At 46.6% G+C, this 60,948-nt stretch overlaps 1 protein-coding gene and 1 pseudogene across 1 annotated transcript; one reads left to right on the forward strand and one right to left on the reverse strand.

The window, feature by feature from the left end:
- Nucleotides 1–21,283: 21,283 nt before the first annotated feature.
- On the reverse strand, nucleotides 21,284–21,781 carry LOC137353223 (thioredoxin pseudogene; annotated as a pseudogene).
- Nucleotides 21,782–22,233: 452 nt separating this feature from the next.
- Nucleotides 22,234–58,439, forward strand: LOC137353163 (uncharacterized). The gene is made up of 10 exons (XM_068019211.1): nucleotides 22,234–22,443; nucleotides 24,308–24,517; nucleotides 26,272–27,108; nucleotides 30,173–30,204; nucleotides 36,527–36,820; nucleotides 36,904–37,147; nucleotides 45,309–45,488; nucleotides 49,636–49,716; nucleotides 55,140–55,234; nucleotides 57,300–58,439. Exons 3-10 carry the CDS (start codon nucleotides 26,278–26,280, stop codon nucleotides 58,102–58,104), a joined length of 2,562 nt encoding a protein of 853 aa, XP_067875312.1. The 5' UTR covers nucleotides 22,234–22,443; nucleotides 24,308–24,517; nucleotides 26,272–26,277; the 3' UTR covers nucleotides 58,105–58,439.
- The last annotated feature ends 2,509 nt before the right edge of the window (nucleotides 58,440–60,948 follow it).

Genomic DNA, 60,948 nt, shown 5'->3' on the forward strand with positions numbered 1-60,948 from the left:
CTCCTCCTATTCCATCTACCTCATCTCAGACTTTCAGCATATCTTTCTATTCCCTTTTCTCTCGTACTTCTCTAGTTTCCTTTTGAAAGCATCAAGCTATTTAACCATTTCCTGTGGTAGTTAGCTCCACATTCTAACACCTCAATAAATAATTTTTCTCTTGTATCACTATTGGATATATGGTCCCTAGTTTTAGATTGCCTCACAAGTGGGAACATCCTCTCTACATCTACACACTCATAATTTTAAATCACCTCTCAGTCCTCTCAGTGCTAAAGAAAAAAGACCTAATGTGTTCAATTTTCCTCAATAGCTATATTTTCTCAGTTCTGGTACTGCCCTTGTAAATCTTTTTTTTGACTTTCTCCAGTGCTTCTATGTCCTTTTTATAGTATGGAAACCAGAGCTGTGTACAGTGTTCTAAGTGCAGCCTTTCCTATCATTGATATTAAGCTGACTGGCCTGTAAGTCTGAGGTTTTGTTCTACCTCCCTTTTTGTATATAGGGACAACATTATCAGTCCACCAGTCCTCTGGCATATCCCCTCTTCTATGGGACATTTATATATATAATGTATAAACTGGTACCTGCGCTATCTCCTTCCTAATCTCCTTGAGTATGCAGCGATGCATACCTTCATACTTGAGGTTCTATCCACATCTTTGAAGTAGTGCCTTGGGATCTTGTATGTCCGCCTGCGACAGCAGATGGAACCTCAGCATCTCTGACAGTGTACTACACTAGAGTGTCAGCCTGTGTGGGATTGTCACTGTGATCATACACCTCATCAATCCATGGTACCCTGATCACTTGGAATAGCTGTAAATTAAGAAATGGAAAGGAGGGAGGAGCTCAAGAAAATTACAATCACCAGGGAAGTGGTACTGAGCAAATTGTTGGGGTTGTGGGCTGACAAATCCCCGGGTCCTGATGAAATTCATCCAAGGGTCCTAAAAGAAGTGGCTAGTGAGATCGTTGATGCATTGGTTTTAGTTTTCCAAAATTCCCTAGATTCGGGGAAGGTTCCATTAGATTGGAAAATAGTGAACGTAACTGCTTTATTCAAAAAGGGAGGGAGACAGAAAGCAGGAAACTACAGGCCAGATAACATCTGTATTAGGGAAAATGTTATAAAAGACATTATAGCAGGGCACACCAGTCGTTACATCTTGCCAACCAGAAAATGACCCATTCAGGCAGAGTCAACATGGTTTTGTGAAACGAAAATCATGTTTAAACAATTTATTGGAGTTCTTTGAAGAATGGGCGGCACAGTGGCGCAGTGGTTAGCACCGCAGCCTCACAGCTCCAGAGACCCAGGTTTGATTCTGGGTACTGCCTGTGCGGAGTTTGCAAGTTCTCCCTGTGACCACGTGGGTTTTTGCCGGGTGCTCTGGTTTCCTCCCACAGCCAAAGACTTGCAGGTTGATAGGTAAATTGGCCATTATAAAGTGCCCCTAGTATAGGTAGGTGGTAGGGGAATTGAGGGAAGGTAGGGATGTGGTAGGAATATGGGATTAATGTAGGATTAGTATAAATGGGTGGTTGATGGTCAGCACAGACTCAGTGGGCCGAAGGGCCTGTTTCTGTGCTGTATCTCGAAATAAAAAAATATATAAGTGAATGCATCTTCATATGATATCTCCTACCAACCTCTCACTACGCCACAATACGCACTCACCAGCATTCCCTGGAACTCAGGACTCATGCTTTAACATCCAGCTCCTCCACCTCACCCTCACACACCTACCAATGCTGCCAGCCTCAACACCTACCTCTCACTGTCTCCGCATACCTCCAGTTATTCAGCTATGTCTGGGACATCACCTAAACATAGTGCTTCACAATCAGTGACTCTCTCTTGCAGGACAGGTTGGCACACAATAGAGAGGAGCCGGCTAGGGACAAGGGCGCCTGCAGACTGTGTGGGCCCTTGGCATCTGGTGTCACTGAGAACATTGAGAATGGCGCTATGTTCCTGCCTTATGCCCTTTCTCAACTTCCAGCACACCCTGATCCTGCTATCTGGCATGATGAGCAAGCTTCTAATGGTGTAACCATGGATCTCTTACTTTACACCTCACCCCTCCTTCTCTTCCATCAATCTTCCCCTTCCAATTTCCTACTTTCAGTCCCTGAAATCTGCCACCTGCCCAGTCTCAGCAGCCCCAGAAGGGGGTAACAGTGCAGCAATGATGAAGAGGCACCATCACTTGATTTGATACTTGCAGCCGCCAGCTCAGATACTTGCACGGCACATACCCTGGAGGCTAGTATAGAGTTGGGATCAGCATGTGTTGAGTCATCCGGGCATGAGTGGGCTGCAGCCAGGTGAGGGATAAAGGATCATTCGTTGGTCAACAGCCTGGAAGGCAAGGTCACAGATAGGTACTGCAGTAAGGTACTCAGATGAGGCCCTCGATGAGATGACATGCAGGAGAGGGCTGTTGGGAATACACACTAAGAGTCTGGGTGGATTGCCTGGCCTGTCAAGACAGCCTTCTGTCACTGTCAAGGAGCATGGAGGAGTCCAGTTCCAAGTTGGCAAAGGGCATGTTGCAGAGCTTGCCCTTTCTGCAGCCTCTGCTCCATGTCCCTGTTGTTCTGCAGACCCTCCCTGTGAGGATGCAGTAACACTCTGCAGAAAATCCAGGAGCTCAACACAAACGGCGTCCAGAAACATTCTCAAGAACTTCCAGACACTTTGCAATCGAAAAATTGTCAAAAATTACCTGACCTCCAATTTGGGTGCCCAGTACTTTAAGGAATTCTAGTCTAGGGCCCATCTTGCAGCCTCACGCAGGACCTTTGAAGAGTGATGAACAAATACGTACACATGACCTACGTGTTCAAAATTTGGAACCTTGGCTGTGTGGCGTCAGGATAGCGCCAGTTCAAAGCCTTCTGGCGCAGGCAGAGGTGCACCTGTGTGCGTCCTTCTCCCGCTACTTGTCGCTTGGGCCACGCAGAAAGTGGTCGGCGGCACCTTGCACCCTCAGGAAGCAGCGATAGGTCTCCATAGTGGCGCTACACAACTGAATTTCTAGCCCACATTTTTCTTGTACAAGGACATCCAAATCCATCTGAACCTCAACATTTAATAGTTTCTCACCATTTAAAAAAATTCTGTTTTTCAATTCTTCCTATCAAAGTGAACAGCCTCACATTTCCCCATTCTACTCCATCTGCCACCTTCTTGCCCACTCACTTAACCTAACTGTATTCCTTTGCAGACTGTTTGGGCTAAATTTTCCCATGACAGTTGAAGTCCCGCCACTGGGGCCAAAAGTGGGAAGCAAGCCCATTTCAACTGGTGGTGGAACCCCATTGAGGCATATTCCCGGTGGTAACCAATTAAGCCGCTTCCGCCGGGGCTGCCGCCCCTCTGATGGACTTCGGCCCGCCCCCAAGAGCTAGCAATCCCAGCAGCTCCACAGTGACCATTGCCAAGGTTGCATCTGCAGGACGAGGACGCATCGATGGCCGTACGCCCTCGAACAGTGGTAAGTGGGGTCTGGGGATGCTGGGGCTAGGCAGGCAAGCCCCAATGATCAAGGGGAAGGGGCCGCTGAGGTCAAGAGGCACCATTGCCACTGGGTGGGGGGGGGACCCTCCATGGGTCATGGAGTGCCCAAGAAGGAGGGGTCCTCCTCCCCGGAACCTGTTGGGAGGCTGCCAGGTTGCTCTTCTCACCTGCTGCTGACAAAATGCCCATTGATGTGGAAAAAGACCCCTTAATTGGCCACTTTTGGCAGCCTTCCCACCTTCCAGCCCATCACCATGGCGCTGGTAAAATTCCAACCTTTCTATCCTCATAATTTACTTTCCCACCTAGCTTTGTACTGTCAGCAAACTTGGATCTATTACACTCAGTCCCTTCATCTAAGTCATTGATATAGATTGTAAACAGCTGAAGCCCCAGCACTGATCCTTGCAACCCCCTGCTAGTAACAGTCTGACGATCCGTTTATTCCTATTCTCTGCTTTCTGTCCTTAATCGTGGGTTCATGCCACACATCCAGGGACTTGAGCACAATTTCCAGGTTGGCACTTCAGTGCAGTACTGAGGGAGTGCTACACTGTTGGAGGTGCCATCTTTCGTATGAGCCATTAAATTGAGGCCCTGGTTGCCACAGTGCAAATAAAATATTGCAGCTATTGAAAGGATACAGAAGAGAACAACCAGAGTCCATTGAGGGGATGGACGGATTGGATTATGAGGAGCACTGGAAGAGAGAAGGTTAAGAGGTGCTATGATTGCTGTTTTTGGGATTAGAAAGGGACTAGATAATGTAGACCATGGCAAGCTGCTTCTAGAACAAGAGAACCAGAACACACAGGCTGCACTTTAAGTGGGGTAAATTCAAAAGTAATCTGCAGAATATTTCAGTGAGTGAGTGGTAAATCTATGGAACAGTCTCCCTCGAGAGACAGCGGAAGCGGGCAAGTATTGATTTAATTTAATGTAGATTAGATAGATTTCCTTCAGAAAATAATATTTTGGGATACAATACATTTGTGATATGACATATGGTAAGTGTAGCATTCTTGGGAGAAACAACAACTTGTATTTATATAGCGGCTTTAACGTAGTAAAACGTCCAAGGGACTTCACAGGAGCATTAAGGGGGAGGTGGTGTCGTAGTGGTAATATCACTGGACTAGTAATCTAGAGCCCAGATTAATGCTCTGGGAACATGGGTTCGAAACCCACCACGTCAGATGGTGAAATTTGAATTCAATTATTAAATCTGGAATTAAAAGCTAGTTTAATGATGACCATGAAACCATTGTCGATTGCTGTAAAAAACCCATCTGGTTCACTAATGTCCTTTGGGGAAGGAAATCTGCCATCCTTATCTGGTCTGGCCTACATGTGATTCCAGACCCACAGCAAAGTGGTTGACTCTTAAAAGGGCCTAACAAGCACTCAATTTGAGGGCAATTAGGGATGGGCAATAAATGCTGGCCTAGCTTAAATGAGTCACTTAAAAAAGGAAAGATAGGCAGAGAGGTTTAGGGAGGGAATTTCAGAGCTTGGGGCCTCAGCAGTTGAAGGCACAGCCACCAATGGTGCAGAAATTAAAATCGGGGATACGCGAGGCCAGAATTGGAAGTGTGCAGCGAGTTGTAGGGCTGGAGGAGGCTACAGACAAAAGGAGGGATGAGGCCATGGAGATATTTGAAAATAAGGATAAGAATTTTAAAATCACTTTGTTGCGTAACTAAGGTCAGTAAAAGTTGGGGTGATGGATGAATGGGACTTGGTGCGAGTTAGGAAGGAGCAGTAGAGTTTTGGATGACCTCAAGGGTGGAGGAGGGGAGGCCTGCCAGGAGTACATTGGAGTAATTAAGTCTGGAGGTAGCATAGAAAAGGGTTTCAGCAGCTGTTAAGTTGAGGCCGAGGCAGACTCGGGTGACTTTGGACCTATGGTTCTCACAGCTCTCCACCACTAGTGCTTTTTTCACCTCATTTCTGGGTTTGTTGCAGACTAATTGATAATGGTTGATTGGGATGATTGGTCAACAGATCCATTATCATTGTATTATGTGAATACCAGGATTGTAGAAGATAAACAACCAAGACCTTGGTTGCTTTGTCCTCCAGTTCTGATGAGATGTTATTGACATGAAATGCTAAACATACCATCCTTGCTCCACAGAGGCTGCCTGGCGTGCTCAGTGTTTCCAGTATGTTCTGTATTTTATTTTGCCTTGCTCCATATGACTCTATTCCACTCAATGGGGCATTTCGTCACCGTGTTACAGGAACACTCAGACTAAAATATATTCAATAAGTCTTTTTACACATCAGCAACTCATCAAGGCTTCTTTGACAGCACTTCCCAAACCTGCGACCCCCATCACCTAGAAGGACGAGGGCAGCAGATGCATGCAAACACCATCACCTCCAAGTATCCCTCCAAGCCACACACCATCCTGGCTTGGAAATATATCGCCATTCTTTCATCATCACTGGGTCAAAATCCTGGAACTCCTTACCGAACAGCACTGTGGGAGCACCACTACCCACCTCACGGACTCTAGTGGTTCACGGCAGCTCAAGAACAAGCAGGGATGGACCCATCTGCTAAGAATGAATTTTTTAACAGCACGTGGTGTAATCAGCCCAATGGGTTTTGTTATTGGGTCTATGCTTAGAATGGAGACTAACACAAATTACCAGAGATTTGATGCTTGTTACATTCAATCTGCAATAGCGATTCCCAATTTAGGACAATAAAGATAAGGTTTGGAAATGCTGACTAAAGGGCACTTACTTTAGAAAAACAGGGCACTTCTGCACAAACAAGTAGTTTGCAGTCACAAATGTACACACGTGGTAGGGCTTAAGGGAGTAAAGGTTAGATCCTGCAGTTTGCTCAGATATACTCAGGTACAGAAAGGATATTAATTATCAAAGCCACTCATTTATAATTTTCACAGAGAAATGGACACAATTAAATCACTAAAGTACTGGTTAAAAATGCCAGTATCCCCATGTAATAGAATATGGCTTATTCAGTCACTGCAAATCAATGATTCTGATCAGAGGGTTTGAATCCCTCAAATCTTGGAGAAACATTGGGAGACAGGCTGGGAGGCGGCCGTCCTGCCATAGCATATTGCCCGCGGCAGGAACCTCAGCAGTGTGGCCGGCTACTGGGTGGCCAATTGAGGCAATTAATTTACCAATTAAGGGCCACATGCTGCCCCCACCGGCATTTTACTGTCATCAGGAGGGGCCCCCACCACATGCTTAAGGTGGTGCAGCCAGAACAACCCGCCCTTCCCCCCGCCGATTGCCGGGGCTTGCCTGTCCAGCCACGGCTTCCCCCCAAAAAACTAACTGGTCTTCGAGGCCTGAAGGTGCTGGGGATATGGTTCGGAAGGGCCGGGGCGTGCACCAAAACATGGGAGGAGCGAGTAGCCAAGGTGCGACAAAAGTTGGGCATGTGGGGGCAGCGATCTCTCTCCATTGTGGGTAAGAACCTGGTCATCAGGTGCGAGGCGCTCACGTTGTTGCTGTACGTGGCGCAGGTCTGGCCCATACCCCACTCCTACGCTGTGGCAGTCACCCGAGCCATTTTCCGCTTCATCTGGGGATCTAAAATGGACAGGGTCCGGAGGGACACGATGTTCAAATCTCTGGACAAGGGCGGGAAAAATGTACCCAACGTGGCCCTCATCCTGATGACCACCTTCGTGTGCGGCTGCATCAAGCTGTGTGTAGACCTCCAGTACGCAAACTCCAAGTGTCACTACATGCTGAGGTTCTATCTGTCCCCGGTGTTGCGAAGGATGGGCTTGGTCACATTGCCGCAGAACGCTCCATGCAGTTGGTCCACCACCGAATGTTGCAGACTGGCACATTCCAAGGTCCAGGACTACGTGCTGAGGGACGCACTAAAGCTTGGGGCAGCCGCAGCAAAGGCTCAATGGGGAAAGAGCACAGTGTAAGGTCCCCCCACCAAGCTGAACTGAGGGGCTAGACCCATGGGAAACCCCTCGAACTGTATCGGAGAAATTTTGTGTGCTGTAAATGTAAAAATGTATATGGCATGACAATGAAATGGAAGGGTTGTGAGGCAACTCATGATTGTATAGAAGGTAACTGATCACCTTTGCACTGTCTGTATTCTTTGACTTGATGCTGTTTTAAACTGTTTGGGAATGTAATTTTTACAGATTTTTATGAATAAAGTATATTTTGGAAATTAAAAAAAACTGATCTTCGAGGGTGTCTTAACATTGAGGTTCCCGTTCCTTCATGATGCAGCCTCAACAGTGACCACCACTAGCGGTGGCACTGCCGAGGCTACTGAGCTGCCGGCCCTCTGATTGGGCTGCAGCTCTGAGGGGGCAGCCGACGTCCTCAATTGGCTGCCGCCAGCAACATACAGCCCCTGGGTCCCGCCAGAGCTGGGTCAGCTCTTGCTTCCGGCCCTGGTGATGGGACCCGACCCTCACTGATCAAATTCGGGCCATTGTATAACTTGACACAAAAATACTATTGGTAAAATCATTTTAGATGAGCATATATTTACATAATAAGATTGTAGATCACCAGAGAACAAATGAATACAGCGAGTTCCCCACACGACCCAATTCTACACATTTCACCTCATCACATTTCGGAGAGCATCCTTTTAAAGCTATTATGTAGAAAGCTACAGCAACAATTAGTGTACAGTAAAATCCCACAAACAATATGTAACTGAACGACCAGTTAATTTGTTTTGGTGGTCTTGAGTGAAAGGGAGGAATTCTGGCTGGGATACTGGGAGAATTCCACTGCTCTTCAAGTAGTGCCACAGGGTCTTTATCATACACCTGAACTGGTGGACCACACTAGATTAACATGTTATCTGAAGAACAACATTGATACCAATGCAGTACACCCTCAGTATGAAATGTCCCCTTAGGGGAAGTGCTAAAGTACTGGAGTGGATTTAAACTCACAGGATTAGTGTTAGAGGCAAGAATACTACCAGCTGAGCCAAACTGACAGTTGCACACCACACAGATAAACATTGTAGCAGTGTAAACTCTTAAAAAAATCAAGGGAGCTGAATCTATTCGTCCTGGGCCACTGCCAAGATTCACTCAACAGTGGTACAGCAGTGGAACCAACACACCTTGTGCACTGGAGTTACCTTGTGGTTCCGTTGGTAGCACTCTTGCCACTGAGTCAGAGGCTGTAGGTTCATAATCCCGCTCCCAAGACTTGAGCATAAAATCTCTTTGCAATACTAGGAGAGTGCTGCACTGTCAGGGGTGCTGCCCCTTCAGCTGAGATGTCAAACTGAGATCCCGCCTTCTCTCTCAGGCAGATGCTATTTTGAAGAAGAGTTGGGAGTTCTCTCCGGTGTCCCGACAGATATTTATTCCTCAATCAACATCACTACAGCAAATTATTTGGTCATTATCACATTGCTGTTTGTGGGAGCTTGCTGTGCGTAGATTGGCTGCCATGTTTCCAACAGCACAACAGTGACTACGCTTCAAAGATGACTATATTGGCTGTAAAGCATGTTGAAGCATCTTAAGGTCATGAAAGGCGCAATCCCCCTCCTCAAAAAAACCCACACTTAATCCTTCTGTCCTTGTAAACTACCGGCCCCATCTCCAACCTCCCTTTCCTCTCCAAGATCCTTGAACATGTTGCTGCCACTCAAATCCGTGGCCATCTTTCCCGCAACTCCATGTGGAATCCCTCCAATCAGGTTCCAGCCCGGCCATGGTACTTAAATGGCCCTTATCAAAGTCAGAAATGACATCCTATGAGTCTGTGACTGTGGTACACTATCCCTCGTCATCCTTGATCTGTCTGCAGCCTTTGACGCTGTTGACCACTCCATCCTCATCCAACACTTCTTCATTGTCCAGCTGGATGGGACTGCACTCGCCTAGTTCCATTCTTATCTATCCAGTCATAGCCAGAGAAACATCTGCAACAGCTTCTCTTATCCGTTCCTGCACCACTACCTCTGGAGTCCCCCAAGAATCTATCCTTGGCCCCCTCCTATTTCTCATCTGCATGCCGCCCCTCAGCGAAATCATCCAAAAACATGATGCAGGTTCCACATGTACACTGACAACACCCAGCTCTACCTCATCAGCGTCTCTCCCTACTTCCCTCTGATTTGTCACACTGCTTGTTCAACATCCGGTACTGCATGAGCAGAAATTTCCTCCAACTACATATTGGGAAGTCCAAAGTCACTGTCTTCAGGCCCCATCACAAACTCCATTCACTAGCCATTGACTCCTTCGCTCTCCCTGGCAACTGTCTGAGGCTGAAAAAGACCGTTCACAACCTTGGTGTCATATTTGTCCCCAAGATGAGCTTTCAACCACCTATCTGCTCTGAGACCAAAACCATTACTTCCACATCCGTAGCATTGCCTGACTCCACCCGCACCTCAGCGCATCTGCTGCTGAAATTCTCATCCATGCCTTTGTTACCTCTAGACTTGACTATTCCAATGCTCTCCTGGCTGACATCCCACTTTCCACCCTGCATAATCCCAAACTCATCCAAAAGCTCTGCTACGATGGGCAGGGACAGGTATATACCGCAGGGCAAAAATTATAGCTGGGGGAAAGGAAATTATGACGCGATTAGGCAAGATTTAGGATGCGTAGGATGGGGAAGGAAACTGCAGGGGATGGGAACAATCGAAATGTGGAGCTTATTCAAGGAGCAGCTACTGCGTGTCCTTGATAAGTATGTACCTGTGAGGCAGGGAGGAAGTTGTCGAGCGAGGGAGCCGTGGTTTACTAAAGAAGTTGAAGCGCTTGTCAAGAGGAAGAAGAAGGCTTATGTTAGGATGAGACGTGAAGGCTCAGTTAGGGCGCTTGAGAGTTACAAGCTAGCCAGGAAGGATCTAAAGGGAGAGCTAAGAAGAGCAAGGAGAGGACATGAGAAGTCATTGGCGGATAGGATCAGGGAAAACCCTAAGGCTTTCTATAGGTATATCAGGAATAAAAGAATGACTAGAGTTAGATTAGGGCCAATCAAGGATAGTAGTGGGAAGTTGTGTGTGGAATCAGAGGAGGTAGGGGAAGTGTTAAATGAATATTTTGCGTCAGTATTTACAGTAGAGAAAGAAAATGTTGTCGAGGAGAATACTGAGATTCAGGCTACTAGGCTGGATGGGATTGAGGTTCACAAGGAGGAGGTGTTATCAATTTTGGAAAGTGTGAAAATAGATAAGTCCCCTGGGCCAGATGGGATTTATCCTAGGATTCTCTGGGAAGCTAGGGAGGAGATTGCAGAGCCTTTGTCCTTGATCTTTATGTCGTCATTGTCGACAGGAATAGTGCCGGAAGACTGGAGGATAGCAAATGTTGTCCCCTTGTTCAAGAAGGGGAGTAGAGACAGCCCTGGTAATTATAGACCTGTGAGCCTTACTTCGGTTGTGGGTAAAATGTTGGAAAAGGTTATAAGAGACAGGATTTCTAATCATCTTGAAAAGAATAAGTTCATTAGCGATAGTCAGCACGGTTTTGTGACGGGTAGGTCGTGCCTCACAAACCTTATTGAGTTTTTCGAGAAGGTGACCAAACAGGTGGATGAGAGTAAAGCAGTGGATGTGGTGTATATGGATTTCAGTAAGGCGTTTGATAAGGTTCCCCATGGTAGGCTATTGCAGAAAATACGGAAGTATGGGGTTGAAGGTGATTTAGAGCTTTGGATCAGAAATTGGCTAGCTGAAAGAAGGTGGTGGTTGATGGCAAATGTTCATCCTGGAGTTTAGTTACTAGTGGTGTACCGCAAGGATCTGTTTTGGGGTCACTGCTGTTTGTCATTTTTATAAATGACCTGGAAGAGGGTGTAGAAGGGTGGGTTAGTAAATTTGCGGATGACACTAAGGTCGGTGGAGTTGTGGATAGTGCCGAAGGATGTTGTAGGGTTCAGAGGGACATAGATAGGCTGCAGAGCTGGGCTGAGAGATGGCAAATGGAGTTTAATGCGGAAAAGTGCGAGGTGATTCACTTTGGAAGGAGTAACAGGAATGCAGAGTACTGGGCTAATGGGAAGATTCTTGGTAGTGTAGATGAACAGAGAGATCTTGGTGTCCAGGTGCATAAATCCCTGAAGGTTGCTACCCAGGTTAATAGGGCTGTTAAGAAGGCATATGGTGTGTTAGCTTTTATTAGTAGGGGGATTGAGTTTCGGAGCCACGAGGTCATGCTGCAGTTGTACAAAACTCTTGTGAGACCGCACCTGGAGTATTGCGTGCAGTTCTGGTCACCGCATTATAGGAAGGATGTGGAAGCTATGGAAAGGGTGCAGAGGAGATTTACTAGGATGTTGCCTGGTATGGTGGGAAGGTCTTACGAGGAAAGGCTGAGGGACTTGAGGTTGTTTTCGTTGGAGAGAAGGAGGAGGAGAGGTGACTTAATAGAGACATATAAGATAATCAGAGGGTTAGATAGGGTGGATAGTGAGAGTCTTTTTCCTCGGATGGTGATGGCAAACACGAGGGGACATAGCTTTAAGTTGAGGGGTGATAGATATAGGACAGATGTCAGAGGTAGTTTCTTTACTCAGAGAGTAGTAGGGGCGTGGAACGCCCTGCCTGCAACAGTAGTAGACTCGCCAACTTTAAGGGCATTTAAGTGGTCATTGGATAGACATATGGATGAAAATGGAATAGTGTAGGTCAGATGGTTTCACAGGTCGGCGCAACATCGAGGGCCGAAGGGCCTGTACTGCGCTGTAATGTTCTAATTCTAATTCTAATACTTGAATCCTAGCTCACACCAAGTCCCGTGCACCCATTACTCTTGTACTCACTGACCTACAATGCCTCAATTTTAAAATTCTCATCCTTGTCTTCAACATCCATCCAAGGCCTTTCTGTTCTTTATCTCTGTAACCTCCTCCAGTCCTATAACCCTCTGTGCTCCTCAAATTCTGGCCCGTGCACATCACTGATTTTAATCGCAGCACCATTGGTGACCATGCCTTCAGGTGCCTATGCCCAAAGCTCTGGAAATTCCCTTCCTAAATCTCTCACCCTCTTCTCTCCCTCCTTTAAGACACTTCTTAAAATCTACCTCTGACCAACCTTCTGGTCACCTGTCCAAATATTGCCTTATGTGTCTCGGTGTCAAATTTTGTTTGATCACATTCATGGCATGTTTTACTACATTAAAGGTGCTATATAAATGCAAGTTCTTGCTGTTGTTCGATAAATGCAAGTCTTTCATTTTTAGCAAAGGAACTGGCATAACACTTTGTGCAGTGGAGTCATAAAAATCATAGAAAATCTATAACACAGAAGGAGGCCATTTGGCCCATCGTGTCCATGCCGATCTATGAAGAGCTACCCAGCTTTACCCCAGCTTCCTGCAGTAGGTCTGTAGCCTTGCAGGTTTATAGCTCTTCAAGTAGATATCCAAGTACTTTTTAAATGTGTGAATTTCTACCTCGACTGTCCTTTCAGGCAGTGAGTTCCAGGTCTCTACCACCTTCTAGGTGAAAAAATGTTTCCTCATCTCCCGTCTAATCCTTCTACCAATTACTTTAAATCTACACCCTCTAGTTTTTGACCCCTCTGCTAAGGTAAATGGGTTGTCTCTATTTACTGTATCTAGGCCCTTCATAATTTTATGCACCTCAATTAAGTCACCCCTCAGCTTCCTCTGTTCCAAGGAAAACAACACCAGTCTATCCGATCTTTCCACACCGCTAAAAATTTCCAGTCCTTACAACATCCTTGTAAATCTCCTCCGTACCCTCTCCAGTGCAATCACATCTTTCCCGTCATAAGGTGACCAGAACTGTATGTAGTACACCTGCAGGGTGTGGTGCCAATCCTCCAGCTCAACATACCCATCAAATTGCTACATACCTCTGGCTATGATACCCATTCCTTCTGCTGAACATGGTGAGTCGTGCTGGCATATGATTTCAGGATCAACCCAGGGCCAGTCTCCATACACGAACATATCTTTTTTATCAACAATCCTTTATAAATTCTTAAACACTCAGTTGGTATTCCAGTCTTTCACCTGAAATGGACAAATGCAGAGTTTCAACCAGAAACAATGTGCATCGAAGCTACTGGATTGTTGTAAAAACCCAAATAGACAAATACCAACTTTTTCCAAAAATATGCTTTATTCATAAAATTTGTAAAAATGCATTACATAACAGTTCAAATTTGACATGACATAAAGTGCAATACAGATCAGTTTCTTTCAATACAGTAAATGAGATGCCTCACCACACTTTCCATTACAAGTAATATTTACAATGCACATTTACATTTCGTGTCAGACATTCTCTGGTGTATACAGCCTGAGGGGTTTTACAGGGGTTCCAGCCCCTCAGCATACTATGGTGGGAAGGCCTTTCCTTGTTGAGCCTTTGCAGCAGCTGCCCCAAGCTTTAGTCTAATACCCTTCGACCACCCCTACACGAGACCATTCACACATTATGCGATTAACTCAATGCTTTCCAAAGTGAACTCGGACGCTACTCAGTTGTTAAGGCCGCCCAGCATAGCTTTCTCAGAGCAACTAGGGACAGGCCATAAATGCAGCATTGCTGGTGTGATCACATCCTGTGATCGAATAAATGACTAAAAAAAAAACTTACTCATCGTTAAAAGTCGTTGCATACTGCTACCGCAGTTCCCTGAGCCAATCAGTATCGTTCAACGCACTATCTCACCCTGGTGACCATTTCCTACATGTAAGACCAGTCAGTAAAGTATCAGTAGGGGTTATCATGACCTACCCCAAGGCTGTCCTCACCCAAGGTTTATACATTGAGAAGGGGTCACTGGCAAGGGATCTGCAGCCAGAATGTTGGTTTCCTTGTCCGTTTGCCAGCTTGCCACACTGACACCGCAAGCGACACAGACTGTGAATGGAGCCTGGACCTCAGTGTCAGGGGTAGAGTTTGCGTTTATTACTTATTTGCCTTGGGGGAAGTCGTATCTCTAAATATTTGACAGTTTGAAAGATCAAAGGGTCTAAAAAGAATGGAAAGAACTTGCACTTGTATATATGACCTCTGGATGTCCCAAAGAACTCAACAGTCAATGAAATACTTTTGAAGAGTAGTCAATGTTGTAATACACAGAAACACGGCTGCCAATTTGCACACAGCAAGATCCCACAAACAGCAGTGTAATGAGCGGACAATCTGTGGTGATATTGGTTGAGGGATAAATATTGACCCAGGAAGAACTTCCCTGCTGTTCTTCGAAAGAGGTACCTGCAGAAACGGTACAGAGGAGGTTTACCAAGATGTTACTAAGGTTGAGGGACTTCAGTTATGAGAGGGTAGGACTGTTGTTCTTGAAACGGTGAAGGTTAAGAATAGAACAATACGGCACTGAAGGAGGCCGTTTGGCCCATCGAGTCTGCACAGGCTCTTTCAAAGAGCAATCTAATTAGTCTCACTCCTTCCTGCATCCCTGCAATTTTTTTTCCTTCAAGTAATTATCCAATTCCCTTTTGAAGGCTACAAATGAATCCGTATTTACCACCTTATCATTAACCACTCCTTGCATTAAAATAAATTTTCATGTCGCAAAAGCAAAATCCTGCAGATGCTGGAAATCTGAAACAAAGTTGAGGTGACCTAATAGAGGTTTTCGAGATGATGAGAGGTTTTGACAGAGTAGGATTACAGTCCATGATCAAGTGAGTCAATAAAGAGCAGTCACAGATTTGAAATCATCAGCAAAAGATCTGGAGGGGGAGATGAGAATTGTTTCCACTCAGAGAGTTGGAATGCTGTTGGTACTTGAGGACAAGGAACTTACTGGGTTAGAGACAAAAAGCAGGAAAGTGGGACTAAGCACAACTGCTCTTTCAAAGAGCCAGCACAGCTCAATGGGCCAAATGGCCACCTTCTGTGTCATAAGCGTCCGTGATTCTAGGAAAGCAGTGGCTTGGAATCTTTTACATCCACGTGAGGGGGCAGATGGAGCCTAGGTTTAACATCTCATCTGTTGGACTGAAATACTGCAGCAGTCCCTCAGTATTTTTTTATATTCATTCACACAATGTCAGCATCACCGACAAGGCCAGTATTTACCGCCCATCTCTAACTAACCTTAACTGTGTGGCTTGCTAGGCCATTTCAGAGGGTATTTATGACTCTACCACATTGCTGTGGGTCTGGAGTCATACATAGACTGGGTAAGGATGACAGATTTCCTTCCCTAAAAAGGCATGAGTGAACCAGATGGGTTTTAATGACAATCTGTCAGTTACATGGTCAAGGTTACTGATACTAACTTTTGTTTATTAACTGGATTTAAATTCCTCAGCTGTCTAGGTGGAATCTGAAGTCCAGTAACATATTTAAAAAATGCATTCATGTAGCACCTTTCACAACCACTAGATGTTCCAAAGCACTCTATAGCGAATGAAATACTTTTAAAGTATAGTCACTGTTATAATGCAAGACATGCAACAGCTTATTTGCACTCAGCATAAACCTACAAACAGCAATGTGATAATGACCGGATAATCTGTTTTTGTGATGTTGATTGAGAGATAAATATTGGCCAGAACACTTTGGGATGTTTTATTACATTAAAGGCGCTATATAAATATAAGCTGCTGCTCTTGTAGGACACCTGCGATTCTTTAAAATAGTGGCATGGGATTTTTTTACATCCACCTATGAAGTCAGGCAGAGTCTCTCTTTAACATCTCATCCGATAGACAGCATCTCGGATGGTGCAGCACTCCCTCAGTACAGCACTTGAGTGTCAGACTAGCTTTTTTGTGCTCGAGTCTTGGAAATGGACTCAAACCAACAACTTTCAGATTCAGTGCTACCAACTGAACCACAAACATACCCACTATGTTACCATGCCCTGGCACAGGAGTATCAGCCAAGATTTGTTGTGCTCAAGTCTCCGGAGGGGAACTTTTGGCTAAGATCAAGTGTAGTATCTGTTCTTATCAGTGCTTACTTGGCAGAGAAGAGACCATGATCATTGCCTTTTGATCCTGGGTAGGCTTTGAGTAAAATGGCTATAACCAATCTTCGAGCTTCAGGCCAGGGAGTGCGGAACACCGTTCAGGTGGTATTGAAGGACAAGGAAGGAGATGCACCGGTCGATCGCACCTTCTTCATCAAGAAAATCCTCCTCGATTGCTGTGGATTTCAAGCTACGGACATCTTCTGCCTGCAGGATTTCCCCAGCAGTGGATACTTCGACGTGACGTTCAGGAACGTGGCGGGATGCATCAAGTTCCTGAAGGCGTTCAAGGAGAAAGGGGACCGGGCGCTGCTGTCGATCCTCACAGCGGAACCGCTCTTCACGCTTCCGTCACAACGGGACCGGGTGGTGACGATTCACCTCTACAACCCCCATGTTCCGGTGGTGGATGTACTCACCTTCTTTGCCAGGTACGTCGAGGTGGCCGGCAGCAGCACTGATGTCAAGGACCCGTTTGGGATTTGGACCAGCAAACGGCAGGTCAAGGTGACCTTGAAGGTCGATGCCAGTGGAGCCATTATCCACCCTCCCTCCAGCTTCGCTATCGGGGGAAGTCGAGGCTTCTTGGTCTACGCTGGGCAGCCCAGGGTTTGCCACACCTGTGGCAAATCTGGTCATGTGGCAGCAAACTGCAGCACAGTTGTTTGCAAGAACTGCAAGGAGGAAAGCCATCAGACCAAGGACTGTAAGCAGACTAAGTGTTGCAACTTGTGCGGTGAGGCACCTCTACAAAACCTGCCCCAAACGCTGCCTCAGTTATGCTCAGGCGGCAAGGTCCAAGGAAAGGCCGGGAGAAGGTTCGACGAAGGCGTCCGGTGCTGGAAAGGAGACAAGCAACCTTCCCCGCATTGAGGAACTTCTACCTGAGATGGAGAAGAAAGGGGAGGCAGCTGAAACCAGCGACCCAGCACCTACCCTGTGCCCGGAAACCTCTCCTCCACAGACAGAATTAATGGAGGAGGAGGCAGCAGATGGACAAACCTGTCAGTGGCAAGTGGTACAAAGGAAAACCACAAAGAAAAGACCTCCAAAAGCGGAACAGGCCACCACCCAAACCAGTGGCAAGAGGAGGCTACCATCTGAGACAGACTACAACAGCTCCTCTTCACTGGACGAGGAAATGCTGGAACGACGGCCCCTTCAAAAGAGGCAGCAGAACTCCAAGGAGCTTGAAGATAAAGCATCCCAGCCCCCGGGCACGGGAAGCTGTGATGGGCCCGGAGTGCCCCAATCCCAAAGCGCCACACCGAACGACACGGCCAGCACATCCCAGCTCCGGGACACCGAGAGCAAAGACACGTCTGGCGCACCTCAGCTCCGGGAAGCCGGGAGCAGTGATGTTTTCAAGGAGGAACAGAGGGAAGCAGCAGAGGACAACCCAATCCTTGCTGCCTACAAGACCCCCCTGATGTCACCCCAGCGGAACAAACCCGGCATGAAAAACCAGGAGGGGTTTCTGAGCCCAACTAATATGAAACAGCTTGCGCACACGATGGGTATGCAGGAACATCCCGAAGGACTGGGACTAGCGAGGACAAATGGTATGGGAAGCAACAACCAACTTTTAAAAAATGGGTGTAAGGATTGCTTCCATTAATGTGCGTAACATTAAATCCACCAAGCGATGTGTTTCAACCTTGGATTACCTCGCCAAGGTCAAAGCCGACCTACTGTTTCTGCAGGAGTGTGGAATACCACACCTCAGCAGCTACAGGCAGTGGTCGCGATGGTGGTCCCATGGGCCATCGATCTGGTCAGGGGGTAATGATTGCCCTTCCTCCGGCCTGGGTATTCTGCTGCGGGGAGGTAACTTCACCATCTCTGAAGTTAAGGAGGTGGTGGGCGGTCGCCTCCTCGTAGCAGATGTAATGTACAACAATGCTCCGCTCCGGTTGATCAACGTGTACGCCCCGGTACAATTCAGCGAGCGGCTGACCATCTTCCAGCAGCTCCCACTGTTGCTGGCGACGTCCAGGCCGGTCATCCTAGGCGGTGACTTCAACTGCATCATCGATGCAGCTGGACAATCCGGCAGAGACGACAGCAAACTGGACGCTACGTCCAGATTCCTAATAGAAACAGTTAAAGATGCAAAACTGCACGACGTCTTCAGCAAACCTGCAGACGGAGCGCAGCGCAGATACACATGGTCAAGATCGGACGGGTCTGCCCGTTCCAGGATAGACTTCCTGTTTGTGTCCCGTGCTGTCACGGTCGGATCCACCGACGTCAAGCTGGTGTTCTTCTCCGACCACTGCCTCTTACTGGCCGACTGTCACTTACAGGACGACCAGCGGGTTGGCAGGGGGACGTGGAAGCTCAAAGCTGCACTGCTGACCCCAGAGAACATTGAGGAACTCAACAGGGATTACAGAGGTTGGAGGACCGTGAAACCCCTCTTTGAGTCTCCAGTTCACTGGTGGGAAGCGATCAAGGAGAACATCAAGAGGTTCTTTATCCACAAAGGTGTTCAGAGGGCGAGAGAGAGACAGAGGGAAGTGTCCCGACACCAGAAAAGTATGCAAAATCTGCTCCGGCTGCAGTCGATGGGGGTCGAGGTCAAGGAGGACCTCCAAGAGGTGAAGAGCCAGCAGGCCTCGCTCTTTGCCACGGAGGCATCCAAGATCATCTTCCGGTCCAGAGTCCGCTCCGTTGAGCAGGATGAGACGTGCTCCCGTTACTTCTTCCAAAAGGTACACACAGAGAGCTCTGTGATCAGCAGCCTGAAGGAAGAGGATGGCTCGGTGACGTCTTCGCAGTCCGACATACTAAGGATCAGCAAATCCTTTTATGCTGGGCTGTATGATGCGAAGCCCACAGACAGCAGAGCCTCCCAGTCCTTCCTGTCATCTATCACAGAGGTCTTAGATGACAGCAGGAGGGGGAGATTGGACAAGCCGCTAACTCTGGACGAGCTGACAAAGGCTGTCGAGTCTTTCGAGACGAGTAAAACTCCCGGAAGCGACGGCTTACCGGTCGAGTTGTACTCGGCCCTGTGGGACTGGGTCGGCCCGGACCTACTGGAAGTATACGAGAGTATGCTCCTGGCCGGCAGCATGTCAGAATCCATGAGGAAAGGCATCATCATCCTCATTTACAAGCGGAAGGGGGAGACGGCAGAAATCAGAAATTGGCGGCCATCTCACTGCTTAATGTTGACTACAAGATTCTGTCCAAAGTCATAGTCAGTCGAGTCGAGTCTGCTCTGGAGCTGGTGATCCACCCCGATCAGACCTGTACTGTACCCAGCAGGAAGATCTCCGATTGCCTCGTGCTACTCAGGGATATGATCGCCTATGTATGGGACAGGAGGGTGGACACCTGCCTCATCAGCCTGGACCAGGAGAAGGCTTTTGACAGGATATCGCACACCTACATGATGGATATGCTTTCCAAAATGGGGTTTGGGGAGGGAATCTGCAATTGGATCACACTGCTCTACACAAACATCAGTAGCGCAGTCTCAATCAATGGGTGGGAATCGGAAAGTTTCCCGATCCAATCTGGAGTCAGACAGGGCTGTCCCCTCTCCCCGGTCTTGTTTGTTTGCTGTATTGAACCCTTTGCTGAGTCTATTAGGAAGGATGCGAGCATAAGAGGGGTGACAATCCCAGGCAGTGGAGGCACTCAGGTGAAAACCTCCCTGTACATGGATGACGTCGCCGTTTTCTGCTCGGATCCGCTGTCCGTGCGCAGACTGATGAGCATCTGCGACCAGTTCGAACTGGCCTCGGGAGCCAAAGTTAACCACGGCAAGAGCGAGGCCATGTTCTTTGGGAACTGGGCTGACCGATCCTTTGTCCCCTTCACCGTCAGGTCAGACTACCTGAAGGTGCTGGGGATATGGTTCGGAAGGGCCGGGGCGTGCACCAAAACCTGGAAGGAGCGAGTAGCCAAGGTACAACACAAGTTGAGCATGTGGGGGCAGCGATCTCTCTCCATTGTGGGTAAGAACCTGGTCATCAGGTGCGAGGCGCTCACGTTGTTGCTGTACGTGGCGCAGGTCTGGCCCATACCCCTCATCACCAAAACTTCCAAACAAGCACCAAGATGTAGCTTGGCTGGTGGTGAGAAGAGCCCTCCCCGTCAGATCCTTCCTGCACGCTCGAAGTCTCACCTCCTCCGCACAATGCCCCCGCGGTGGCTTTGGTGCGGAAGAGACAGTCGCCCACCTCCTTCTGGAATGTGGCTTTGCAAAGCAGGTGTGGAAAGAGATGCAGTGGTTTTTGTCCAGGTTCATCCCAAGCAGCTCTGTAACACAGGAGTCTGTGCTCTACGGGCTGTTCCCAGGGACGCACACCGACACAAACATCAACTGCTGCTGGAGGACTATCAATTCGGTGAAAGACGCCCTTTGGTCTGCCCGAAACTTGTTGGTCTTCCAGCGCAAAGAGTTGTCCACGACCGAATGTTGTGCAGCCTGGCACATTCCAAGGTCCAGGACTACGTGCTGAGGGACGCACTAAAGCTTGGGGCAGCCGCAGCAAAGGCTCAATGGGGAAAAACCACAGTGTAAGGTCCCCCCACCAAGGTGAACTGAGGGGCTGGATCCATGGGAAACCCCTCGAACTGTATCGGGAAATTTTTAGTTTGCTGTAAAATGTAAAAATGCATCTGGCATGACAAATGAAATGGAAGGGTTGTGTGGCAACTCATGATTGTATTGAAGGAAACTGATCTCCCTTGCAATGTTTGTATTTTTTGGTGCTGTTTGAAACTGTTCGGTAATGTATTTTTTACAGATTTCTATGAATAAAGTATATTTTGGAAATTTAAAAAAAACTTTGAACCTTCTGTCATCAGAGTACAACCCACTGAGCCAAGGCTGACAGAATAACAACAAACAGCCACAAAAGCGATGTTAGTTATTGGCTGGGTTTAATGTAGGCGAGGAGTGCGACCCATTTCCCTGCAGTTTCTGGATCATCCGCTCCAGGAGGCAGCGGTTGGGCCCCTTGAACTGGAAGACTTTGGAGCCGGTCTTGTAGAACTGGAAGGTGGGGAACCACTCGATGCGGCAGCGCTGCACCACATCTTGGGCTACGCTGATGTCCACCTCGTAGAAGACCACGTCCGGGTAGCACTCGGCGAACTGATCGAAGTAGAGCTGGATCATCTGGCAGAACTCACACCAGTTGGCGGAGAAGAGTAGGATGACCAGGTTCTGGTCGCTGACCCGCAGCGCCGCTTCGTACTCCGCCAAGTTTTTGATGGCACTCACCACGCCCATTGTCGCCCCGCCTACTGAAACAGACCCAGCCCCTACCCATAGAGGGAGGAGGGGCCACCGTCCCGTCCCGCCCATCCGTGACGTCACGCACCATGACACAGAGGCCGCTACCGCCACGCCATTGGTCAGCCCATTCACATTGCTCCACCCCACACCCGCCGCTCCGCCAATCACAACCGGTCTTGTCGGTAGCTTAGCAACGGACGTTAAAAATAAAAAAATGGCGTTCTCGCCCTCAATTTATCATCTGTGACGACGCCAATGCGCTAACCGGTGATTAATTCGAAAGTTAACGCTGGACGAATAAGCAGGCGCCTCCCCGCGATGCGTTTGATTTGTGCGCATTTCGGATTTCAAACGAAGTTTTCGGTTGCTGCTCGGCGGCGCCTGTGATTGGTCGATTCAGCTGGCGGTCAGCGGGTCCCACCTCCGTGCGCACACTTGACAGTTCAGGAAACCAATCAGAAGTAGGGGATGGGAGATCCGCCCGACAATTGGTCCACATTGGCCGAAGCGTGACCAATGGAAGCAGCAGGGGACGGGGGCTTCCGCTCGGCGAGTCTTGCCGGAGCGCGGCCTCTGAGGGAGGGGGGAAAACATGAAGAATTCGGCGGGGAGCGGACGGTTAATGGCGGCCGGGGATCGGTAGGAAGGAATCGCTGGTGATGTTTAGGTCCCTCTAATTGCTCGTGGGGAAAAAAAAATCGTTTCCAAGGAACTCAGCAGGTAGCGCCCGCGAGTTATTTTTTTTTCATTTGGCGTCAAATTGTTGTGACGCTTCGAGCGCCCGTTTAAAAACAGTAACCGTCCTCTCCGGAGCACTCGATTTTCACCTGGGCTGAAGGCCGGCAGTTGCGGCCGGTATCCCAGGAGGAGGATTATTCCTGGTTGAGGGAGAAACCTCCAACACCCCGCCCCCCAACCCCCAAATTTTCGGGCCCCGCACCCTCCAGCTGCGGGTGGGGGTTGGGGGGTTCTCCGTGACTCCAGCTGCGCATGTGCGCAGTGCCAGCATGCATTCTGGGAGATGTAGTTCTTTTCGGCAGCTGTTTTTTGGGGTGTGGAACACGTCAGGTTTGGTAAAGTTTTTAGACGCGCGTTTTTCAATGACCGGACCCGCCGAGGTGGCCGCGCAGCCGCAGTCAGGTCGTCATGGGTGGTGAAACTGTCCGAGGACTTCAACCCCCAGCATTCACCGCGCGGCAGCTGGAGTCGGTGAAGGGGGCGGGGCTGGAAGGCCACTCAGGAGGGGGCGGGGCATCAGAAATTGGAATAAATGCCAACATTCCATTTGCCTTGCTGTACTTGCATGTTAACATTTTGTAATTCATGTGTGAGGACACCCAGATTCCACTGGATTCTGTAGTTTCTCTCTATTTAAATAATCTTTTCTATTCTTCCCACCAAAGTAGACAATTTCATATTTTCCCACATTATACTTCATCTGCAAAGCAATGTTAGAAAGTAAAGAGATCCAGGATAAGGTGGGATTTTCTGATCTGGATAGAACTGGGGAAGACTGGTCATTTTAATGCAGATTTTCTGTGCTGAGTGAGAAGAATGCCCCTCCCCTCTTCCTGTGCTTGTAACCATCTGAGGAATGACCTGGGGTTTTGTCCTGTGTGTAGTTGAGCCATGCAGAATGTCCTGATGGCACTTTACATTTTTTGAGCCTTTTTGACATGGGTAAAACAACTTGGGAGTGGATACTGAACTTTTTATGGGCAACGTATTAAGACAGGTTTTCAGGAGCCTTCTTTTGAGAGGAGGAGGGTTTTAGGGGGTGTTCATGCTTATGTTAAAAATGGTCTTCAATGTAGTTCTGAGGAAGTGTTGCACGTTTTAGAGCTGCCCCATCAGATGATGTAAAAGATCCCATGGTACTATTTCAAAGAGGAATGTCCAGTGTCCTGGACAATATTTATCCCTCAGCCAAAGATGGTAAAATAGATTATCTGATCATTATCTCCTTAACTGTTTGTAGGGCCTTGTTGTGCACAAATTGACTGCCACATTTCAAACTTTATAAACAGCAACTACAGGTTAAAGGTACATCGTAAGGTCATAAAAGGCAAGCCCTTCCTTTTCCAACATTTTCATGGATCAAATTATAGCTGTTGTCAGCACACATTGAGCAGCTTTGATGGGGCAGCATGTAGATGAGGAAGAGGAGAGGGACAAGAATGGACCTTTGGAAGACCCTGGAAGTGATTATGTGGGGGGCTGTAGGAGAAGCACCTGCCTGTGTTGTGATAGGTAGAAGTGATTTAAGTGCGTTTCAGGTGGCTTGGTGAGGAAAGTGTTTTATATTCATTCTCTGGATGTGGTATTGCTGGCAAGACTGACATTTGTTGCCCTGAGAGCCACCTTGACCGCTGCAGCCCTTGTCGTTTATCTGGAGTAGTTTAATAATCAGAGTCGCTTGTTAGGCCACTTCAGAGGGGGCTAAGTATCAACATTGGTGTGTACCTGAGTCGCATAAGGGTAGACCAGGTAGAGGCCTCTTTCCCTAAAGGATATTAGTGAACCAGTTGGGATGTTACAACAATCCAGAAGCTTCATGATACTGATACCAGTTTTGTATTTGCAGACTTTTTTTTAAAGCTGAATTCAAATTCTCTGACTGCCATGATGGGATTTGAACTCTCGTTCTCTGGATTACTAGGACAGTCAACCCGTCAATGGCAGATCCGATGACGGATAGCTGAACCAGATCTGGAGTGTCCTGGCTCACTAATGGTGACCTGTCACTCTGGCTCACTGATGGTGATCTGTCACTCTGGCTCACTGATGAATCCTGGTGAGTAAACCTGTCACTGGGAGTTGGGTATTCCCACTGGATTGAGCAACCTGCAGTCCAATGTCCTGATAGGTATGGTGGCTCTGTGTCGGACAAGCAGCTGCTGTTACAGTGCTCTGTAATTGTAGGCTATGTGGTTTTAGCAGGTTACATTACAGTGCTTTTTGTAGCAGTCACTGAGCTGCACTCTGCCAGCTCCTCTGTAAATGGATGGTGCACGCCACATCAGTTTGTTCAACGTAGTGATGTCTCTGCACATCAGACACCTTGGCTGGTCTGACTCTGTTCTTTCTATACTGAGTTAGCGGATCTCATCAGCAGGGAATTTGTTTTCCACTTCAGAGATGGGAGAACAGTGACCAAGCACTCGGGTCCCGCTTGCTTGCCAGTGCTACTCCTGAAGGTGTGCATGTTTGGAGAGGGCACGTTGGTGTTTAGATGTGGAGCCATTGCTTTTGGCTTTTACTGTTGAGACGTACAAATGAATATGGGTTTTTGTGTGAGGGAAGGGAGAGTGCTAATAAAGAGTCAAAACAGGCCCCTATCAGTAATACATGGAAACGGGGGTGGGAATAAACCCTGAATTAAACTTCCTAAGCTCTTTCCCTTTCAACATGAGTTTAGTTTTTAGAAGGCTGCCACAGTCCCTCGACAGGCTGTACTGACTCCTCATTTTAGAACTTTACGTCGCTGTAAAATCAGTAGTGCATTTGCTGTCTGGTGTGTCTAACATAACCTTTGGTCACAGTTTCTGATGAGAGAGGAAGGGGAGAGGGAAGAGTCTAGGGCTTCTGTTCATAGCCACAGCTGTGTTTCAATTCTTTGTTTAAAGAAGTCTTGCCTCGCCATGGCTTTAGCACATCTGAAAAGTGCCTCATGTTCTATTTTTGGACTAATTACTGTTAGTTGAAGCAGCACTGAACGAACATTTATTCACTTTTGGCAATGGTGGTTGAGAAAGGAATGTTGGCCAGGACATTGACAGAACTCCTGTCTCCTCTTCAAGTAGTTCCCTAGTGTCTTTCTCATGCCCTTCTGCATCCTCAGTCTCTCGAAGACCATACTCCATGTTGTGATTCCTCATCCAGCTCCACACACGAGCCTACAATGAGGGCTGTCAGGCTATTTGACTTTGTCGGCATTCACTTCCAAGCCTGATGATCTCATCTGATCACATCTGAATTTTTCAGCCGAGGCGATTTGGTGAAAGAACCTAGGGGAGGTGAGGATAAATGTTGGTACACAGTCAGTTGTTATGATCTCCAGTGCACTACCTGAAAGGCTGATGGAATCAGATTCAGTAGTCGCTTTTCAAAAGGCAGTTGGATACATACTTGAAAAGGAGAAATTTGCAGAGCTGCGGGGATGGTGTATGAGAATGGGTCTCTCATAGAGCTGACCCAGGCACATAGGGCTGAATGGCTTCCTCCTCTGTATAATTCTAAGTTTTTGTAGATCAGTTGGGAGCAGAAACCCAGGCTGATTAAATTTTTCCTCACCGTTCCTAGTCTAAGAATCAGAAGGGTATGCTGATAGGGTTAAATGAAGGGTGGGAAGAGGCCTGGGTGGAGCATAACTGCCAGCATGGACCAATTGGGCTGAATGGCCTGTTGTGTCTATGTAACTGAACTAGCAACTCTTCTGTTTCCCATCGAAGGTAGATTGGTGGGTTGCACCTATTACCTTCTGCTCTGTCGATCTCAGTACCATATTTGCTTCTACCCCATATTAAAAGCTCCTCTTTATTTTGGCAGGTCTCAATGGTTGGGAAGGGCGTGAAGCGGAAACGCCATGCTGATGGGGGTCTGGACTCCTGCCAGAACCTCGCTGACTGTCCGCAGTCCTACAGCCTCAAGCGGCAGCTGGTGCTCAACACCTCCCTGAATAAGATGCAGAGCGGGCGGATGCTGCCGGAACTCAGCCTCCGGCGTACTGTGCTGATCGCCAACACCCTGCGTCAGATCCAGGAGGAGATCCGGCTGGAGAGCAGCCAGTTGGTGTCTGCCATGGCATTGGATGCCGGGTGCATGGAATTGGGCAGCCAGCGGGAGCCCCTGCCCTCGCGACTGACCACTGAGAGCCACCCAGCCGGGTTTAGCGATGGCCTTGAGGACTACATGTCCGCTGCCTCCGACGAAGACTTCTCCCTCTCCTCCGCCATCAACTCCATCCTCCGAGACCTTGACATCGTTATTGACGGGAGCCCTTCACAGTCGTCCCCGCGGGACAACCTGGATACGCCAGAGGTGATGGACGTGGCAGCAGAAGCTGGGGACAAAGAGGAAATCCGTCCCTCTGAGCCTCCGAAACCTTTGGAGTCCGTGTTTGGCAGTTTTGAGATTATGAGCTCCAGTTACCTCGTGGGTGTGACCTTGGACGACCTTTTCCTTGACATTGACACCTCCTTGTGTGACTGCGACGCGGCTGCAGTGGGGCCGGCTCCCAGTGGCCGGGTGGCGCTCCCTAGTGTGGCTGATGACCTGGCCAAGACTTTCTCCTCATGCAATTCCTCTTCTTCACTGGGAGCCAATCCGAGCTTAAGGACTGACCTGAACGACCTCGATCACATAATGGAGATCCTGGTCAGCTCCTGAGGAGCTACCTCGCTGTGACAGGCTACCGACTGACCTCCACAAGCCAAAGACATCCCCCTCACTACCGGAGGGGAGCAATGCTGGCACAGTCCCATTGCTCATTTTCTACTCAGGGCTCCAAATCAACATGGAGCAACATTTCAGATCAGTGTATATGATTTGGGGGGGTGGGGGGGGGGATTAGGGGCTGTAAATAGAGGTAATTTTTATCAAGTGGTTTGGGCCCTACCAACATCATCGAACAAATATGCCTCTAGGCAGCTGCACAGGGCCCTATGAGAGACAGATCAAAGATACTCCATATTGTATCCTGGAAATAAGGTTGAACTTTTTTAAAATAATCATCGCGCTGGAAGTGTGTGTGTGTTTTCTCTGAATTTTGCTTTTATTTGTCTACGAGCTGGATTTGAAGTTTTTTTTTATTGAGGTTATACAAGGGAAGAGTTGACCTTTTTGAGCCTCTCTCCATTTGAATGTGAAGCAACAAAATGCGACGCTAGACGTGGGGAAATGGAATGAAGCTGCTCCCGGAGGAACGCCACTGGCCTCCACTCTAGCTTACAGGGGAGCTGTCTCAGTGAAGTAGTCAGGCAGGTCCTACCGTTGTCAGCAGTGGATATGTTTCAAACTAGAGTCTTTAAATCAATGTCTGCCAGGTGAATGTGGAATTGAAGTGGTGTTTAATCTGTGCAATTTTTGAGCTGAGTAACAGGAGGGTTGGGGGTGGGTGGGTGCGGTGCCAGGCTCCGAATGTCTCGCTGTACTGTTGCTTCAAGACTTGGCACATTTGTCATCCAGCTTCTGAGACCGGCTTCCTGCTTACCAACATGGCCCCCACCCTCCCAGCCACGCCCCAAACTTGCACTGTGGACATTTGACCTGCTAAGGGGCATAGAAAGTAATTGTATTGAATCCGAGCCCCACAGTCGTCCTGCTGCTGTGGTTCTAAGCAGTCCTATGCCTTAATGCTCACCCTTGCAGAGAGTGGGTGTCTGATCTGATTTCACCTGGGGGACTCCCAGTCTCCTGAGGATTCCTATCCGAGCGGAGTCGTTTACATTGTCAGTTGTGTCTGTTGCCTTTTCTGAACTTGAACTCACCATTCGCTGCTGCTGTGGAGGATAATGGCTGAAGGTGGTCTGTTTGGAAGCCCTGGATATGTGATGGAAACTGAAAAGCTCTTGTCTGCTAAAAGCCTTTGTTGGGACTGGCAGTCCTAACAGATACGGTGTACTGGTGCTGAAGTGACCCTGCACTAATCCTTAGTTGCTATTTATCTGCCCCAGAATGTTGATGCACCATATATTCTGCAGGTAGAAGTACAATATCTGAATTTCAGACGAAAAGTCTTTCAATTCCTGAGATTTTGAGATTCACTTTTCACCGCAGGGGGTGCTTCACCATTCAGTATTTGTTTAGTAATTTTTAAAGCATCTTGGTTTGTTTTCTGATATCAGTAGATATTAAGAACATGGAAACTACTGTAGAAAGTTGAGGTCCTGTTTCTGTTTTATAAGAGAAAATGGGTTAAATAGCCATATTAACTGATCGGTGTTTCATGACCGCACTATAGGCACAGTTAAATATTTTTAACCTTTGTTCCATGGCGGCACATTGCATGGAGCAGTTTTACAGAAATCCGAGTTGAATTTTTGTGCTGTCTATATGCCACTTAATTTTGTCTTCCTGTGTGTTTTTTTGAGGAGGGGGTAGGGTAGGGTTCAGATGAAATATAAATTTAATGAGGGGAAGAGGCTTGACTTTCCAAGCCAGTCCTGGAATTGTCCTTTTCACGAGGCATAGATTTTTTAAAAAAAGGGACTGTGATACAGCCTTTGCTCTTGATCATGGCAGTCCACATGGTTTCCTTCCCTCAAGGGCTTGGGTTGAAATTAAATGGGAGGCGTCCAGCGAGGGTGATTTTACATCTTGTATAAAGTGAGTTTTATATCGCAGTAATCATGAAGCAACAAAAGTGCTTTAACACTAGGAGTGGGAAAAGGTGCCTCTAGCATCACTAGTGACCGAAAGTGAGAGCGCGACCCACAACCACGTGGTTGTGGCTGAACTGATGAGTGCACAGGAGAGGTTCTAGCAGGTGGCTTTACCAGGTTGGGAGGGTCGTTGAATCATTTTTCCAGCAGTTGTGCTGTCTCATTTACTCCACCCTGCCCTGATCGCTGCCAATTTTGGCTTCCCCAGATTTATATTCCATACACTTGGGCAGTACAGTGACTGTCATTTTTGGAAGGTTGATAGAATGGAGAAACTGGGTGCTTGCTTTTTATTTTTGTTTATTCTGTCACTTTATATTGAATTGATTTTGCATCTGTTATGCTAAGATACTGAGCAGATAACGTGATTTCTAATGAAATTCTTTCTCTTCCCTGCTGCAGTCTTTTCACTCACTCACTGTTCCCGCATGGTGAATTCTCATATGATGTTCTGTGGCCTGAATCTTGAATCCTATTTTAAGCCATGCTTTGATTGTATAACTTTTTCTTTTTTATTCTACTTGCCAGTGAATGTTTCTATATCTTATGCACAAGGCTCATTTGTACGCACCACTGCTCCCTCCCACTGTTAACAGGCTTTTGAGTTGTTTAAGGCAAATTTTACAATGTTGGCAATTCTGAACTTGTAGTGTTTGAGACCCTTACTGAATCAGAATTCTGGTCTGTGTCTCCAGTATCTGATGTTTAGTTTCCTTTTTAATTGGCCACTCATGGCATTACCTGTGTTCAAATTTTTGCAATATCTTCAAACTTGAAAACTTGGTGCCTAGTTTTGCCTCCCTGCCAGACTGGTAGCTGCTTTTCATGTGTGGGAGGAACTGCACACTTAACACCCGTCTCTAAAGCTCACTTTGTTCTATGCAAGTTTTAGCCTTATTCTCCTCTTTCTGAGAGGAATTCTTTTAATTAATTAAAAGATGTTTAATTATGGGCGGGGGCGGCCGCTGTGTCTAAACTTTCAACCTCCCCCAAACCACGCTTCTGTTTGACTATTTAAGACATAAAAACATCAAAAGTTTTCACACTTTTTTTATTCTGCATTGCAGGGTGTACTGCAGGGTTGTCCAGTAGAGCTACTGTAAAGATGGGGATTACCTTGCATACTTGCATTTTTTCAAAATCTGATCTTGAAGTGGGAATTCAACTATTATCTGTGGGAGTATGATGTGAGGGGAGGAGTGGTGGGGTAGGGGGAAGTCTGGAGTATCATTAATCACTGATTTAACGATTGGGGATTGGCAGCACTGAGTGTGTCAGTGCAGGCTAGCAAGAATGAAGGTGCTCCCTTTTCTCTGCGTCCAGTCCAGGTTGCACGAACTGATACTGACGTGCAGCTCCTCATTATCTCTTGCCAAAGCAACTGTAGTCCACTGTGTTGTGGAATGGGCTTTCCTGCTGCATTATTCTGATCAAACACTTGGGGGTGGGGGGGGGCTGGAGAGGGAGGACGTGCTGTACCAATCTCGTCACTAAGTTGAGATAAATCCACATCACTTAACCCTGGACACCAGGAGCCCAAGATTGTAGTTTTTAAGTCTGGCTATGGACACCTTGAAACTGAATGGCAGAAGTGTTCAGGTCAATCATGGTCTGAAAGAGACGGGCAGGTTACTGTTTCAAGTGGGACTCTTCATTAACAAATCTCTCTTTCCCAAACTAATTGACCCGATGTGTGTTACCACATTCCTTGTTTTCTCTGGGTGGGAAAAGCTCATTCCGTACCCAGACTTTCTGGAATTCCAATGGAGAACAGGCTGTTAACTTACAATTATCCTTTCATTGCAATATTAAGGGTCACGGGCCTTAGAACACTTAAAAGTTGACTTGCTGTGGGATGGTGACTGTTAAAAGCCTGTCAGTTGTATTTTGGAGAGAGCTGGTGGTTCAGAAAAGTCTTTGTGTGTGTGTGTGTGTGTGTGTACTATTAGAAAAAAAAGACTATCTTGAGTTAAGGGAGAATTATGTGAATTTTATTTAATGTTAATAGTTATATATTTATGGAAATGTTTAACACAGGAAGTTTTGCTTCAATGCAGTAAGACTTTTAGAGTGAAATTACACATCCTACCTGTAAACAGTTCCACACAAACCCAGCACAGCTGTTAAACACAGACCTCCAGGGAAAAGCAGTGGACTTGAGAGGTTTTTATTTGATCACAGTTTCTCCTGTCCTAGAGGCACTGATGTGCTGAAGTATGGCTGCACAGAGGTCAGCACCCCCCACCCCCACACCAAGACTCTTCCCACATTACCCCAGCCTGTTCAGAGAGCGGTTGGTGCATCTCATGTCCACAAATGCACTTTCCAGTAAAGATTGCTGAACAGTGATCTAGAATGGGAACTCTTAACTTCTGTGCCACAAATAAACCCTTGAATACCAAGGTTTACTGCCACTGTGTGAGGGGGAGATTTACTAACTCCCCTGCTTTGATTGAACTGGTTAACCAGTATCTCCAGCTGCAAAGTCTGCTGTTCAGTGCTTGTAACTGCACGTAAGCCTTGTTTCCCCCATTGGGGTGAGAACTGTAAAAGGAGCGGTGACTTTGAGGCATGTGAGGTGCTTGTTAGTTGAGCTGCTAATGCAGGACCTGGTTGGTGCGAGCAGGTGTGCTGTGGTTTAGTGTGTCCAGCAGACTGTGGTGCTGCTCAAATGTCTATGCAATTACTGTCCAATGAAAATGCAGGTATTTACATTTTCTTAAAATAAAATTTTTAAAATGACGAACTATGTGCATCTGCAGTTTTATTTTCCTGCTTGACACTTTCTCTCATTCCTCATGCATGTAAAAATAGGTATACTTTCATTTGTATAGTACCTTTCACAAACTCAGTACTTGGCAGAATGCTTTGAAGTACTTTTTGATGTGTACCCACTGTTGTAACTTTGGAAATGCAGCAGCAAATTTTCACACAAGAAGATCCCACAAACACTAATGAGTTTTTAAAAAATAAAATGATGTTGGTTGAGGGATAAATATTGTTCTGGACATCAGGGCGAGCTCCCCTGCTGCTCTTTGGTGCCTTGGGATCCTTTACAACTGCATGAGAGGGCATTGGTTTATCATCTGTAAGATGGCACCTCTGACGATGTAGCACTACCTCAGTGCTGCACTGTCTAGATTTTGCACTCTGAAGTGGGACTTAAATGCAGTCTTCTGACTGGTGAGAGTGACTCACTGAGCTGCAGCTGAGGAAGACACTGGGGCCTCTTGGAGAGTTGGGTGTAGGTGACCGGTGGTGCAGTGAGGATCATCCTGAATTCCTTGATCTTGCACGGAGAGCTGGAGAGCAATTCCCTAGCGTTTCCTGAAATTCACCTGCTTGACTTTCCAAGGAGTTGTCATGGGGCGGGGGGTAGGGGGGACACTTCGTTAGGTTGTACTGCCTTAAGTGTTAGGGTGAGCATAATCTAACCATTGGCTAGATGGTTTTTCTTCACTCTCTGCAGAATGTGTTTTTGCAGTGGCCAGGGACTTGCTGGAGGCCTTGCACTCTTTAACCATTCCACCAGCCATATCCACTAAGTGCATGGTATTGTCCTGAGGTCTTGGTGCTTTCCACTTGCAAAACCTGGATTGGGAATCCATGCACCTATGGGATTAGCTCAGTTAGTTTGACTATGCTCTGTACCCTGACATACATATTCTCGTCTTTGACTTTTTTGACCTACTTTGGCTCTTAGTCTGACAGTGTTTTTTAAAAATAAATTCTCATCCATGGTTTCAAATCCCTCCATGGCCCCTTCCTATCTCTAGCCTCTTCCTTTAGGGCGGCACAGTGGTTAGCACTGCAGCCTCACAGCTCCAGGGACCCGGGTTCAATTCTGGGTACTGCCTGTGTGGAGTTTGCAAGTTCTCCCTGTGACCGCGTGGATTTTCGCCGGGTGCTCCGGTTTCCTCCCACAGCCAAAGACTTGCGGGTTGATAGGTAAATTGGCCATTGTAAATTGCCCCTAGTGTAGGTCGGTGGTCGGGAATATGGGATTACTGCAGGGTTAGTATAAATGGGTGGTTAATGGTCGGCACAGACTCGGTGGGCCGAAGGGCCTGTTTCAGTGCTGTATCTCTAAATAAATAAATAAACCCTCTGAGATTTCTCTGCTCCTCCGGTTCTGGCCTCTTACACATCCCTGATTGATTAGTATTGCTCCACCATTGGTGGCTGTGCCGTCAGTTTCCCAGGCCCTAAATTCTGGAATTCCCTCCGGAAACCTCTCTTCCTCTCCTCCTTTAAAATGCTCTTTAAAACATACTTTTTAAAAATCTTTCATGGGATGTGAGTGTTGTTGGCAAGGCCAGTAGTTATTGCTCATACCTATATTTTTTCAAAAGTTTTCTTCATAAAATTTGTGAAAATACATTACATAACAGTTCAAATTTGACAGTGCAATACACCAATACAGTACATGAGGTGTCTCACTACACTTGCTATTATAGGTTAGAGTTACAATTTACATTTCATATCAAACATTCCCTGCATACAACCTGAGGGTTTTTTACATGGTGTCCAGCCCCTCGGTATACATGTTGGGAGGGCCTTACACAGTGGCCAATTCCTATTGAGCCTTTGCAACGGCTCCACAGAGCTTTAGTGTATCCCTCAGATGTAGTCCTGGACCTTGGAATGTACCAGTCTGCAATACTGTTGTCATCGATGGCTTTTTGCACCGGAAGACCAACAAGTTTCAGGCAGAACTGTGTCTTTCACTAAGTTAATGGTCCTCCAGCAGCGGTTGATGTTTATCTCAGTGTGCATCCCTGGGAACAGTCTGTAGAGTTTGGAGACCTGCATTACGGAGCTGCTTGGGATGCACCTCAACAAAAGCCACTGCATCTCTTTCCAGACCTGCTTTGCAAAGGCACATCATCTTTTCCCATGTGGCCTCAAGGATGTTGCATGCATGGACATGTGGTCAAATGTGTATTTCTGTACAAATCTTTCCACGAGGGGCTGGTGGTATGGCATAGTCCAACTGAATGGTGCGTTCTGCACCCATCCCTAATTGCCTTTGAGCAAGTGGTAGTGAGCTGTCTACAACTGAGTGGCTTGCTAGACCATTTCGGAGGATAGTTAAGAGTCAACAACAGACTGGATAAAGATGACAGATTTCATCCCCTGAAGGACATTAGTGAACCAGATGGGTTTTATGACATCCAGTAGTTCCATGTTATTAATGATACTAGCATTTTATTCTAGATCTATTAATCAAATTTTTAATTCCCCTATCTGTCAGCGTGAGATTTGAACTCGGGTCTCCAGAGCATTAGTCCAGTATCATTATCACTAAGCTACCATTCTCCCTTTGCTACCTGTTCCAACAAACTTTTGGTGACCTATCCTATTATTAGCTTAAAAAGCTCAGTGTCAAATTTTGTCACTTAAAGCTCCTGTGAAGTAAAGGCCTGCTTGGGTCTGCAAATAAAACCCGACCCGGCCTGCGTCCTTTCATTTTTTTACGTGCCCGACCCAACCTGACTTCCATTTTTCACTTTGTTGCTTATCTGCACAAGCTTTAAAAAATTGTAACTAAACAATCTTTCAAGTCCAAAAAGTACATTAAGATTGGAGCCACTTACCGGAGGTGGTGATAGAGTGTGTCCGACCCGGCCCAACCCAACCTGAGCCCGAATGTCGGACACGGAAGTGCGACCCGACCCGACCCGAACCCGACATGTGTCGTTGGGTCCCGTCTGGTTCGGGTCAGGTAGCCATGCTCTACTTGAACGTTTTACAATGGTAAAGATGTATTATAAATGCAAGCTCTTGATGTATATCATTTTAAACTGTCCTATATCTCACGTCTTAAATGTTGCTGCTTTATAACAGTGAGACCACAAAGCCTTAGATACAAAAATAAAACCAGGCTTTAAAATTACACTGGTACGGAGGCTGTCCCCTTGAGAGAATCCTTGAATACAAGTCATGTGATTACTACTAGGCTGTTTTGATGATGAAGCACTCCCTTGGTCCTGCATTGGAGAGTTGGCCTCGATTTAACACAAAAACTGGCATGAGAGTGGGTGCTATCACGCAGATCAGGACTCCAGTGGGTAAATTTATCCATGGGCTACCTGGCATATGTGGGTATTAAAAGCACATGAGTAATATTTACTTCGGAAGGGTAAGATAGAGTAAGGTATAGTGGACATCACTGGTTTAACTCAATGAGAAATTGAAAATGTAACCTTTTTAACAATCTACATACAAACATACATACAACGTATGAATTAGGAGTAGGCCATTCAACCCCTTGAACCTGCTCTGCCATTTGATAAGATCATGGCTGATTTCTGATTGTGGCCTCAACTCCACTTTCCCATCTCCCCAGTATAACCTTTGACTCCCTTGTCACTCGAGAATCTATCTAACTCGCCTGAAAAATATTCACCTGCTCTTTGGGAATGAGAATTCCACAGACTAACAACCCTCTGAGAGAAAAAAAAATATTGTTATCTCCATCTTAAATGGGAGACCCCTTATTTTTAAACTGTGTCCCTTACTTCTCTCTCCCGTCAGGGGAAACATCCTCTCAGCATCCACCCTGTCAAGTCCCCTCAGCATCTTATATGATTCAATAAGATCACCTCTCATTCTTCCAACCTGTCCAACCTTTCCTCATAAGAAAACCCCTTCCTCCCAAGAAATATTCGAGTGAACCTTCTCTAAACTGCTTCTAATGCATTTATATCCTTTCTTAAGTAAGGAGACCAAAACTGTACACAAAACTCCAGATGTGATCTCATTACAGAAATCCTCCCTAACCACCTGCCATGACAATGGGTGGGGTGGAGGGCAATCCTGGAGAAACAGTTTTTTGCACCACTCTTGTGCCAAAGTTACAGTGTGAGATTGGAACTGCCCCTGCCCTAGGTGCAGCAACTGTTGAATTTAAACTTTGACAGACCAGAGGGACCCACTGTTCATGGGAACACCTTCATATGAAAGCTGCTGGAAACTAAAAGACCAAAGTCCATCTAGTTCATCTTCTGACATCCTGATAGTCACACGTTACACCAATAATTGAGTTGTTTACCAAGCACAGCAATCAGTCTTTGTCACTTGGTCCACAACAGGCCCAGACATGCCACAAGGGAAACCCTGGTGATGGAGAGCTTTGGGAACTGTAGGTCCAGCCACCTGTTCCTCCCAAGCATGCTCCAAGACCCCTACCTACCTGACTTGGTCATATATTGCTGTTCCTTAACTGTCGGTGGGTCAGCATTCTAGAATTCCTTACCTATCAGAATTGTGGAAACACCATCATTGCACTGACCACAGCAGTTCAACAAGACGGCCCACTGCCACCTTCTCAAGGCCAACTAGAGTTGGTCCATAAATTCGGCCTTGCCAGCAATACCTACATACCGAGTATTTTTGTATATGTTTTTCCCTAATCTCAGTGCTATGGTTGGTCTCAAGTTCCTTGGGATACCGGGAGAAAAATCAGCCAAGGTTCCCACTCCTGATTACTATTTGTCAGAAGGCATGGGTGGGCTGACACCATACCCTGCGGGCACTCACTGTCTTGATTCACAGTCAGAGAATGTCTTTTTTGGGGAGAACCAGAATGGACCAAAACGCTCAGCAGGGAAATTTGGAAGAGTGAAACAAGGCTGCTCGTGCCAGGCAATGCAGGTGTTGGCATTCCCGCTGGGCAGTTCAAACTCCCATCTCCAAGGCGATACAGACCAACCGTGATCTAACTGAATGGCGGAACAGGATCGACGGGGCTGAATGGCCTCCTCCTGGGCCGTTCACTGCTTACTGGCACCCTCAGAACTACAACTCCCGAAAGGCACCTTGGAGGCAGCAGCTTCGTGCGCAGGCGTTCGCGCCCGGCAAAGGGTGGGGGATGGAGGATAGAGGGATCAAATGCCCTCCCCTTCCCTCTCCCCCTCCACACCACCCGCCGGCAAGTTGCTCAGCAACTAGATCCGGGTCCGCGATCAGAAGCCGCTGACACTTGCCCGAGCGAAACTGACACAGCGAAAGGTTACAATGTAGCGCGCCGACTGGACGCAGTAGGTGAGTTACAAAGTGTCAGTTTCATGTGTCTTTCCAAAGTGGATAGTTTTGTAGCGAAGGAAGGCTCTTGACTTTCTGTTGAAAATAGTTGCTACTTTCACTTTAAGATTGAATTTGACTTGAAATCAAATCTCCCCAAACCTCCAGTTCGTGTTGGGAATCCTCGCAATCTTTATATTTTAATTTAAAAAAAACAAGAGTTAAAGGCAAAAAATAAAAAGTGGCGGGGAGAAGGCGCGCGGGGGAGAGTGAGAGGAAGAAGATAAGAGGCGGTGAGAATTGCGTGTGAACTACTTCGTAAATAGCGAGTGATTCATCGCTCAGCCTGGCAGGAGAGTGCGCCTTCAGGATCGTGACGAACAGAGCAGACTCTGCGCCGACCTTGTCCCCTCCTTTCCAGTTTAACTCTATTAGTACCGTATTGAGAGAGAGAAACTTTCTGGGAGTGGGTTTGGACTCAGCACTGGAAGTTGCTGAGTTGTGGCACAGGAGGGGGCTGAGTGTCCCGGTTGCAGCCTCTGGAAAGGGGAGGGGGTGCTGGGTCGCCAGGTGTGGGTTCGCTCAGTCGGGGCAGGATCGGCAAGTTGCAAGAGACAATCTTAGTGACGGTGAGTGTCCCGCTTTCTGTTCGCTCATCACTGTCCCTGGCGTTTGTTTCTGTGGTGCTCTCTGATACCTGGCATGAGTGGTCGGTCGCTATGTACTGGCCTAGACTGAGAGTTTGACAGGCTGATCGCCTGTGGGGGGCAGCATGGCTGACCCTGTTCCTTGTTTTCGCTTCATATTTGCACTTTCCAGCAGCCTTCCCCTTTGCTCTTACACACCACCCCGCCCCTTCGCTCTCGCCCACCCAAATCAAAGCTAAATAGGTAAAAATATAAAACAAATTGGCGTAGTTCGTTTATTTTATGCCCTTGGGTTTAATTAAGTGGAAGATAGCAAGTAACAGGGATCCAAATAACATTGACTATCTGGTCCATATAAATAAGTAAACTGTCATAATTTACCAATTTGCCTAGCAAACTAATCTATCAAGTAATTAATACTGGACCTCAAGTGACCCTGTAAGCTCCAGAGATAAATTACTGCCGTCAAATTAATAAAGACTAGAAATCACAGTGCAGGCCATATGTTGGGACTGTTATATGTGAAACTTGTGGACCCTGTGACTGTCCTGGATTGTCCATAGAATCATAGAAAATAGGAGCAGGAGTAGGTCATTCTGCCCTTCAAGCCTGCTCCGCCATTCATTATGATCATTGCTGATCATCCAATTCAGGTAACCTGTTCCTGCTTTCCCCCCATATCCTTTGATCCCTTTAGACCCAAGAGCTTTATCTAACTCCTTCTTGAAAACATACAATGTTTTGGCCTCAACTGCTTTCTGTGGCAGCAAATTCCACAGGCTCACCACTCTCTGGGTGAAGAAATTTCTCCTCATCTTAGTCCTGAAAGGTTTACCTCATATCCTTAGACTATGACCCCTGGTTCTGGACTCCCCCACCATCAGGAACATCCTGCCTGCATCTACCCTGTCAAGTCCTGTTAGAAGTTTATAGGTTTCTATGAGATTCCCCCCCTCACTCTTCTGAACTCCAGCAAATATAATCCTAACCGACTCAATCTCTCCTCATACGTCAGTCCTGCCATCCCAGGAATCAGTCTGGTAAACCTTCGCTGCACTCCCTTTATAGCAAGAACATCCTTCCTCAGATAAGGAGACCAAAACTGCACACAATATTCCAGGTGTGGCCTCACCAAGGCCCTGTATAATTGCAGGAAGACATCCCTGCTCCTGTACTCGAATCCTCTCGCTATGAAGGCCAACATACCGTTTGCCTTTTTTACTGCCTGTTGGACCTGCATACTTACCTTCAGTGACTGGTGTACGAGAACACCCAGGTTTCGCTGCATAGTCCCCGCTCTCAGTTTATAGCCGTTCAGATAATAATCTGCCTTCCTGTTTTTGCTACCAAAGTGGATAACCTCACATTTATCCACATTATACTGCATCTGCCTTGTATTAGCTCACTCACTTAACTTGTCCAAATCACCCTGAAGCCTCTCTGCATCCTCCTCACAACTCACCCTCCCACCCAGTTTTGTGTCATCTGCAAATTTGGAGATATTACATTTAGTTCCCTCATCTAAATCATTAATGTATATTGTGAATAGCTGGGGTCCTAGCACCGAACCCTGTGGTACCCCACTAGTCACTGCCTGCCATTCGGAAAAAGACCCATTTATACCTACTCTTTGTTTCCTGTCCACCAACAATTTTCTATCCATCGCAATACACTACCCCCAATCCCATGCACTTTAATTTTACACGCTAATCTCTTATGTGGGACTTTGTCGAAAGCCTTCTGAAAGTCCAAATAAACCACATCCACTGGCTCCCCCTCATCAACTCTACTAGTTACATCCTCGAAGAATTCTAGTAGATTTGTCAAGCATGATTTCCCTTTCGTAAATCCATGCTGACTCTGCCCGATTCTACTACTGTTCTCTAAGTGCTCTGCTATAAAATCATTGATAATGGACTCTAGAATTTTCCCCACTACCGACATCAGGCTGACTGGTCTATAATACCCTGCTTTCTTCCTACTTCCCTTTTTAAATAGTGGGGTTACATTAGCTACCCTCCAATCTGTGGGAACTGTTCCAGAGTCAATAGAATCTTGGAAGATGACCACCAATGCATCCACTATTTCTAGGGCCACTTCCTTAAGTACTCTGAGTTGCATACCATCAGGCCCTGGGGATTTATCGGCCTTCAATCCCATCAATTTCCCCAACACCATTTCTCTATTAACACTAATTTCCTTCAGTTCCCCTCTCCCACTAAGCCCTGTGTTCCCCAACATTTCTGGTATGATATTTGTGTCCTCCTTTGTGAAGACAGAACCAAAGTATGCATTTAGTTGGTCAGCCATTTCTTTATTCCCCATAATAAATTCCCCTGCTTCTCACTGTAAGGGACCTACATTTGTCTTCACCAATCTTTTTCTCTTCACACACCTATAGAAACTTTTACAGTCAGTTTTTGTGTTCCCCGCAAGCTTGCTCTCGCAGTCTATTTTCCCCTTCTTAATCAATCCCTTGGTCCTCCTTTGCTGAATTTTAAACTGCTCCCAATCCTCAGGTCTGTTGTTTTTTTTCTGGCAAATTTATATGCCTCTTCCTTGGATCTAATGCTATCTCTAATTTCCCTTGTAAGCCCTGGTTTGGCTACCTTCCGCGTATTGCTTTTGCACCAGACAGGGATAAACAATTGTTGCAGTTCATCCGTGCAGTCTTTAAATGTTTGACATTGCCTATCCACTGTCATCCCTTTAATTTCCCAATCCGTCATAGCCAACTCGCACCTCATACCTTCGTAGTTTCCTTTACTAAGATTCAGGACCGTAGTCTCAGAATCAACTATGTCACTCTCCATCTTGATGGAGAATTTGATCATATTATGGTTGCTCATCCCCAAGGGGTCTCGCACCACTAGATTGTCAATTATTCCTCTCTCATTACACAATACCCAGTCTAGGATAGCCTGTTCTCTAGTTGGTTCCTCAACGTATTGGTCCAGAAAACCATCCCGTCTACACTCCAAGAATGCCTCCTCTATGGCTTTGTGACCATTTTGATTTGCAGCACAGTGGTGCAGTGGTTAGTACCGCAGCCTCACAGCTCCAGCGACCCGGGTTCGGTTCTGGGTACTGCCTGTGCAGAGTTTGCAAGCTCGCCCTGTGACCACGTGGGTTTCCGTCGGGTGCTCTGGTTTCCTCCCACAGCCAAAGACTTGCAGGTTGATAGGTAAATTAGCCATTGTAAATTGCCCCTAGTTTAGGTAGGTGGTAGGAGAATTGAGGGAAGGTGGGGATGTGGTAGGGAATATGGGATTAATGTAGGATTAGTATAAATGGGTGGTTGATGGTCGGCACAGACTTGGTGGGCCGAAGGGCCTTTCAGTGCTGTATCTCTCTATGACTCTATATGCAGATTAAAGTCATCCATAATTACAGATGTTCCTTTATAGCATGCATCTCTAATTCCCTGTTTAATGCCATTCCCAACATCACCACTACAGTTTGGGGCTCTATATACAACCTCCACTAACGTTTTTTTCCCTCTACCCATACAGATTCCACATCGTCAGAGCTAATATCTTTCCTCACTATTGCGTTAATTTCCTCTTTAACCAGCAATGCAACTCCACCGCCTTTCACTTTTTGTCTGTCCTTCCTAAATACTGAATACCCCTGGATGTTCATTTTCCAACCCTGGTCACCTTGCAACCATGTAATCCTGACTATATCATACCTGCTTACATCTATTTGCGCGATTAATTCATCCACTCTCTTGCGAATGCTCCGCGCATTAAGGCACAAAGCCTTAAGGCTTGTCTTTTTAATATTACCTGACCTCTTCCCACTATTTTTCACTGTGGCCCTGTTTGATTCTGGCCCTTGATTTCTCTATCACTTTTCTTATTTCACTTGCTGTCTTTTGTTCTTGTCTTTGATTCCCCCCCCCCACCCTCCTCTGACCCCTTACAAAGGTTCCCATCCCCCAGCCATTTTACTTTAAACATAGAAAGAAGGTTGGGCCAGTGGCCGGGGGGAGGTGGGGGTGGTGGATTTGGGGAGGAGAAGTGGAGGGTGGACTTGGGTGGGAGGGGAAGAACCACAATGTGGAATTTTTGGACATTTGGCCTAAAATTGGTCCATTGGTCAGACCAGTAAAGGTAGAAGGGCATCGCAGAGCTGTGTGGTTGGACAGTGCAACTTAGTGACTTGTGGTGCAGTTATTTTGCTTGCCACTGGAACCCTGCTGGAGGGCGCTCCTGGTTTTACAGCTCTCTGTGCCACCTAACGCTGTCCTGTCCTCGTCTCCAGGAGCAGGCCAGTATCATAGCAACAGTTTCAGACAGGAGAAGACCTTCACCCAGCTAGCCTACCTAGCCACTGTATTCCCTTGATACATTTCTAATAACCCTGAATCCTATTTGTTGACAAGAAAGCTGTCTAGTTAAAAAAAAAAGCTTTCATTTGTATTTCCTATGTTCTTTTGTTGTCCTTAATTTGTAACATGACCCCTTTGTGCTTAAAATCTGTGCATGGCAGCAAATTTTACTTGGATCTAGTTTGGTCAAACCTTTCATATTCTTTGCGTCTGAGTCAGAAGATTGTAGATTCAAGTCCCACTCCAGGACTTGAGCTGAAAAATCCAGGCTGACACTCCAGTGCAGTACTAATGGAGTGCTGCACTGTCGGAGGTTCCATCTTTCGGGATGAGACATTAGACCTGTCTGCCTTCTCGGGTGGATGTAAAAGATCCTAGGGCACTATATTGAAGAAGAGCAGGGCAGTTATCACCAGTGTGCGGGCCAATATTTATCCCTGAATCAACGTCACTAAATTAGATCATCATTATTGCTGTTTGTGGGATCTTGCTGTGCACAGACTGGTTGCGGCATTTCCTGCATTCAAAGAGTACTCACTGTTGTAAAAATACTTTGCTGGTTGTAAAGTGAAACGTCTGGTGGTCGTGAAAGGCGCTATATAAATATAAGTCTTTTTATAACATCTCTCTTGTATCTCCTTTCAGTCTATCTTTATCAAGATAGAACAAGCGTAGCCAATCTTTTCTAATCCATCATTCCCTTAACAACAACTTCCAGTTACAGAATGCCTTCAAAAACATCCCTAGGTGCTTCACAGAAGCGTAATCAGATAAGGACAGCTATTAGGACAGCTGACAAAGCATGATCAAAGAAGTAGGTTTTAAAGAACAGTGAGTGGCAGAGAAGTTTAGGAAGGGAATTCCAGAATTTTAGGACCTAGGCAGCTGAAAGCTCTGGGTTCATCCATGTAGTCTCCTCGTCATGTTGTGAGATGAGTCAGCCCTGAATCATGTGTAGGTTCCTCTCTTGCCTTTTCATCCTCCACTGATTCCTTCAGACTCCTCCAGGTAGAAATGTCAATTATCCCATTAACACCTTGTGTCCCCGTCCCTCCTGTAATCTTCCTTTGCAGTTCTTTTAATGAGGTGCCACACAGTTAGGCTCATGACGGCACAGTGGCGCAGTGGTTAGCACCGCAGCCTCACAGCTCCAGCGTCCCGGGTTCAATTCTGGGTACTGCCTGTGCGGAGTTTGCAAGTTCTCCCTGTGTCTGCGTGGGTTTCCGCCGGGTGCTCCGGTTTCCTCCCACAGCCAAAGACTTGCAGGTTGATAGGTAAATTGGCCGTTGTAAATTGCCCCTAGTGTAGGTAGGTGGTAGGGGAATGGTGGGGATGTGGTAGAGAATATGGGGTTAATGTAGGATTAGTATAAATGGGTGGTTGTCGGTCGGCGCAGACCCGGTGGGCCGAAGGGCCTGTATCTCTAAATAAATAAAATAAATAAATGACAAAGATTAAGGGATGTGGAGTCAGTGGACAAATTACTGAATGGATAGCACATATCCTAACAAAGAAGTAGAAAGCAGAGAGTAGGGGTAAAGGATAGTTATTCAGATTGGAGGAAGGTAGAAAGTGGAGTTCTACAAGGATCAGCACTGGGACCACTGTTCTTCATAATTTACATTAGTGATTCGGACTTCGGAATGAGTAACTGAATATCATCATTTGTAGATGATACCAAACTGGGCTGTATAGCTAAAGCTAAGGAAAAAAACGTGCAGACTGCAAATTAACTTTAACATAGATTAATAGGAGGTGATGCAAGGAAAAACAGAAAAATTACCTATCCCTTAGAAATGGGGTAGAAGAGCAAAGGGATCTTGGGGATATTGGTGAACAAATCAGTAACAGCAGGTTAGCAATGCAATTAAAACACCAACACAGCACTGGGATTTATTTCTAGGGGTACATAGTTTAAAAGTAGTGAAGTTAAACTTAACTTGTATAAAATCCTGGTCAGGCTGGACAGTCCTGTCTCCGTACTATTAAAAAAAAAACATGGGTGCACTGGAGAAAGTGCAAAAAAAAAAAGATTTGCAAGGATGGTACCAGAACTGAGAGATTACAGATATCGGGAAAGTTTCAACAGGTTGTCACTTTTTCCTACATCGAATCTACAGCACTGAAACAGGCCCTTCAGCCCAACTGGTCTATGCTGGTCATAGAGAGATACAGCAGTGAAACAGGCCCTTCGGCCCACCGTGTCTGTGCCGACCTAATGGTGTTTTGCTCCACATGAAGCTCCTCCCACCCTTCTCCATCTAATCCTGTCAGCATACTCCTCTATTCCTTCCTCCCTCACGTGTTTATCTAGCTTGCTCTTAAATGCATCGTTGCCTCAGCCACTTCCGGTGGCAGTGAGTGATTCATTTGTCATCGCTCTCTGAAGCATGGTGCAAGAGGGAAGGCTTCAGATTTTTGGGACATTGGGACCAATTCTGGGGGAAGAGGCATCTATTCAAAAGGGATGGGTTTCACCTCAACAAGCCTGGGACCAATATCCTTACAGGGAGGTTCACTAGTGTGGTTAGGGAGGTTTAACTAAATTGGCAGGGGGGTGGACACCAGTCTATAGAAGTAGAAAAGAGGAATAAGGTACATTAAGGAGTGTGAGTGTTGGATATTACTGGAGAAGGAAGTAGTAGATATTCAATAGGAGTAGACTAAGAAGGACTATGAGGAATACAAAGACAGGTTTACAATGCATGAATGTAAACATGCAAAGTGCGGTGAATAAGGTTGGTGAGCTACAAGCACAAATAGCCACGTGGGAATATGATGTAGCAGCAATAACGGAAACGTGGCTTAAAAATGGTGAGGACTGGGTGCTTAATATTCAAGGATACAAAGTGTTCAGAAAACGTAAGGAAGGAAAAAAGGAGGGTGGGGTGTCAGTACTGATCAGTGAAGACATTATAGTGTTGAGAGGGAGGATGCCCTTGAGAGTGCAAAGACAGGGTCTATTTGGTTAGAGTTGAGAAGCAAAAAAGGTATGATCGGGCTACAAATAGTGAGAGAGAGGAGCAAAGCTGCAGGGAAATCACAAAGGTGCAAAAACTATAGAGTGGTGATATTGGGGTATTTTAATGGCCCAAATATCGATTGGAATAATGTTAGAGTAAAGGGTAAGGAGGGGGAAGAATTTCTGAAATGTGTTCAGGAGAACTTCCTTGACCAGTATGTTCTCTGTCCAACTAGGAAGAGACATTGCTGGATCTGGTGCTGGGAAATGAGGTGGACCAAATTGGCCGAGTGACTGTGGGGGAGCACTTTGGTAAGAGTGATCATCGTATCATTAGGTTTGAATGCGTAATGGAGAAGAGCAAGAAACAATCCAAAGTAGAACTTCTAAATTGGAAGACGGTTAACTTCAATGGGGTGACGGAGAGCTAGCCAAGGGAAAATGGAACCAAAGATTGACAGGAAAAATCTGTAACGGAACAATGGGTGATATTTGAGTAGGAGATGTTTCAGGTACAGGCGAGGTACATTCCATAAATTCGAAAGGTAAGGGAACCAAAGCCAGGTCTTCTTGAATGACGAGAGATAGAGTTTATGATGAAACAAAAAGGTGTATGATGCATGTCGGGTGAATTCTTCAAGTGAGAACCAGGCCATATACAATAAGTAGAGAGGGGAAGTGAAGAGGCAAGGAAGACTGGCAAAGTGAGAATAAGAGAATAGAATGGCAGTTAATATAAAGGGGAACCCAAAAATCTTCCACCAACATGTAAATAGTAAGAGGTGGGGTGGGGCCTATTGGGGACAAAGAGGATGATATATGCTAAGAGACGCAGGGCAAGCTAGAATATTTACTGAGTACTTTGTATCAGAGTGTACTAAGGAAGAGGATGCTAACAAAATATCAGTAGAAGTGGAAATGCTGGAGGGACTGGATGGAGTGAAAATTGATAGGAAGGGTGTACTGGTCTGCATGGCTAAGCTTGGGATGGATAAGTCACCTGATCAGGATGGCTTGCATCCCAGGTTGCTAAAGGAAGTGGGAGTGGAGATACTGGAAGGGCTTGCCGTAATCTTCCAATCTTCCATAGATACGGGCGGGGGAGGTGCCAGAGGATTGGAGAGTGGTACATGTGACGCCCTTATTCAAGAAGAGGTATAAGGGCATTCCTAATAACTACAGGCCATTTATAGTTTACATCAGTGGTGGATGAGGTTTTAGAAACAATAATCAGGGGAAAACAATCACCGGGGCCCTTGGAGAGTTTGAGTTAATTCAGGAGAGCCAGCACAGATTTGTAAAAGGCTGAATGTGCTTCAATAATTTAATTGGGTTTTTTTCTGATGATGTAACTGGGAAGGTTGATGAAGGTAAAGCAATGGATGTTGTCTATATGGATTTGAAGTGAGTGTTTGACAAAGTACCCCACAAAATTGAGGCTCATGGAATAGGATAAAAAAAAAAAATTGGTTTAAGGTCAGTGAGTCATGGTAAATGGTTGTTTTTCAGAATGGTGGGTGGTAGGCAGTGGTGTTCCCCAAGGGTCAGTGCTGGGACCACTGCTTTTTTGCTATATATACATCGCTTGAATATTGGAATAGAGAGTAAAATTTCTAAATTTAGTGATGACGGCAAACTTGGAGGTGTGGAGGACAGTGAGGATGATGCAAATTGACTGCAAGAGGACATTGATAAGCTAGCAGAATGGGCAGACAATTGGCAGGTGGAGTTTAATGTAGAGAAGGGTGAGGCAATGCATTTTGGCAGAAGGAATAGAGAGAAAGAATAGAGACTAAATGGTACAGTTCTAAAGAGCAAACAGGGACAGAGGGACCTGGGGGGGTTCATGTGCATAGATCTTTGAAGGTGGCAGGACATATTGAGAGAGTAGAGGCATTGAGTACAAAAGCAGGGAAGTTATGCTGAACCTTTATAAAGCTCTGGTTAGGCTACAACTGGAGTATTGCGTCCATTTCTGGTCACCACACTTTAGGAAGGATGTGAAGGTCCTTGAGAGGGTGCAGAGGAGACTTACCAGAATGGTTCCAGGGATGAGTGATTTTAGCTACAAAGTTAGTTTGGAGAAGCTGGGGTTGTTCTCCTTGGAGCAAAGGAGATTGAGGGGAGATTTGATAGAGGTGTACAAGATGATGACAGGTTTAAATAAGGTAGACAAGACGGGACACAGATTTAAGTTTTTGGACGAGATGCAGGGGGGATGTGAGGAAGAACTTTTTTACACAGCAAATAGTAATGCCTGGAACTCGCTGCCTGCAAGGGTGGTGGAAGGGGAGACGATGAATGATTTCAAAAGGAAAATGGATGGGCACTTACAGGAAATAAACCTGCAGGGCTAAGGGGATAGAGCGGGGGAATGGGACTGATTGGATTGTTCTTCAGAGAGCTGGCATGTACTCAATGGGCTGAATGGCCTCCTTCTGTGCCATAATGGATCTATGACTGTATAACTCTATAAAGAAGTTTCTCCTAAATTCCTTTTTGGATTTCTTAATCCTTTTATGTTTATAAAAGATAGTTTATAAAATGGAAACAATTTCTCCACTTCCTACCCTATCAAACCCTTTCATAATTTTGAAGATCTCTGTCAGGTTACTCCTCAGCCTTCTCTTTTTTCTAGAGAAAAGAGCCCTTCAGTCTTTCAGGATAATTAGAACCTCTCATTTCTGGTATTTCCCCCGTGAATATTTTTTTGCATTCTCTCTAATACCTCTATATCCTTTTTATAATACAGAGACCAGAACTGTGCACAGTATTCTGAGTGGTTTAACCAAGATTCTATGCAAGCTATAGAGGTTTTTTAAATGATCAATTCTTGGACAGGGTAGATGTGGGATAATCCAAAACTACGGGCCATAAATATAAGATTGTTGTATAATTGGGGTATAAAGAGAATTTTTTTTTACTCAGAGTGGCTAGAATGTGGAACTGGAAATAGTTGAAGCAAATAGTTTAGATGCTTTCAAAAGGAAATTAGACGAGTATATGAGAGAAAAGGTAATAGAAAGTTATGTTAAAGACTGAGATGAGGCAGATGAAATGGGAAGAGACTAGAGAGACAGTTGTGGTGCAGTTAGGTTGAATAGCCTGTTCCTGTGCTGTATATTCTATGCAATATTTATTCCTGGGTTATATCACTCAATATCTTTTTTTTAAAATAGGGAGGCCAAAACTGCATACGCTACTCCAGATATGGCACGGTTTTAAAATGACCTCTCCTGGATTTGTTATTCCCCTGACTATTCCCAATATTCAGTCTGCATGCAGGATGTAAAATTCACGTAACTGTCTAAGGTTTCCCTTGAACTAGCAGTCAGTAAGATCACTTTGTATGTCGAGCTCAAATTTTGGTTTCCAATCAGTTTGAATGTCACAAAGCTGGTAATGTAAAACATTCTGGAAAGCATAGTAACGGGGCAGTCGATCGTTATTTTTAAGGCAGAGGTCAACAGATTCTTGATAGGCAAGGGGGTGAAAGTTATCAGGGGTAGACGGGAATGTGGAGTTGAGATTACAGTCAGATTAGCCATGATCTTATTGAATGGCGGATCAGGCTCGAGGGTTCTGCTTCTAATCCGTATGTTCATATGAAGCCAAAGTTGCCTCCCCATCGTCAATATGTTATGATGTCCTGCATCCATCTTTTATTCCCTGCCCTGCAGGAAGAGAGGGAGGCCATTCGGCCCCTGGAGACTGTTCTGTCCCCTATTCACCCATGCTTGTTCCATATCCCTTGATACCCTTATCGAACAAGGAACCAAGAACTCGGCCATGAGCACTCCCTCCTGAGCTGATATTTACTATCCTGGTCTGATCATCGTGATGCGGTTGAGTCAGCCATGACTCGTGTGTAGGTCGCACTCTGAGCCCCCATTGATCAATGTAGCCTCCTCCAGTTCGAAATTTCAATTGTCATATTTAACTCCTTGTGTTCCCCTCCCTCCTGTAATCTTCCATTGCTTTGATTCACAGCTGTTTTTGACACTTGTTCCTATTTGTGGCAACAAGGGCTGTTTTTATTACTGATAGTGCAGACAATGTCCCTGAGGACATTGAATTACAGTGTGGGGGCTGGAGACACACCAAGCTCGGTAAGGGTTGCAGGGTCCACTCTCTGGACCAGTTTGATTTTTCTTTTTACGGTTATACATGTTTCTGGTGCCAAATTGCAGGATTTTATGAACTCATAAACTGCCCTGGTGGGATTTGAACTCCTAATCTCTGCCCCCTCTTCCCGAGTTAATTGGCAGGTATGTTTGAGATGAGGCTGCTGGAAGCTGGACTCTCTCTCTAGGGGGTTGTTGAATCACTGGCTGCATTGAGGATGGCATTCAGGCAAGTGTGGAGTTTAAAAAGCATCTCCTATTCCTTGCTTGGTGAGTAGGAGGTGCAGCCTTAACTTATCTGTTCGTGGATCACTAAGTCAGTGAGTGACTGTGGCGGCGGTGAATAAGCTTCTGCCTGTCAGTGGGTGGGAGCACAAGGCTACTAACTTTCAGTATCACTTCCTGTGTGTGTGGGTTGGATTTACTCTATATCATGTGACAAGGAGGGTGTCTCTCTCAGCTACTGTTTGACAGGAACCGTCCGGCACAGATCCAGGCAGCTAGGGGTATCCCTTTGCAGGTATGTAAAGTATCCTCTGTTTTGACGGGGAAGGTAGATGAACACATTGGAGCAGAAAGGAATATGCTGGCAGGATTGGAGGAGGCTTGTGGGGAGCATCAGACACTGGCTTGGACCAGTTGGGGTGAATGGCTTGTTTCTGTGCTGTGTCTTAGTGACTAGGTTAAACCTTGCCAAGAATCGAGGGGTGACAGCCTGTCTGAGCTGTGCTCTGCTTCACTGTTTCTCTGTAAGGGATTGCCAGGGTTATTTCTAAGTCGTTGCTATATTTGGGGTTGTGACCAAGCTCTTTTGACCACTGGGATCTTCCTTCTCTCTCCGTCTCCCCGGTCACTGATGATAATGATGGGATGGTGGGGGCGGGGAGGGGGGGGGGGGGGGGGGGTGGAGCTTCCCATCGAGCGCAGTTTTTGTTTAAATTCTGCTCCAGGTTTTATTTCTGACTTGAAAGCCCAGCCTGAAATTCCCTGGCAGCGAGTCAAGTCGAGATATCACTGGGATGGGAGAGAGGGTTTAAATTGTGACTTTTGATCGTGCGAGCTGTAAATCTCCCTGGGTCCCCTCTCTCTGAGTGGTTTGGGGGTCCCCTTGTGCCTGTGGTCCCAGTGGAGGAAGGCATCTAAATAGATCAGGTCAGTCAGTTTCCCTGGCGATGCCCCTTGCTGTCAGTTTTCTCGTCTGTACCCCTTGTTTTTGGAAGCCTCCAGTTTCTGACTGCCTTTCCCCCTGTGAGTTTTAACCCTGCTGCTTCAGGCTCCCAATAGGGACTCCCTGCTGGTCACATTTATCCCACCTTTTGTCCCCCGGCCAGGGGTGTCGCTGCGGATAGTGAGCCAGGGAGGAGATGGGAATCCCGGTGGGAAACACTTCCCGGGTCTGTGGCTGGAATTGGAATCTAAACATTTGGACTGGCAATCCAGTGATCTGTAACTGGAGGAACTGAGGGCTGCTGAAAGGGTCCATGTACATCAGTCTTCCCTGTGCACTCCTACAGGATGCAGGCATCTTTGCACGGGACAGAATGAGAGACTCGGACAGCACAAGCTCAGAAAGCCTCAAAGTGCTTGACAGTCGATGAAGCACATTTTGAAGTTCAGTCATTGTTGTAATGTAGGAAACGGGGCAGCTAATTTGTACACAGCAAGATCCCACAAATTGCAATGCAATAGTGACCAGATAATCTGTTTTAGTGATATTGATTTGAGAGATAAGAATTGTCCCAGGGCACTGGGGAGAGCTCCCCTGCTCCTTAATGTACCGCACTAAAACGCCAGCCTAGATTTCGTGCTCAAATCTCTAGGGTGGGCTTTGAACCCACAGCCTTCTGACTCGGAGGTGAAAGTGTTACCCACTGAGCCACGGCTGACTCCTAAGAACTGGAATCAGATGAGTCGGGAGTTAGGGTGGGTAAAGGGGCGGTGGGGTCTCCAGCTTCCACGCATTCAATGCATATAAATATATTGGACTGTGGTGTGGGTCTCCTCAGCGCTGGTAACATTGGCGGGGTCCAATTGGAAGGCTATCCTCTGGTCACGTTTTTGCGTCCTGGGCCCTGGCTGGGAGCGGTCAGGGTGGGCTAACTCAGACCTGCCCTCACAATACCTCCTCATGGGCATACGCAGCAGCAGGAATCAGTGGACTGGAATCTGCGGCAAGTACCCTGGCTGTTTTAATCCCCCTTAATAGTCTCCTGCTGGGGGCCAACTCTGTACACATCAGGAATCCGACTTGGGCTGTAACACGGTTATCGAGAATAGGGAGTAATGTACTGCTTATTCTGTACTCTACACAGGACAGTGTTATCAGGGTAAAGGGGTACATAAGAGCAGAAGAAATAGGAGCAGGAGTAGGCCGTTCAGCCCTTCGAGCCTGCTCCACTATTCAGTGAGATCATGGCTGATCCACTTCAGCACCATCTTCCTGCACTATCCCCGTAACCCTTGATGTTTTTAATGTGAAGAAATCTATCGGTCTCAGTCTTGAACATACTCAAGGGCTCCACAGCCCTCTGGGGCAGAGGAATGCCAAAGATTCACCACCCTCTGAGTGAAGAAATTCCTCCACATCTCGATCCTAAATGGGTCCTTCTGCCAGTCTTTATTCAGTAACGCGGTGCCCAATGGCTGTGACCAATTGATCTGCACAGGTCAGAAAATCTCCTGGTTCAGTACCTGATCAGTGAGAAACTGGGGTGAGGGCATAACAAATCCACTCACTAGCCCTGAGTTGTAACCATTGAAGGGGTAAGTGGGGGGAATGGGGGAGTCACTACAAGCTGCTGTTAGAGTTCTCTGGGGAGGGTGGGAGAAAGAGGAGGCACATTAGTCTCTTAGTCATGAGAATGGGGGCAACAATGAGTTAATGCCAACCCTGAAACTTTACTGTGTTGAAAGCAAGACTTGTCACAATGTCTTCTGTTGTAACTCTGTCTGGCCTGTGGAGCTCCTCTATTGCTATTTCCTCCCACAATCTGTTCAAACCCAATCTTGCTGTCCTTAACCATAGATAAAACTAGTTCCTCATTTATATAGCGCCACTTTTTAAAAATTCTTTCATGGGATGTGGGCGTCACTGGCAAGGCCAGCAAATGTTGCCCATTCCTAATTGCCCTTGACAACTGAGTGTCTTGTTCGGCCATTTCAGAGGGCAGTTGAGCCAACCACATTGCTGTGGGTCTGGAGTCACATGTAGGCCAGACCAGGTAAGGACGGCAGATTTCCTTCCAGATGGGTTTTACGACAATCCAAGACAGTTTCATGGCACCTTTACTGAGAAAATTTCAATTTCGTACTTTTTTTATTGATTAATTGAATTTAAATTCTACCATCTGCTGTGGTGGGATTTGAACCCATGTCTCCAGTGCATTAGTCTGGGCTACTGGATTACCACAATGCCACTGCCTTCCCACTGGCTTTCCTAAAGTAGTTTACAGCCAATGAAGTACTTTTGAAGTGTAGATGCTGTTGTAATGTAGGAAAGGTGGCAGCCAATTTGCGCACAGCAAGATCCCACAAACAGAAATGACTGGATAATCTTTTTTGGTTCTTTGATTATAGTACCATGAGATCTTTTGCGTTCACCCGAGAGGGCGGACGGAGCCTCAGGTTAATGTCTCATCAAAAGACAGCACCTCTGACAGTGCTGTACTCCTTCAATATGGCACTGGAGTGTTGGCCTCGATTGTTGTCCTCGTGTCCATGCATGGCTGACACAACAATTTAGGGAGGAAACAAAATCTGGCATGTTTCTCTCTGACCTCCAAAATCAGTCAAATACGTTCCTATAGTGCAGTACACCTTAAGCATTGCCTGTATTTTTGTGCTCAGGTTTTTGGACTGGGACTTGAAGCCACAGCCTTCAGACTGGGAGGGGAGAGTGCTACCCACTGAGCTGAAGAAGATGCCTAAAACTGCTGGGCCTGTATTCTCCCTAGTTCTGATGTTCCCTTTGTTATGAAAGTGCTTCTGTTTTTTTTTTTCTATTTCGATTTCGAGATACAGCACTGAAACAGGCCCTTCGGCCCGCCGAGTCTGTGCCGACCATTAACCACCCATTTATACTAATCCTACACTAATCCCATGTTCCTACCACATCCTCACCTGTCCCTATATTCCCCTACCACCTACCTATACTAGGGGCAATTTATAATGGCCAATTTACCTATCAACCTGCAAGTCTTTTGGCTGTGGGAGGAAACGGGAGCACCCGGAGGAAACCCACGCAGACACAGGGAGAACCTACAAACTCCGCACAGGCAGTACCCAGAATTGAACCCGGGTCGCTGGAGCTGTGAGGCTGCGGTGCTAACCACTGCGCCACTGTGCCGCCCATATTTTGTTAAATATTTTTTTGAGAAATTTATAGTCAAACTGAGGAAATGTTGGACCAGTTATTTTCCAAGAGAGTCAGCAAGATGACATTGAAAGGACTTGTTTGACAACAATGTTTACTGGTTGTCACATGACTCATTAAAATAGAACAGAAACCCTGGTAACTAGGGAAGATGTGTGCAGAGAAGTGACAGGTCAGAAGGTGACAGTTTCAATTTTGAAATGTTTTGAGTTGGAAATGAACTGTTTAAAAAGGGGTTGGAGTTTTTAAACATCAGCCTGAAGGTCAGAACCCCAGCTCAGCCTGCAGAAGAAGAAAAGAAAAGAGGAAGAGAACTTCCAAGGAGAGACAAGAATTCCCAAGGATGGAGAGAAGACCACAACCCAGCTCAGTTTTCCAGCATCTCTCTAAAAGACCCTGAGAAGTCCACTGTGTCATCTCCTCTCGTCTCCTGTCTTTGAAAAAAAGCCTGCTAAATTAATTCTCAGCGCTGCCTGAAAAGAACTGTTCTAAAAGATCCCAGTGACCTGTCTGTGTGTACTCGGAGGGCAGACTGTATGCCAGTTTTGGAACACAACATATATCATCAGCTGTTTCTTCAAGAATGAGCAAGTATTCAGCACAAGTGTTTTTTTTTGTTGTCTGTAATAGAGCTCGAAAAACAAAAATCCCTTTATTTTTCTGGTTAACCGGTGTATATGTGTGTGTGTGAGAGAGAGAGAGAGAGTGAGGGGCTAAGATAAAAATGGAACTTTAATATTTCAATATGTGTGTTTTATGCTTTGCTTCATTACTGGTTAAGACTTGTTTTATAAAAAACTGATAATTTGGTTGTTTATTAAAGAAATCTGGTTGGTGTGTTTTATTCTGGGAAAAATAGTGTATGATTGTCTCGGAAATTAGAAATAAATTAAATATAATTAGTGACCCACGGAGAAGTGGAACTAGAGTAAACAGTGCACGCCTCCCGCCTTGGTCGTAATACCTTTGTGAACGTTGGATTTGTGTGGATCTCTCTCCAGTCCATGGGGAAAATCCCAGATGCTAGGGAGCTGTTCAGTAGCCTTCATTTTCTTTCAGCAACCTTGGGTGATTTGACCTCATCTCCCCTGCACTCTTCATCTTTCCGCCCATTAGTGTAATATAGATATTAATAAATTCATTATTTAGGAGGAATTTAGGAGAAACTGGGATTCTTTCTCTCGAAAAGAGGCGGCTGAGGGGTGACCCGAACAGACATCTCTAAAATTGGGAAGGGGTTCAATGTAGGGGTAGATGTAGAGATGATTCCACTTGTAGGGAGTCCAAAACGAGAGACCATCAATAGAAATATGGAAACCTCTTCAAGCGGTAGTAAGCTCCACATTCTTGCCACTCTCTGGCTAAAGTAGGTGAAGTGAACAGCAGAAATGTATTTAAGGGGAAGCTAGATAAGGGTGAAAGGAGTAGGATATGCTGATCGGGTTAGATGAAGGAGGGTGGGAGAAAGCTTGTGTGGCAGCACAGATCTGTTGGGCCGAATAGCCTGTTTCGCTGTGCATTCTGTGTAATGGGACCTGAGCTAATCCGAATTCTCCCCTTTTGGGTTTTAGGTGTTGAATGGGTCTGAAGACACGGCTGTGAGGGGCACGGACAACTCGCCGGCTTGTGAGACAATCTCTCGTAAGCGGCCAATGGCTGCAGTCAGGTCAGTAAGAACCTGTCATGGCAAAATTTATTCCTGTAGCTAGTAGGTAGGGTGAGGGGTCAGCGGTTAATGGCTACCCAGTCCTGGTGGGGGAAGGGGGGGGGGGGAGGAGCTGCATTTGTGTCCCTCACAATTTACCCCCCCGCCCCCCCCACCCCCTTAACAGGCCACTTGCATCCTGGAATCCAGCAGGAACTCCCCTCGCCCACCTTCCCCACTTATCAAACTGGCAATTTGGTGCCAGTGGGCCGTCAAGACTTTTCTCCCACTAGTTTGGTATACCACATAAATGCCAATTAATGATTTTAAAACTCACGGTGTTAGCTGTGGCTCAGCTGGTAGCACCCTTGCCTCCGAGTCGAAAGTTGTGGGTTCAACTCCCACTCCAGGACTTGAGTTCAGAATCTAGGCTGATATTCCCTCTGCGTTGCCCTAGAGTAATACACTGTTGGAGGTGCCACCTTTCAGATGAGACGTTAAACTCAGCCCCTGTCTGCCCTCTTGGGTGGACATAAAAGATCCCATGGTACTATTTTGAAGAGGAGCGGGGGGAGTTCTCCCTGGTGTCCTGGCCAATATTTATCCCCTCAACCAACATCACAAAATCAGATCATCTGGTCACCATCACATCACTGTTCCTGGGAGCTTGCTGTGCGCAAATTAGCTGCTGCGTTTCCTACAACAGTGACAACGCTTCCCCCTGAAAATTTAATTGGCTGTAAAACATCCGGTGGCACTATATAAATGCCAGTTTTGTTTCTTTTTAGGTTACAGTAACCTGGTTGGTCCTGCTACCTAGTCAGTAAGTCGGAGCTCAGGAGATCAAATTCAGCCAGGGCAAATTGTGGAATTGAATTCGGGTTTTTTTTTTTAGACAGGCAACTGAAATTGACTATGAAAGTTGCCAGATTGTGGCTTAAAATCCAACTGGTTCACTAACGTCGTTTAGGAAAGGGGAATCTGCCATCCCTACCTTATACAGGGCATTGGTGAGACCACATCTGGAGTACTGTGTACAGTACTGGTCTCCTTATTTAAGGAAGGATGTAAATGCACTGGAAGCAGTTCAGAGAAGGTTTACTAGACTAATACCTGGAATGGGCGGGTTGTCTTATGAGGAAAGGTTGGACAGGCTCGGCTTGTATCTGCTGGAATTTAGAAGAGTGAGGTGACTTGATTGAAACGTATAAGATCCTGAGGGGTCTTGACAGGGTGGATGTGGAAAGGATGTTTCCCCTTGTGGGAGAATCTAGAACGAGGGGGTCACTGTTTAAAAATAAGGGGTCGCCCATTTAAGACAGAGATGAGGAGAAAGTTTTTCTCTGAGGGTCGTGAGTCTTTGGAATTCTCTTGCTCAAAAGGGGGTGGAAGCAGAGTCTTTGAATATTTTTAAGGCAGATTCTTGATAAGCAAAGGGGTTGAAAGGTTATTGGGGGGTAGGCGGGAATGTGGAGTCGAGGTTACAATCAGATCAGCCATGATCTTGTTGAATGGTGGAGCAGGCCCGAGGGGCCGAGTGGCCTACTCCTGCTCCTATTTCTTATGTACCTGATACAATCCCACACCGGATGTTGACTCAATGTCCGCTCCCCACCCTGACAGGCAGGTTCCCATGCATTAGTTCTTTGCATGTGAGCCAGTTTGGTGGTTATACAGGGTTCTGTCTTTGCCCATTGTACACATGAAAGGAAGAAAGTGCACATGCACACAGCTCAGGGAGGGTCAATGGACAGGAATCTGTTACTGAAACCAACAACAGCTTGCATTTATATAGTGCCTTTAACATAGTAAAATGACCCAGGGGTGTAAATCAGCCAAAAATTAACACCAAGCCAAAGGAGGAGATATTAGGACAACCCCCACCTCCCCACACAATTTTATAGCCCCCTCCCCTCCACCTCCATTCCCATCCCTCGCGGGGACATAAAATTCAGCTCCTTAACTCTGTGCGTCTCTCTCCACTGATGCTGCCTGAACCTGCTGAGTATTTCTGGTATTTTTGGTTTTGATTGCTGACGGTCTCTCTCTCTCTTTTTTTTCTTTTGTATTTTTATCCCCCGCTCAGGTTCTCGCAGGGTAAAGGAGTGAAACGGAAACGCGACAAAGATGATGGCGGCTGGCCTGCGACGGAGCGTGCCGCGCACGCCCACCACTGCGGCACCCTGGTTGACCTCTCGCTGCTCAAACTGCACCAGAACTGCCTGCTGGCCGAGCGCAGCCTGCGGCGCTCAGTGCTCATCGCCAACGCCCTTCGCCGGCTGCAGGTGGAGATCCGCCGGGAGAGTGGGCGCAGCCCGCCGCCGGCCGGCCGGTTGGAGCCGGCGCCACCCGCCGACCGACCCACCAGCGGTGCCGACCAACCGGCGTCTGCCTCCGAGCCGGAGGCGGAGAGCACTGACCTGAACAATAACCTCGCCGAGACGCCCTTCTGCCTCCTCTCCGGCAACGACAGCTCGCTGTCCTCTGCCATTTCCACCATCCTCCAGGACCTGGACTTTGTGGAGGATCTGAGCCCGTCGCCAGGCCCGGCTCCGCTTGACGATGACCACCTCCTGCCCCTGAAGCCGGCGACCCCTGACCCCCGAGCAGAGCCCAGGCCCCCTGATTCCATCTTCGCAGCCTTCGAAATCGCCGACTCCGACGACTTCCTCATCGACGGCTCCCTTGACGCGATCTTCGAGGACATCGACACCTCCATGTACGATGCCCAGCAGGGCTTCTCCGCCGGGGCCTGGAGCTCCTGCAAGCCCCTGGTCTGTCCCACTGGCCAGCCCATCAAGGCTTCACGAGACTCCCCATCAGCAAAGCCCCACAACAGCCGGACAGACCTGACTGAGCTAGAGAATCTGATGGAACTTCTCGTCGGTTGACTTTGCACAAGGGTTTTATTCCCTTTCGTAGACTCTGAAACAGTAACTGGTGTTTTTCAAAACCTGCAAAACTTGCACAAGACCTCTCTGGGCTGGTGATCTCCCCCCACCCCCCCCCCCGCTCTCTCTGTCTGTCTTTCGCTGTCTCTGTCTCTGTGTCTCTGCCCCATAATACTTTTAATCCCAGCTTTATGAAAGGAGACACTCTCTTTCTCTCTGTTTTTTCTCTCTCTCTGTTTTCTCTCTCTCTCTGTTTTTTCTCTCTCTTTTTTCTCTCTCTCTCTGTTTTTTCTCTCTCTCTGTTTTTTCTCTCTCTCTGTTTTTTCTCTCTCTCTGTTTTTTCTCTCTCTCTGTTTTTTCTCTCTCTCTTTTTTCTCTCTCTCTCTTTTTTCTCTCTCTCTGTTTTTTCTCTCTCTCTCTCTTTTCTCTCCTTTTTTTCTCTCTCTCTTTTTTCTCTCTCTCTCTGTTTTTCTCTCTCTCTCTCTGTTTTTCTCTCTCTCTCTCTGTTTTTCTCTCTCTCTCTGTTTTTTCTCTCTCTGTTTTTTCTCTCTCTCTGTTTTTTCTCTCTCTCTTTTTTCTCTCTCTCTTTTTTCTCTCTCTCTTTTTTCTCTCTCTCTCTCTTTTCTCTCTCTCTCTCTTTTCTCTCTCTCTCTCTTTTCTCTCTCTCTCTCTTTTCTCTCTCTCTCTCTTTTCTCTCTCTGTTTTTTCTCTCTCTCTTTTTTCTCTCTCTCTCTTTTTTCTCTCTCTCTCTGTTTTTTCTCTCTCTCTCTCTTTTCTCTCCTTTTTTTCTCTCTCTCTTTTTTCTCTCTCTCTCTGTTTTTCTCTCTCTCTCTCTGTTTTTCTCTCTCTCTCTCTGTTTTTCTCTCTCTCTCTCTGTTTCTCTCTCTCCCTCTCTGTTTTTTCTCTCTCTCTCTCTCTGTTTCTCTCTCTCTCTGTTTTTTCTCTCTGTGTTTTTTCTCTCTCTCTGTTTTTTTCTCTCTCTCTGTTTTTTCTCTGTTTTTTTCTCTGTTTTTTTCTCTCTCTCTGTTTTTTTTCTCTCTCTCTCTCTGTTTTTTCTCTCTCTCTCTCTCTGTTTTTTCTCTCTCCCTCTCTCTGTTTTTTCTCTCTCCCTCTCTCTGTTTTCTTTCTCTCTCTCTCTCTCTGTTTTTTTTCTCTCTCTGTTTTTTTTCTCTCTCTCTGTTTTTTTTCTCTCTCTCTGTTTTTTTTCTCTCTCTCTCTCTGTTTTCTCTCTCTCTCTCTCTGTTTTTTCTCTCTCTCTCTCTGTTTTTTCTCTCTCCCTCTCTCTGTTTTTTCTCTCTCCCTCTCTCTGTTTTCTTTCTCTCTCTCTCTCTCTCTGTTTTTTTTTTTCTCTCTCTGTCACTCTCTCTCGAGTTTTTGGCCTCTGAACACCCTTCTGCAAAGTCCCCATTGTAAAGCCATTGGGATCGCACTTTCTCCTAACAACGAGACAGCTCCCAGCAGTCTGCCAGCAGACACTTGTACATGTAATATGCCTGCAAGGTTGAAGCTAGATTTGTACAGGAGGGAGAAAGGAATAGAAGGTTACGCTGATCGGATTAGGTGAGGAAGGGCTGGGAGGAGGCTCACATGGAGCATAAGCACCAGCATGGACCAAGTGGGAGGAATGGCCTGCTCCTGGACTGTAAAATTCTATGTGACCCTGAAGTTGGGGGTTGTGGGGGGGCGGTGGGGTGGTGGGGAGAGTGGGGTGGGGGGTTGTCCTCTGATCCTGATGTGGAGATGCTCACAGTAATTGTAGAGTTTCTGTGGGCTGGAGAGATGAGGCACAGACTGACTGACTTGTCTTGTGTGTCTGAGTACTGGCGTGCGAGGGCATTGGAAATAGGAAAGGGGAATTAACTGGTAATGCACAAGTCTATGATCGTGTATCTCAAGATATATACATATCACCCCCTACCTCCCCATGTTTCTAACGTCCAATTAGAGCTCTACCTGCTCTCTCTTTAGCCGTCTGAAGACTCGGACTATTTCTGGGACGCACGCACCCTGGCAGCTCAACCAGAGAGGTGCTGTTTGTTCATCCTCTCCACTACCTGGGTTATTGAGGCTGATTTGCAGCTCCTCCTTTCCCCAAACCCACAACTCAGTCCCAGGCTGTCTGTGCCCTGGATTCACTGTGGTCATTCATTCCTGGATATCTCATGTCTTTTTGTATGTATGTTAATATTGAGGTGTATATATATATTATATATATTTTTGTTCTCCTGCATGTCTTAGTTACTCCTTGATGGTAATGTGTAACGCTGTTTCATAGGCCTGGGTAAGGATGCAATGTGTATTTCATTAGATTTCCCTCTGCTTTTTGTCCTCTCTTTCCTGGGCAAGGTTCCACAGGACGTGACTCTCTTGGCACGGGTTCCACAGGCCTTGACTCTCTCCTGGGCACAGGTTCCACGGGCCCTGACTCTGTCTCCTTTATCTCCCTCCCCTTGGTGCCCAGCATGGGTGCTCCAGTTGCTGTCCTTTTCTTTTTAACTGTGACTGCCCTGTATATTTTTCAATACTGTACTTTTATGTAAAGTGGACAATGCCTGTGCCACGTCCATGTTAGAGGTGGGATGGACGCAGACTGTCCCTGGCGCACGCTGCAGGCAGAGCGCGCCAGTATTTAAAGCTCGTGACCAAGGGCGATCCATCAAATCTATTTATTGAGCAGCCGGGCAAGATCTTGGAGCTCGATCTGGGGGAAGAGGGGTTGCATGGAGGAACAGAAAGCACCAGAGACTGAGGGACAAACACACCAGGGGATTGTGGAGGTGGTCTCACCATAATCGTGAAGCTGGGGTTTGGTCCACTTTCACCACTTTCCTGGGTCAGTTGACA

Source organism: Heterodontus francisci, chromosome 40 (assembly GCF_036365525.1).
Source record: "Heterodontus francisci isolate sHetFra1 chromosome 40, sHetFra1.hap1, whole genome shotgun sequence".
Lineage (NCBI taxonomy): Eukaryota > Metazoa > Chordata > Chondrichthyes > Heterodontiformes > Heterodontidae > Heterodontus > Heterodontus francisci.

What these genes read in the sequence shown, in the direction of transcription:
- LOC137353163 (XM_068019211.1), top strand. Translation starts at nt 26,278, where the DNA reads ATGGTTGGGAAGGGCGTGAAGCGGAAACGCCATGCTGATGGGGGTCTG. An exon ending in GGTTGTCCAGTAGAGCTACT is followed by an intron (nt 30,205 to 36,526) that starts GTAAAGATGGGG and finishes CCCTAATCTCAG; the next exon opens with TGCTATGGTTGGTCTCAAGT. An exon ending in TAGCGCGCCGACTGGACGCA is followed by an intron (nt 37,148 to 45,308) that starts GTAGGTGAGTTA and finishes CTGTCCAACTAG; the next exon opens with GAAGAGACATTGCTGGATCT.